This window comes from Trachurus trachurus (genome assembly GCF_905171665.1).
Source record: "Trachurus trachurus genome assembly, chromosome: 5".
NCBI lineage: Eukaryota > Metazoa > Chordata > Actinopteri > Carangiformes > Carangidae > Trachurus > Trachurus trachurus.
The window spans coordinates 642,695-709,611 of NC_139896.1; the positions used below are offsets into that span (position 1 = coordinate 642,695).

The following is a 66,917-nucleotide window of genomic DNA, read 5'->3' on the forward strand; positions in this document are numbered from 1 at the left end:
ATTATGTTATGTTGAATTCTGCTCTCCTCCCCCGCCTTCAATTGGTTACAGGTGTTTGTTATCTCCTTGATTACTCGTACCAGTTTGCAGCACATCATCACATTACAATGAATGACAACAGTCTTGAAAGCAGTGTGCTCTCTGTAGCTGAGTGGCAGAGTAAAGGCTTAATGATCATAAGGTCATGGGTTCGATTCCTGCCTCAGTCATTTCATATCATTGCTTGACTTTTGATTCCAATTATTCAGCTGTCATTGGACAGTCTTTGATTCCTCATAGTATAAAGCTCATTGTAACTCAGGTTCTCTGTGGCCATATGGTTAGTGTGTTAGGTTACCACTCATGAAGTTGTGGCTTCAATTCCTTCCTTGGACATGTTTCTTGTATGCCATTCCGCATGTCTTTGTCAATTTATTCTGCTAATTCAGCATGGTTCAGCATTGGGTTTCAGCATTCACACGCATGTTCCGTTAGGAAATGCTGTTTCTAGTTTGTTGTATTGATTCTATTGGTTGTATAGATTGTATTGATTGGCCTGTATTGATTGTATTGATTCTTTTGGTTGTGTTGGTTGTATAGATTGTATTGTTGTATAGATTGTATTGATTGGCCCATGGTTGCCCGTGGCAGCGGGGGTTTCCCTTGATGTTGGTGTGTGATGACGAGGCCACTCCCTGAAACCAATTCCCTCTGTTCCAGCACAATGAGCCGTGTGTGTGTGTGTGTGTGTGTGTGTGTGTGTGTGTGTGTGTGTGTGTGTGTGTGTGTGTGTGTGTGTGTGTGTGTGTGTGTGTGTGTGTGTGTGTGTGTGAGGAGGGGGGGGTAGATTAAATTAGATGTAGATTAAAGTGAAAACAAAATGAATCATATTTCCTGTATTTTACTGCAGTTTATTTCTATGACCTCAGACCTGCAGACCTGGACTGACACGTTTATTAATCCCAGCCATCTCAGCCGGTTCTGCACACACAGTCGGGTCCATGTGTCCTTTAGTCCTTCAGTCCTTTACTCCTTTAGTCCTTCACTCCTTTAGTCCTTTAGTCCTTCAGTCCTTCAGTCCTTTAGTCCTTTAGTCCTTCAGTCCTTCAGTCCTTTAGTCCTTTAGTCCTTCAGTCCTTCAGTCCTTTAGTCTTTTAGTCCTTTAGTCCTTTAGTCCTTTAGTCCATGGCTTTCAGGCCAAGGACCCCCAAACTGATGGAGAGATGAAGCAGGGACCCCCAAATATTTATAAAATGGTGTATTATATTAAACTAGGCCTAGTAGCCTACCATGTACAAACACCAGCTATTCAATTACAGTAATACACAGGTTTGTATATTCATGGTCGTGCCGCTGCCATTTATAAACAGACCTTGTTAACTGATACCAGTGCTATCAACAATGTCTTTCAGCTGAATGATAGCCTACTCAGACAAGCTATTCACATTGACTTTGTTTGTTTTTTTTTGTTTCCACATTTATGCTTAGAATAAAAAACAAAATTGTATAATCAACCAAAGGTTTCATGACCCCTCTGCAGCACCTCTGTGGACCCCCTAGGGGTCACGGACCCCCTGTTGAAGACCTCTGCTTCAGTCCTTTACTCCTTTAGTCCAGTGTGTGTGTGTGTGTGTGTGTGTGTGTGTGTGTGTGTGTGTGTGTGTGTCCGCTAGGCGCTGCCTCTGATCTCTCCCTGGATCTTCTGGACGATGTGTGTGAGGTCCAGACTCTCCGTCAGCGTCTGCAGCAGCATCTGGTCCTTCTGGACGCCGTCCATGAACTCCTCGTAGGACAGCTCGCCTGCATTCATCAGGATGAAATGCAATTCATTTATCAATGAATTCATTACATTTGTCCACTTGACACTGAAGCTTAAAACAAATATTTATCTATGTAAAATCATCAAATTAATATAGAATAAACACAAAGAAAGTCAATTCAAAGACTATTTTACTGGTTTTCTCTAATCCTTTAACAGGGTTTCTCTCATGTGAAGAACAAATGTGGCACAAAGAAATACAGAAGAGCATCAGGGCCAATGGAGTTTTGTTTTTGTTTTTAAGATTCTGAGATTAAAAACTCAGAATCTGTCTGAGATAGACAGTCTGAGAGTTTTTATCTCAGAAATTTTGAGTTTTTATATCAGAATCTTAAAAACACAAAACTCTGTTGTTGGCCCTAATGCTCTTCTGTAGGTTAACAGCTCTACAGTGGGAACTATTGGTCCGCCGCCACCAGAAGTAAAGAAAACTACGTTAACAGCGTTATTTTTCACCGTCTCCGTTGATGTCGATCTTGTCGAACACCATGTTGGCGAAGTCCTCAGCCGACATCTCCTGGGAAACGCCGTTGATGGCGCGAATAGACTGAAGATGAGACAGAGAGAGAGAGAGAAGATCTGTTAGAGGGTCAGAGGGGATCTGGTATCAGGTGTTGCAGCCGTCGGCCAGCAGGGGGCAGCGCCACGTCAGGGAACCAGTCTCCGTCTGCAGCTCCAGAGGGGGGGTCAAGGGTCAAGGTTCAAGATTCTTTATTGTCATTGTACACGTGTGTACAACTAGATTTAAGGAGCACAGTCAGGTACAGACTCATAAAAAACAAGAGAATAGAAATAGAATAAATACTAAAACACTCACACAACATTCAATCATTCAGTCACTGATTCACACACTCACAACAGCACCAATACACTGCAAAAACTCAATCTTACCCGAATATTTGTCTTATTTCTAGTCAAAACTAATCTCATTCTACTTAAAATAAGACTCATCACATTAAAAGCAGCTTGTTTTTAGACACTTTTTACTTCTTTCAAGCAGATTTTCAGTTGAAATAAGTAGAAAAATCTGATAGTGGAGCAAGTTTTTCTTTCTTATTACAAGCACAAAAAACTTGCTTTCACTGGCAGATTTTTCTACTTATTTCAAGTGAAAATGAGTTTGAAACAAGTGAAAATGATCTAAAAACAAGTTCATTTTTAGGTGATGAGTCTTATTTTAAGTGGAAAGAGATTAGTTTTGACTAGAAATGAGACATTTTGACAAGAAATAAGACAAATATTGTTGGACAGATGTAGAGTTTTTGCAGTGTTCTGCAGCAGCAAGAGGTGAAGGTGTCGTTCAGAGCTGCAGCTGCTGGTCGGGAGTTGGTGATGTTGTGTTGTGCTGCTGATTCTCTGCAGAGCTGCTCTTCATCTCTCACCTTGACGATGAGCAGCAGCTCTTCATCACTCACCTTGACGATGAGCAGCAGCTCTTCATCTCTCACCTTGACGATGAGCAGCAGCTCTTCATCTCTCACCTTGACGATGAGCAGCAGCTCTTCATCTCTCACCTTGACGATGAGCAGCAGCTCTTCATCACTCACCTTGACGATGAGCAGCAGCTCTTCATCACTCACCTTGACGATGAGCAGCAGCTCTTCATCACTCACCTTGACGATGAGCAGCAGCTCTTCATCACTCACCTTGACGATGAGCAGCAGCTCTTGGCGGTCGATGCAGCCGCTGCCGTCGATGTCGTACAGTTTAAAGTACCAACGCAGCTTCTGCTGGACGCCGGCCTTCAGCACCAGACTCAGCGCCGCCACGTACTCCATGAAGTCAATGTAGCCGTCCTGCAAAACACCGTCACCATGGTTACCAGCAGACCATCACACACCTCAACATATACTATATATATATATTATATACAGTATATAGTTGTTTTGCTTTGCTGATCAATCAGTCTTGCTATACACCTCACGGTGCAACCTGGACACGTCGTCAGTGAAGGACCTGGTGTCATTGGGTGTTTCGGGTCTTATCTTCAGACACCCTCTTCCAGGCGACCCAGCCGGAGGTGATCAGCCCCCGACTCGTGTCCAGGTAGCTAGCTGCGCCACACATCCCCCCTCTTGATCCAGAGCCACCGGGAAGCCTTCTCTGCAGCTTCTAAGATGTTCTTGGTGGCTCGTCGTTTTTTGCTGCCCACAGATTCCCAAGAGCCCCAGGACTCGATGTAATGATCGTCCTGCGAAGCCCCTGCAGCCTACTTCAAAGGGCTCATAACGGGCTCTCCACCCCTGCCCCCGACACTCCTCCGTCAGGGGAGCATACTTGGCCCTTTTCCTCTCCTGCGCCTCCTCCATCCTCTCTTCCCAGGGGACTGTCAACTCTAGCACCACCACCTGCTTGGTAGCCTCCGACATCAGGACCAAGTCTGGCCTGAGTGTGGTCGTTGTTATGCAGGCTGGGAACTTTAGCTGTTTTCCAAGGTCGACAAGGAGCTGCCAGTCTCTTGCTGTAGAGAGGAGCCCCCCCTGAGCTCTTCGACAGGGCTGAGGCTTCTCCCCAGCGCGGACAAAGGAGATGGTGCCCGTTGTGGGTTGGTGGAATTTGCTGGAGCTGATGCCGTTGCTGATGGTATCTGCCACTGCTCGCAGGACCTGGTCATGGCGCCAACGATACCGCCCCTCTCCCAAGGCCTTGGAACAGCAGCTCAGGATATGCTCTAGAGATCCCTTCTTCTGGCAGAGTTGGCACGCAGGGGACTCCCCCAGGCCCCAGGTGAACAGATTGGCAGGGCTCGGGAGGGTGTCATATACAGACTGAACCAAGAACTTGACCCGGAGTGGGTCAGATCTCCACAGATTAGCCCACGAGATCTTCCGGCCAGAAGTGTGTTCCCACCTGGTCCAGGCTCCCTGCTTGCCCATGCCCACCATCCTGCTGAGGCGGATTTCCTCCTCTTCTGCCCGCACCTCAGCCTGGATGAGTGTCCGCCTCTCCTTGCCCCTGGCTCTGCTGAGTGATGGCGTGGGGATGCACCCTAGGCCGGCCCGCCCAACAGCCACCGTCCCCAACAGGGCCTTGTGGCGCAGCCTTGCCTCCGCCCGGTCGACGGCTTCCTGGGCGCGCCACTTCCTCCATGTTCTGACCTCCACTCCCGCCGAAGAGACTTTGCTATCAGCAGAGTCTCTGAACAGCAGGACTTCTCTCGCCTTGGTCACCTTGAACTCCTCCACTAGACTGCTGAATGGCATCTGCAGCATGGTGTTACGCCCGTAGAGGGCAATGCTGCTGAGACACCGAGGCAGGCCCAGCCATCTGCGCAGGAAATGGTTGATCTTCCTTTCGAAGCTCTCCACGGTGGAAATAGGAACTTCGTAAACCAAAAGAGGCCAGAGGAGCCTGGGCAGAATGCCATGTTGGTAGATCCAGGCTTTGAATTTCCGGGGAGTCCTGACCTGTCCACAGCCAAAAGCCAAGAGCTGATGTCCTCACCGGTTGACTGGCAGGATGCAGAATCCTTCAGTTCGCTGGTGAAGAGCTTCCCCAAACTCCTCACTGGCTTCTCGGACACGGATGGAATCTTGGAGTCCCCCAGAAAGAAGCGGAACTTCTCCGTTACCTTTCCTTTCTTGAGGACAAGGGACCTGGATTTGGCAGGCTTGAAACTCATTCTTGCCCACGACATGAGTCTTTCAAGGCCCTGCAGGATCCACCTGCACCCCGGCACTGACGTTGTTGTTACAGTGAGGTCATCCATATATGCCCTTATCGGAGGTTGTCGGGTGCCAGATTTGGACAAGGGACCTCTGCACTCCACTTCCGCTGACTTCACCAGCATCGTCATGGCTAGCGCAAACAGGGAAACCGTACAGCCAGTAATGATGCCCTTCTCGAGACGATGCCAAGCTGATGTGCACGACCCGGAGGAGATGTTATAGTAGTCGAAAATGAGGTTTCGGATCTTCTCCGGGACATGGTATTTTGTCAGGGCCGCTTCCACCAGCTTGTGCGGGATCTAACCATAAGCGTTAGCCAGGTCTAGCCAAAGCACTGCTTGGGTTGGGTTACTACACCAGTATGTTCTATGCAGCCTGGCATGCCTGGGATGCCTCCCTTCTGCACAGACGTGTCTATGAAGCTGTTCTTCAGGAGGTACTCGATGAGGCGGTTAGCCAGGATCTTGAAGAAGATTTTGCACTCTACGTAGAGGAGTGAGATTGTCCTGAATTGCTCGATGTTGCTAGCATTTTCTTCTTTGGGGATCCACGCCACTTCTGCAAACCTCCACTGCTGTGGCACCTTCTCCTTCCTCCAGATCACTTTCAAGATCTTCCACAGATGTTCCCGAAGCCTAGGATACTGCTTGAACACCTTGTATGGTACTCCGCTCTGTCCCGGGGCTGCAGAAGCTCTGGCCGACCTGATGACCTCTTCCACCTCCTTGAGTGTGGGTTCTTTGATGTTGAAGGGGATGGAGGGTTTGGGTGGGGAAATGAGGGTGTTGCACTGGCCGAGGTCTTGCTCCCTCCCACTATCACTGTAGGTGTCTTCCAAGAAGTGGTCGATCTCCTCTACAGGACAGGCGAGGTGGCCGCTGCGTTTCTGCCCCAGCAGCTTCTTCGTAAATCCGAATGGATTTGAAATGAAGGCACTGCGTCTCCGGGCCTTCTCTTTCCCCTTCTTCCTGTGCCACTCTGCACGCCGTAGAGTTGTAAGCCTCCCCCACACCATGTCTCGTAGTGCTTTGCTGATCAAAGATTAAATCAGTCGTATTGATATATTAAAGCTGCTACACTGCAAAAACTCAAACTCTTACCAAGAATATTTGTCTTATTTCTAGTCAAAACAAATCTCATTCTACTGACTCATCACATTAAAAGCAGCTTGTTTTTAGACACTTTTTACTTCTTTCAAGCAGATTTTCACTTGAAATAAGTAGAAAAATCTGATAGTGGAGCAAGTTTTTCTTTCTTATTACAAACACAAAAAACTTGCTTTCACTGGCAGATTTTTCTACTGATTTCACATGAAAATTAGTTTGAAACAAGTGAAAATGATCTAAAAACAAGTTCATTTTTATGTGATGAGTCTTATTTTAAGTGATAAGAGATTAGTTTTGACTAGAAATGAGACATTTTGACAAGAAATAAGAAAAATATTCTTGTACAGATGTAGAGTTGTTGCAGTGTGAGCAGCAGTTTATTTATAAGGTTGCAGGTCAGTTGAGTTAAGTGGTGTCAGTGGGATAAAGCCCCTTCTGTAACAGGCTGAGCTGCTCCTTATTAATAGAGACGACATCAGCAGTTTCCTCAGTTCACGCACACACACACACAAACACAAACACACGCACACACTCATGCAACACATTGTTCGTATTAAATTTGATTTGACCAGGTAACATGAAGCTAATAGAAGTGGTGTGAAACCAGCCAAATGAACATGTTTGTTTAAATCTCTGATGAGAATGAGGATAACGATCATTCTTGTAGCTTCTACTTAATTATTGGTTTATTATGAGTTTGACCGTCACGATTCATATCAGCAGCATTTTCACTGATGTTCCACCTGCAGATAAATCAGCTTTTTAAAAACATTTTTTAACCTAAACCCGTTGTGTTTTTGTGCAAAGGATATAGATGTAAAACAATGTAACTGTCTCAGTAACCCTTCAATTTACAGGCTGCTAATTAGGTGATAATGTCAAGAAATAGACTAGAAACAGCAGTCAGTCTCATAATAATGTCATGCAAAAGATAAAGGCTAAAGATTACACATGCTCTTCATGCTTTAGCCAGAATCTAACTCCACCAAGTCGCTGCAGTTGACCGTTATTTCTGGGCTGTTTCTAACTTTCTACACAATCAATCAATATTCTTGGCATTACTATGAAACTGACCGTTATACTGTAGACTATTTCTAGACATCATGATACAATTAATTGTTATTTCTTGGCTGTTTCTAGACATTATCAACTACGCTGCAAAAACTCAATATCTTACCAAGAATATTTGTCTTATTTCTAGTCAATACAAATCTCATTCTACTTAAAATAAGACTCATCATATTAAAAGCAGCTTGTTTTTAGACACTTTTTACTTCTTTCAAGCAGATTTTCACTTAAAATAAGTAGAAAAATCTGATAGTGGGCTGCCTTTGTTATAAAACAACAGAAACAGAAAGATCTCACGTCGTTCATGTCGAAGGTGGTGAACATGGTCTGGACGTAGGCGTTGGATGTGTCCGACAGGTTCCTCAGGCCGAAGAACTTCTTGAACTCGTAGAAGGTGAGCAGCCCGGACGGACACTCGGTCATGAACTTCCTGTACCACTGGTGGCTCTCGCAGTCCTGCAGCTGCTGCAGCGTCGACGCGCTGCAGTTCCCCATCACGGCTGTCCGCTGCTCAGCTCAGCATGTGTCAGAGTGATGGTTTCTATGTAGCTGCTGCTGCTGTAACGTGCAAATTTCCCCTTCGTGGGATGAATAAAGGCAAGGCAATTTTATCTGTATAGCCCGTTTTTACCACCAGTTTGTCTCAAAGGGCTTTACATCCCATCATAACAACATCCTCTGTCCTTAGACCCTCACATCCACTGAGGAAAAACTCCATGGAAAACCCTTTTAACAGGGAAAACCAGGAGAAACCGCGGACTAGAGGACTAAAGGACTAACGCGCTCTGCTCCACCGACACTGGACTGGATGAGATGTGTTTACAAGCAGCAGCAGTCAGTGTGTTTGTGTGTTTACACACGCTAGTATGACTGAAGATTTAAATCCAGGTTAGAAACATTTCTCTTGTTACGTGCTTATAGCTGAGCTCTTTTAAACAACTTTAAACTTGATCTATTTTCTTTTATTCTACTTTTTTAGGAAAAAGGAAAAGAGGAAAAACTCCATGGAAAACCCTTTTAACAGGGAAAACCAGGAGAAACCGCGGACTAGAAGTCTAAAGGACTAACACGCTCTGCTCCACCGACACTGGACTGGATGAGATGTGTTTACAAGCAGCAGCAGTCAGTGTGTTTGTGTGTTTGTGTGTTTGTGTGTTGGCCAATCATCTCTCTGCATCTGTGTGAAAGGCTCAGAAGAAGTTTTAATCCACTTTGCTCGCCAGCGAAGACTTAACTAATTAAAGAGACCTAAGAGCAGAAATAAGTCAGAGTGGCCTGCTGACCCAGAGTCAACGACCCCCATTGCTCATCGTCCCGTTGCTATGGAGATGTCTTCTGACTTCATGGACACGTGATCAATGAAACTTGATGATTTCCTATCTTGTGTAAATTCATGTTTAATGTGATGTTTATCAGTGTTAAAGGGATAGTTCAACATTTAGTCAAACTGGCCCACTGCCATAATCCCTATAGTCATAGCAGTAGGTTCGTTACCTTTAATTGTCAGTGCAAGCTGTTTTTAGAACGGTGGAGCAGAGCCGTGAGCTGCTCAGAGCTACGCTACGGAGGCTCATTATGGGATTTCTTGGTTTCCCTCATCATCAAACTCATCAAATACACAATCCAACAACTCCACAACGCTCTGGTGGACAAGTTGTGAGCTGCACATTCACCACGCTATGTAAGGGATAATGTATAGTTGGTCGGTTGTTATGGAGAAATAAACCCCGACAGGTTGTATGGAACCCCGACGCGAAGCGGAGGGGTTTCATTCAACATGAAGGGGTTTATTTCTCCATAACAACCGACCAACTATACATTATCCCGCTTATTACACGGCTTACGAGTGAAATAATTAATTTGAAACATAATGTTGATCAAAATACGACTTTCATCGATTTAAAATTACATTTAGCGAATCTGCAAGACCGGTCACTTCCGCTGTTTTGCTGAGCCTCCTCCCGTTCGTGCATTTTAAGCCTTTGATAATCAATCAGTGGATCGATGGATTACCATACACGTGTTATGATGTGTGTATTGTGTGTAGTCGTATCTGTCATAAACAAGAGATTAACTTTACTGTTTACGGGTGCGTTTGTGTCGCAGAGTCGCGGTGCCACCGAGACGAGAGGAGAGCTGTGACACCGGGTCAGAGGCTCTGATGCAGGTTTGGTTTCCAGCAGCGATGTGGAGGAGCCTCCACTCCTCTTGTAACAAGTTACAAGTGATTTATCTAACATCGCTATTAGTCCGACGCTGTTTAATGACGGTAAAAATGAAACACAAGGTAAATATCCTGCATAGTTTCTCTTTTCTGTGCTGCGCTGATCAGAGCGGCGTCCCTAGCAACGGTCTGTTATACATGACGACGGTCCGTTATACAGAAATAACAGAACGCAGCGCTGGACCAATCAGAGAGCAGCATTCAATAGAGCCGTGTAATATGAGATAATAACACAACGTTACCACACAGAGTTGTTTTAGAGGGAAATTCATGTAAAACCACTGATGCACGTTGCCTTCAGGGACAGTTTTTCATCATCAGTCTCTGTATTTCCCTCTAAAACAACTCTGTGTGGTAACGTTGTGTTATTATCTCATAGCGTGGTGAATGTGCAGCTCACAACTTGTCCACCAGAGCGTTGTGGAGTTGTTGGATTGTGTATTTGATGAGTTTGATGATGAGGGAAACCAAGAAATCCCATAATGAGCCTCCGTAGCGTAGCTCTGAGCAGCTCACGGCTCTGCTCCGCCGTTCTAAAAACAGCTTGCACCGACAATTAAAGGTAACGAACCTACTGCTATGACTATAGGGATTATGGCAATGGGACAATTTGACAAAAATGTTGAACTATTATTTGTCAGCCATAGAAATGTGTCTTGTTGTAATGTGTTATGGGGGAGGAACTTCTGTACGAGCCAATCGGCTTCGTTCCCTCCGTGCACCATTCATTTAAAAGTGTGCTAAATAAACTAAACTAAACTAAACTTATTCATCAAACTATTTCAAAGTGTTTGTATTATTTCCCATCCTGGTGTGTAACAACATGTTTCTGTCTGGCAGGTGCAACATGTGGCCACAGCTGGAGGTTGCCATGGCAGCAGGTCGATGACATCACAAAGAGACAGACAGAGACACGTCAACATGTGGACGCTTCGTATCGGAGCTCAGTTCAGTTTTTAAAGATCATAAATCTTCTGAAGCTTGACCCAGTTTCACTGAGACTCTTAACGCTGCCCCATCTGCTGACACACACACACACACACACACACACACACACACACACACACACACACACACACACACACACACACACACACATTGGGATAACAACGCTGCTGCTGGAAGAAAATACATTTCATCATCCTAAGAAAAATGAGCAGTTACATTATTATTCTTTTTTTTTATAATTCAAAGTTTTTATTATATTTTCATTATTGCAACAGACAAACAAACATCAAACAAAACAGACAGAATGGAGGTCAAAATTAGTAATAGTAGTAAAAAAAAAAATAAAATAAAATAAAATGAAAAATCTGAAAATAAATTAACTAAAAATAAGACAGGCAGGCAAGTTAACACATCTGTCAACCACAACTATCTCATTTTTCTTTTATTGTATCATTTTCACAATTTAATCTCCCCAATATCTTCTCGCACGCCACCGTCACATTATTATTATTATTTTGTATTTTATATGTTTTTTCCTCCTTGTATTCCCAAAGAAAAGAAAAGAGCGAGAGAAAAGAAAAGAAAAGAAAACACAGAAAACAAACAGAACAGGAGAATGAATGAGAATAAGTGAAAGAGCAGCAACACCAGTGGAATATTTACACCTATATGCACATATATGCACATACACACACACACACGTGCATGCCCACAGGCCTCACATGTACCTGCACCTACACATACCAGCTACACACACACTTACACACCTACACACTCAGACACACACATATAGATTTACTGAGACAGACACATTTAATGTTCTACAGGGTCTGTAGCAACCAATAACGTAATAACATTTTGCCAATACTGTAACAAGTTATTACATTATTGGCCTAGTATTAAAAAAACCTTTGAAAATGTAATAACTGGTGCCAATAATGTAATAATACATAAATATGACTGCAGTTCTTTGAAATAAAAGGTTTTTTTGTGCAGTTTGCTAATCAAAAATAGGTATAGTGGATGACATAGTCGTCATATTTATTCATCCAAGATATGTATCTTTCACCTCTCTTTCTCTCTCTCACTTCTACCATGCTTAATGATATGTTTGTAGTAAGTAAGCATTGTAGGCTATCAACAACCTCCAAAACATAACCAAACTTGTGTATTGAATGGTGTCTGCAGCCAGTTTATGTTTCAGTCATGTATAACTTCCTGCCTCAGACAAACCATTGGAAATGTGATAATCCCAGCATGGCTCGGAGGAGCAATGTGGCGTTGATTTGGTTTTACCATGGATTTTTTTAAATTAAAATATTTAGCCATCATTTGTCCAAGGGTTAGGGTTATAGGGTAGTCATCCACTTACCTATTTTTGATTAGCAAACTGCACAAAAACTGCAAAAAAAAACCTTTTATTTCCAAGAACTGCAGTCATATTTATGTATTATTACATTATCGACACCAGTTATTACCAGCCAATAATGTAATAACTTATTACATTATTGGCAAAAAGTTATTACATCATTGGCTCAAAAGTTTTATTACATTATTGGCTTTATTACATTTAAAATGGTCAAAATTATTACGTTATTGGCTGTTATTACGTTTTTTGTTGCTACAAGGGTCAAACCAAACCAATCAATAGTTCCCTTTAGAGAATTCATCCAAACCTGAAGGTATTGGAAACCAACATCTAGAACAATACGACCACTAGAAGTTCATCTTTGTAGAAACGATCAAATCTGATCAGTGGAAACTTTGAGGGTTGGAGAGGAATCATCTTAGTGCATTTCTTACATTATATAACTGAAGATTTAAATCCAGGTTAGAAACATTTCTCTTTTCATGTGCTTATAGCTGAGCTCTTTTTAACAACTTTAAACTTTATCTGTTTTCTTTTATTCTACTTTTTTTAATTCTTCTTTGCTCCTGCTTTTAACTCTGTGTGTGTTGTTTTTATGCTGTTGTTTTTAAATGTTTAGTCTTGATGTGAAGCACGTTGAGTTGCCTTGGTATATAAATAAAGAAGCCTCGCCATGCGTCCGCCAAGAAAATAGAACATAAAGGACGTAAGAACAGAATAAAATACTCAAAGTTAAAAGGAGATTAGTTGAAAGGTTTCTATGGCAACAATATGAAGGCAATAGAGATGTTGGACCAATAAGAGCCAGAGGACAGTGAGAGGCGTTCAGGACCGTGGGACAGACGGACGTGGGACGTCGGTCATTCAGTTATCACCTGTAACCACATTTACAACTGGGAAAACTCCTACAACTCCTCGTGTTCTGTTGTAAGTGGATTAAAACAAAGAAAATAGGATTTATTATTATAGAATATTATTGTTGTACCATCTTACTGTACATTATTTAATTTAAAGGGACAGTGCACAGCTCAGACATGAATGTCACCGTACCAGATTAAAGCTTGCAGCTCATCAGTAACTCGCTGCTACGTCTTCCCGGTCCGTCCACGCTGCAGGGCGTTGGGGGGCGTTGGGGGCCTTCCCAGCATGCACTGCAGCTCTGGATGCAGCGAGTGCAGCAGCCGTTGGTCAGCGAGGTCACAGAGCAGCTGGACGTTGTCCCTCCTCTTCTCCAGCCACCAGGACTCAGACCGTCTCAGTGAGATGTGATACAACCTGTATCAGTCATACAAAGAGGATTGATCTGTTCCCGTGCAGCTGCAGCTCAGAGAGACAAGAGGACATTTTATTATAATGACAATCAACATCTTGCTGCTATGAGCACTTTGCACTTTGCACTTTGCCTACCTCATACATGTTGTTGTCTAAGTGTTGTCCATTGTCATTCTGTATCTGTTTATGCATAGTAGCTTGTATTCTGTGTATTTTATCACTTGTATGTTATGTGTAGGGACGACAGATGGACATTAGCTGGGAGCTAAATCTGGTGCAACCATCTTTTCATTTTTTCTTTTAAATGATTAATGTAATTGCACATTGTCCCTTATTAAACGAAACGAATAAACGTTTTATCAGCGTTCGTCACATCTGGAGATGAAATAAAGAACTGAATGAACGGCCCCAAACCCAGAGAAACCTGATCAGGGACAGAACTGGAAGCTGCTGCCAGAAACATTCCTCACATTCCAGCCGGAGGAACTGGACGGACCGGTCTGGAGCGTCTCTATAGGATTTATACCTGAGCTGCAGCTGCATGAGACAAACACCTGGTGTCACCTGAGCTGCAAAAACTCTACATCTGTCCAAGATATTTGTCTTATTTCATGTCAAAATGTCTCATTTCTAGTCCAAACTAAACTCTTTTCACTTAAAATAAGACTCATCACCTAAAAATTAACTTGTTTTTAGATCATTTTCACTTGTTTCAAACTAATTTTCACTTGAAATAAGTAGAAAAATCTGCCAGTGAAAGCAAGTTTTTTGTGTTTGTAATAAGAAAGAAAAACTGGCTCCACTATCAGATTTTTCTACTTATTTCAAGTGAAAATCTGCTTGAAAGAAGTAAAAAGTGTCTAAAAACAAGCTGCTTTTTAATGTGATGAGTCTTATTTTAAATAGAATGAGATTAGTTTTGACTAGAAATGACATTTTTGACTGGAAATGAGACAAATATTCTTGGTAAGATTTTGAGTTTTTGCAGTGTATATGGTCATATACAGTATACAGTATGTACTATATGGTCATATAGGAGAGACCGGAGATGGTTGCAACACTTTTTGTCTCATCTCCCATAACTTGCAGAGTGTTCATGGTAGGACTCTCCAATTTTGACACAGAGTTTCCTCATGTGTCCTCTACAAATAGCAGTGCCTTAAACTTCTCAAAGTATATCAAAAAAATCACAATTTGATGTCAAATGCAAGGAGTGCCACTGTTCCAACCTGCCCCCCTACCGGGGTAGGTTTTAACACAACCTGGGGTCAATTGTAACAGTGAGATTAAAAACTAAAAACTAAGACTAAACCAAATAAACATGCATCTATGTGAGTTTATTGTTCATGTTCCAACACTGAAGCATCTTCCTGTGGTTCAGTGTGAACAGAAATAACTCATGACTGATGGTTTAATGAAGAACAGTGTCAGTGGTGTGGGTCCTAACATTAGAAAGGTTCTGGTAATACAGATGAAAGGTGAACATGTATGAATGGAAACCTTCAACAGGAAGTCAGAAGCAGCTCATCATTCATGTGTAACTCCAGGAAAGATGGTTGACAGTTAGTGACACTTACAGTAATAAAACAATAAAGGTAAAAGGTGTTACAACCATCCCCAGCCCTGTCAGTCACTGTTTGACCAGCTGGACCAGCATGGTGGTTTGAAATAAACATTGATGAAATGACTCATATTTCACCTAGGAACCTGCTCTTTCATCTTAAACCAGTTTCCTAATTCAAACTTCAACGGTATCGATACGAGTCAACATTTAGACTTGGTCCAAAATATTAGTTTTTGACCTAAAAAAAGTGTTTTTTGGCTGTAAAATCTACACAGTTATTGACACAGACATGCAAATTCACATGCAATGTCAGGGAGTGAGTGGGTTCACATGATATTGATCACATGACTCTAATGTCATCCCTTATTGGTGAAAGTGATGCTGTTACAACCATCATCGGTCTCCCCTACTCTATGTATATAGTCATATAAACCAGGAGTTCTCCACTAGTCTCACTCTGGGCTCCACATCTTCATGGTCATTAAGTCACGACCCACTTTTATAGAATTCAAACCAAGATTTTTTTTTAAGCCTTTAAAAACTCATTTAGCTCTTTATTGAGCAAAGTGCATTTCAGAGCACATGAATGAAACTGAGGAGTTACCATGACAACTGCATGTACGGAAGTGAATAAAAAAATATCAAACTGCACAAAATGGAGACCAACAAAACGATATATTTGACTTCTAATGCATCTCTGCATTCAGAGCATGTTCACTAAAGTGAATAAATATCAAATTGCACAAAATAAAGACCCACAAAACAAAACTAGATTCACTGCATCAGGCCACATTAATAAGAAACTGATATCTTTGCATTCAGAGCAAATGGAGCAAATAATAAGAAAGTGAGGAGGAGCATTACAACTGCATGTGTTCACGTGTCTCGTGCCTTTCAAAATAAGTTATTTTTCAAAATAAAAGACATGTCCAACATCAGATGTGCATAAATATTAGTTACTTTTTTGACCAGCTGTCCACGACCCATCCAGAACGGGTCTAGACCCACTTTAGGGTCCCGACCCACCAGTTGAGAACCACTGATATACAGTATACAGTATACTGTATGTGTATATGGCAAGACAAGACAGTTTTATGAGTATAGCCTGTTTTTACCAGCAGTTTGTCTGAAAGCTCTTTACATGGCATCATAACAACATCCTCTGACCTTTGACCCTCACATCCACTGAGGAGGAACTCCATAGAAAACCCTTTTACTATGTATTGATACTACTGTATGTAACCCAGTGGGTGTTGTATGTAAACAGGTCTGAGGTCAGAGGTCAGAGGTAAAGTAGGTGAGTGGTGCTGCAGCTCCATCACGGAGCTCTACAGGACCTGATCCTCTTTAGTCCTGCAGCATCGTCTTCTCCTCATCCTGCTTACAGGTCACATGCTGCACCGGGTCAACACTGGAGAGGAGGAGATAAGTGGTGGTGCAGATCAGTCATAAAGATAAGAACATGGATGATGATAAATCTAATTATGTTTAATTCACTTCTTCATTTCAGTGTGATGACTTTGAATTCCCTCTGTCAATAGTAAACGCTTGTGTCAATACAGCCAGTATTTGTTTTTATACCTTCATTTGTTTGATCGTTTGTTCACTTCGTTACAGTAACTCCAAGAGGAGCGACTGCACTGCAAAAACTCAAAATCTTTTGTCTTATTTCTTGTCAAAATGTCTCATTTCTAGTCCAAACTAATCTCTTTCCACTTAAAATAAGACTCATCACCTAAAATTAACTTGTTTTTAGATCATTTTCACTTGTTTCAAACTAATTTTCACTTGTAATAAGTAGAAAAAGTTTTTTGTGTTTGTAATAAGAAAGAAAAACTTGATCCACTGTCAGATTTTTCTACTTATTTCAAGTGAAAATCTGCTTGAAAGAAGTAAAAAGTGTCTAAAAACAAGCTGCTTTTTATGTGATGAGTCTTATTTTAAGTAGATTTGTTCACTTCCTGAATGTTTTCATGATTCATGATGTTTCTTGATGGAAGTTGTCATCATCGTTTCAATAAAGTGATGAAGGATTAAAACCCAGAGGAGTGGATAAACGCCATAACTCTGGTTTAAAGGTGCAGTAAAAACAAAGTGCATCATAACATGCAGTCAGCTGTGTATCAGAGCTGAGTGTTTTATGACTCATTTATTACACATTTACAACCACAGGACTGCAACAAGCTGCGTTTCTCATCAACAGCTGGTTTCCTGCTGTCATGGAGACTGTCAATCAAACCTGATGCTTCCTGCAGGTGAGGCCAGGTCAGTCGCTCTGAGGGTGATTATGTAGACAGATAGATAGTCTTTATTATTACGGACTCGGGTCCATTATAGATAAAAGAAGACAATACAAAGACACAGACAATACAAGATAAAAAACACCATCTTCATTTTAAAACACGTCGTACAGACACCTGATCCAGTGCCTCCAAAGACCTGATAGGTATTTATTTCATATCACTGTGTGTAACCAGTGCCGCTATGATGCTGTTGCTTGCCTGGTTAAGTCGACACTTGAATCTGTGCATGTTGTTTCTTAAAAGAGCATGAAGAGTGGACACATTACAAGATACAAACATATGACTCGCGCTTGTCCATCTTGGGCGCCTAAGTAATATTCAAAATGCATCGTTGTACTGTAAGCTACCAACACTTTTCTCATTTTTGCAGCACTGTACTTGCACCACTGTGTGCTGTGTACAGTGTAGTAGAATATGATCTGAACAAGGCTACCTTTACATCCTCTGTACACTTATTACATTTCCTTGCAAACACTGACGTTGAACGTCATCATCATCACATAGGTCAACTTTTTTCACAACACCAAGTGCTTGACCAGCTAAGAAATAGGAGGGAAATGGTGAGTTCCTATCCTCCTTTGTTTTCAATCATAATCACACTTTTTACAGAAATATATATTCTAATTCAAGAAAATGCTAAAAGAAATAACAATTATAACTTATATTAGAACGTACAGAATCCACGCTGCTTCCATCTGGCCGTAGAAGAGGTGTAAGACCAACAGATACAAGAACTCCTTTATTCCCCCTGTTACTAGTCTGTTAAACACTATCACATGAGTCTTTTAACTAGCTCCTCTTTTTATCCTCATGCTGCCTTTTATTTTATTGTATCATGTTCTATCCTGTATTTATCATGTCCACTGTGAGTTTTCATGTTGTATGATGTGGTTCATGGCTGCACAACTAATTGCCCCATTGGGGGTAATAAAGAACCTTGAACCTTGAACCTTGAAAATGCTAAAAGAAATAACAATTAGAACTTGTGACAAAAGTAATGAATGATTCACAAACTGTTTTTATTAAAATGTCAGATTGAAACTTTATTAGTTTGTTTTGTTTTGTTGACTTTATCATCAGACTGTATCTATCTATCTATCTATCTATCTATCTATCTATCTATCTATCTATCTATCTATCTATCTATCTATCTATCTATCTATCTATCTATCTATCTATCTATCTATCTATCTATCTATCTATCTATCTATCTATCTATCTGCTCCTCTCCAACCAGAGAAGATGAGTGTGTTGTGTTTTGGTTTGTTTATTGGGAAAAGTCGTGAAAAGACCTCGACTGGAACAAATAGAAAAAATGAAATGAAATGATGATGATGATTTTTTTTTAAATTATTATTCAAGTTCTTTATTTTTATAAAGGGACAGTTCACTCAATTCATTTACAGAAACACTTAGGTAGAATACTGTAGCCTAAATAACAATGGTGAGGTGGACCAGTGAGAGTTTTCCGTCAGTGCGCAGGTGCAGAGTAGACAGGTGCAGCGCTGGAATGTGGAGGAGGAGGAGGAGGAGGAGGAGGAGGAGGAGGAAGAGGTGAGGCCTCACCTGTCGGAGGGGGCGTGGCCAGCTCCATTTTCTCCGTCTGTCCCGAACAGACTTCACTGCACCAAACCACTGAGTGACTGAGTCAGTTCACCTGCTGCTGCTGCGCTCCGGACCATGATCCAGGTCCAGGTCCAGTTCCTCTGAGTTCTGACTTCTCCTCTTCCACTTCTCTTCTCTACGTCTCCACCTGCAGCCGCGGCCATGAGGAAGGGCGCTCTGCACCTCCTGGGCCGCAAGAACCACAACCTGTTCGATACCGGCGTCAAGATGAGGGACTTGGGTGAGTCTGTCTGTGTCTCTCTCTGGATTGGATTGTACTTTATTGTCCCGAAGGGAAATTAGTTTTGGGCTGCATACACAAGACAATACATAGCCTACGAGACATCCATACAAAATACTTTCACACCTTTAACACGCATTCAAAACAGTGAAGGGTGCTTCCACTCTATTACAAACAGGTCCGTATCTGAACCAGTTTCACACAAACACGAAACCAGCGCGACCTTTGTCCCGAGCGCTGTTGACACGGACACAACCACAGACACACACAGGCTATATGACACATATGTAGCCTATATGTCTATTATATAGGCCCATAGACACATATGTCCTTGTCTCCTAAAGTCTCCGGTCTCAGCCTTTAGACAGGGACAGTGATTGACAGGTGTCACTGAGACCAGAGGACCCGTGTGAAAGGCTCGTTGACACGTCAGTGTTGTTGTGAACATGTGGATGAACATCTGCACTGCAAAAACTCTACATCTTTCCAAGAATATTTGTCTTATTTCTTGTCAAAATGTCTCATTTCTAGTCAAAACTAATCTCTTTCCACTTCAAATAAGACTCATCACCTAAAAATTAACTTGTTTTTAGATCATTTTCACTTGTTTCAAACTAATTTTCACTTGAAATAAGTAGGAACTTACTTCTACTTAATTCAAGTGAAAATCTGCTTGAAAGAAGTAAAAAAAAAGTGTCTAAAAACAAGCTGCTTTTAAATGTGATGAGTCTTATTTTTAGTATAATGATAATAATGATTTTTTTTTACTAGAAACAAGACAAATAGGCCTATTCTTGGTAAGATTTAGAGTTTTTGCAGTGTTGTGAACATGTGGATGAACATCTGGAGGTTGTGTTGTTGGTGTGTGTTAGACTGATTATTAGACACATGAGTTATAATTATCATATAGTGTATATAGCCTAATAGACTGCTGTGCAACACAACAGGCTGCTCATAGTGTGTAGAGTTGTGTTTGTCACATGGTCAGACCACAATGAGCACAAATCTGTTAATAACTCATTACTAATGTGACTTGTTCACTCTCAAAATCTTTCCAAGAATATGTGTCCTTTTTCTTGTCAAAATGTCTCATTTCTAGTCAAAACTAAACTCTTTCCACTTAAAATAAGACTCATCACCTAAAAATGAACTTGTTTTAGATCATTTTCACTTGTTTCAAACTAATTTTCACTTGAAACAAGTTTTTTGTGCTTGTAATAAGAAAGAAATCGGAAAATCAGATTTTTCTACAGATTTTTCTACATATTTCAAGTGAAAATCTGCTTGAAAGAAGTAAAAAGTGTCTAAAAACAAGCTGCTTTTTAATATGATGAGTCTTATTTTGAGTAGAATGAGATTTGTTTTGACTAGAAATAAGACAAATATTCTTGGTAAGATATTTGAGTTTTTACAGTGCAGGAGTAAACGAGGCCTCTCAGCTCGGTCACATCTAGTTTTCACTTTCTCTGCTCCACTTCACATTTGATTCACAAGCGATAACTGGGAACGAGAGCAATCGCAATGCAAATCTACAACACGAGAGAGAGAGAACATTTGTCTATTCAAATCAGGCTGTCATTTGGACAGGCTGGTCCACACTCAAGTGGTTTCTGTTGTTTGAGTGGCACCTTCATATCTCAGCAAAGGTTGAGTGTGATTGTTTAAAGAGAAAACTCTTTGCTTTAATAACCGGTTCCCATGCCGACACGACGAGCAGCCTAATGACTCTGAGTGTCAAGAGTCTGTCTCATCAGTCACTGGTTGAACCAACAACGTGACCGACGCTGGAATGAACAGCCGAGGAATGTGGAGCTTCTAAAAGATTCCTGTCAGCCGTCACAGGGATGAATGAGTTTCAGCCTCTTTTAATACGACTACGTCCAAAACAAGGTTCATGATGGGCTGAAATGTTGTGCAAAGTGTTAAAGGGATACACCACCTTTTTTTTTTTTTGTGTCTTGCCTCACTCCCCAGTCCATGACCAGCAGATAGACACCATCCTTTCCACTGTGCGTGCAGTAACCATGGAGATAGAGCCGTATCGCCGTAATTAGCTTAGCTCAAACGCTGGAAGTGTATGGGTAGTGTTAGCCTGCCTCCACCTAAAGTCGCTAATTAGCTTAGCTCAAACACTGGAAGTGTATGGGTAGTGTTAGCCTGCCTTCACCTAAAGTCGCTAATTAGCTTAGCTCAAACACTGTAAGTGTATGGGTAGTGTTAGCCTGCCTCCACCTAAAGCCGCTAATTAGCTTAGCTCAAACACTGGAAGTGTATAGGTAGTGTTAGCCTGCCTCCACCTAAAGTCTCAAACACTGGAAGTGTATGGGTAGTGTTAGCCTGCCTCCACCTAAAGTCACTAATTAGCTTAGCTCAAACACTGGAAGTGTATGGGTAGTGTTAGCCTGCCTCCACCTAAAGTCATCAGAGAAACTCTTCAGCAACTCTAAACGGAAACCGGCGGTTAATTTGTGCTTTTACTTTGAAACAGGAAGCTAACCTACCCTCGATGTAGCTAGTTTGAACCAAAATAAAGCGTCTTTGCTTGAACCCTCCGTTTTGGCCGATACGGCTCTATCTCCCTTGTTACTGCACACACAGTAGAAAGGATGGTGTCTATCTGCTGGTCATGGACTCAGGAGTGAGGCAAGACACAAAAAAAAATGTTGGCGTATCCCTTTAAGACAATGTGAATATTGTGTAAACTAGTGAACATGAATTCAAGTCAGTTATAAATCTGTGACACAATCTGTGAAGTTTGTTTTGTTGCTGTAACTTGGTTCAGAGATGGAAGTCGTCTGTTCCTCTGGACAGACACACAACTGTAACACAACTGTAACACAACGCTGACTGAGGTCTGCAGACCAACACTGACAGTCAGTTAGTTTGGTTTCTAACACCGTGTTGTCGTCTTGTTCTTCTCTTCGTCCTCAGACAGCGACAGCGTGGAGCTGGTGCTGGACGCCGGCGCCATCCCAGAGTCGGGCACCGCCAGCGTCCGGGCCCGACCCACCGTCAAACACCGCATGGTCAGTCTGAGGCTCACACACACACACACACACACACACACACACACACACACACACACACACACACACACACACACACACACACACACACACACACACACACACACAGTTACCATCCACACCAGGTGCTGTGACATCCCATAACTACACATCTGCACAACTGCACAAGCACAGATGAAGTGAAAGTTAAGTGAAGTTATAGACGGAGTATTAGGGCCACGTTGAGAAAAAAGTCATAACATTACGAGAATAAAGTCGTAACTTTATGACTTTATTCTCCAAGTTTGTGATTTTTTTATTTCCAATGTGGCCCTAATACTCTGTTGTAAAGTAAAGTCAAGTAAAGTTAATTTCAGTTCAGTTCAGTGTATTAGTCCTGTAGTAGGCTAAATGTGTCCTAGTGGGTTAAATGGTTAAAGTGCATTGTAACACAATGGCTACAAATATCAACACAAAAACCACCATCAACACAACAATCGACCACCAAAGGCCAGAAGGAGCCGTTAACTCTTTAGTGGAGAGAGAGGATGTGATGATGTAAAGAAACACACTGTGAACAGGTAGCTACATTATCATGTTATAATATATAAACTTCTGCTGTTTTCACTGTAACACACTGCAGTACAAGTACAATAATACCAGTTGTGTTAATTAATAAGTAGAATATTGGTGATTATTAGTCATTACTCCTTAATGGATCTGGCATCTGGCATGGTGGTGAGGCAGAGAAGCCTGTGTGTACATGTGTTTGTATGTGTACATATGTGTGTGTACATGTGTTTGTATGCATGTGTGTGTATATACAGTATATATATTAGTATATTAGTATATATAGACAAGGAGTGGGAGCTAACAAGCTGCTTCTTCTCACTCCTTGTGGAATATGTCATTTATTTTCTTTTTGTTTAGTTTGTTAATTTCTATGTGATGTTGTAAAGAGGAGCCATTAGGAAGCTTTATCCACCTTATTCCTACTGTAGCCCCCATGATGCCTTGCGGGAATTATGGGCGCGACTTCCAGTGCGAACTGGAAGTCGCGTTTGTTTACATGCTAACAGTACGCTAATGGCTAATCCACTTTCTGCGAGCGTCAGAGACATAAAACACCACCTTTTGCAACTCAAACAAGACAATATCATAACACCGCTGCGCTGCCTGGTGTGTGGACGACTTGAAAAAGTGGCCAAAGATAAAAAGATAACGTACAGTAGCATATTTAGCTACTTTGTTAACTCGGTTGCTTCAGATGGTGAGAAAAAAAGAAGATTTATACTATTGGCACATTCGTAATAAACAGTAACAACCAAAGAAAGGAACTAGAGTATATTGAAGTCTCTGCTCTGTGATTAAATGAACCAATAGTTCATCAACGCTGAGGTTTTAATATTAAAGCAGTTTGTAGATGTTTAATGATCAGGGTTCAGATCTAAACTCTGATGAGGTCATGTGGCCGTGTCCACGCCTCGCTGCCGGGAGCGTTCTGGGAGTGTGAGTGTGTGTGTGTGTGTCTGAGGCATGTGTGTTGGACGTGTTGGACGGACACACCCAGCAGACCTGGACCTCTGCTGCTGCTCCTCCTCCTCCTCCTCCTCCTCCTCCTGCTGCTGTGACACATGAAAACAGAACAAACAGAACCAATCAAACTGGATCGTCCAGCGTGTTTCAGCGCCAGCGCCACACCCTCCGTCTGCTGTGGTAGAGCCTGGGTTCGTACAGGAAGTAACGTGTGTGTGTGTGTGTGTGTGTGTGTGGTTATTACCACCAACACACAGGGGAGTGGTGCTGTCGCTGTCAAGTCAGAGGAGTTTAATCTAACACAACACAAGTTTAAAACTTGTCTCTACACTGCAAAAACTCTACATCTTACCAAGAATATTTGTCTTATTTCTAGTCAAAACTAATCTCTTTCCACTTAAAATAAGACTCATCACCTAAAAATGAACTTGTTTTTAGATCATTTTCACTTGTTTCAAACTAATTTTCACTTGAAATAAGTAGAAAAATCTGCCAGTGAAAGCAAGTTTTTTGTGTTTGTAATAAGAAAGAAAAACTTGCTCCACTATCAGATTTTTTCTACTTATTTCAAGTGAAAATCTGCTTGAAAGAAGTAAAAAGTGTCTAAAAACAAGCTGCTTTTTATGTGATGAGTCTGATTTTAAGTAGAATGAGATTTATTTTGACTAGAAATAAGACAAATATTCTTGGTAAGATAAGAGGTTTTGTACTGGATCAGTTTGTTGGTGTGAACTTCCATCAGGAGTTTATGAGAGTTACACAACGAGTCGACACGGTCAAATATGACTTGTGTTGTGTGAAGGACGTGTGTGTGTGTGTGTGTGTCTCTGTGTGTGCGTGTGTGTGTGTGTGCGTGCAGAGATTTGCTGTTCTCTTCAAACGCCAGCAAAGACAAACACAGACTGTTGACACAACACAACACACGTCCACGAGGCCGAAGGGTCACTCACACACACACACACACACACACACACACACACACACACACACGCACACACGCACACACACACACACACACACACAGAGACACACACACACAGGTTTCTTAGTGACAATGTGGTGAATAATAATAATAAAAGGTGTGTTTCCTCTGATTCACCAGCTGCTCCTCATCTGTGAAATATGTGAACGTGCGTTTCCGTAGCAACGTGTGACCTCCAGAGACAAACATTCAGGAAACATTTATTAGTTATTCTTTAATTAACAGAGTTCACCCCACTAAAGGTCATTTAACTGAAGTCTGAAGGTTTTATAAACAGGACTTTAACAGACCGTGGTTGTTGAGAATCAAACCGAGCTGTGACTGTGACACTGTGAGCTGAGCTGTAATGAACCGTGTTAATCTGAACTCGGCTCGGAGCAGGAACTGGTTTGTTCAGTTCAGTTCAGTCGTCTGGGAACGAAGAGAAAACAACTCCTCGGTTCATCTAGAGAGGAAAACTCTGCTTCATGTCACGTTCAGGCTGGAGGAAGAGGTTTAACAGACTGAAGCTTCATTTCAAACATACATACATCTGCTTTAAGTCAAAGTCAAAGTCAAGTCAAAATCTTTATTTGCCATTTGTGCATACACACATAGGAATTTCTGTACGGTTGTTCCAGGTCAGGTGGAGAAACAAAAGAGAACCCAAAGACATACAAGACACAATGAAAAACACTTTTTAAAAAAAGGACAAGGACATAAAATGTATAAAAAGGCCAGAGATCTATGTAAGTATATGTAAGTCAAAAGTCAGAAGTGTTTATTGTCATTTATTTGTACAGTGGAAAGGTGAGTTTCCCTGACAATGAACTTCTTACTTTGCTGTCCACATCACAAAACACCAGCAATTATAAAAACTAGGTATAAAAATAGACAATTAAAAGCAGCAATAATACAACAACAGCAACAGTAGAACTAATGTGTATTTCTGTTGCAGGTGTAAAACTGTGGCATTCACAAAACAAGGAACTGAAAAGTTGTAGGAGCACAGTATCTCAGTTTAAGAAGATGTTTATAAAAGAAAAAATAAGTGACTATGAAAAAGAAGAAGGAGAAAAGAGAGACAGAAGAGTTGTGTTCACTGCTACTTTTTTGTTCTTATTTCATGTTTCTTCATCTTTAATTTTCTGGAACAGTGTGTAACACTGGTGTTGATGCTTGGTATCTGAGATAATGGAGTTATAACTATAGAAAGGAGTAGGAATCATACGTTTTTCTTTATCCTGCTCCTTTCCTTTTTCCCCCTCCTTTTTATTTATTTATTTTTTTCCATGTAAAAGGAACATGAGATCATCATGGGCACAGTTAAAGTAACAATATTCTTTTACACATACATACATATACATCATGGTATAATGTCATGCTGTTTAGGGTGCATATACAATCCATCACTGGGCCAATGTTGGGGGATCTGGTTGCGATCATTTTCTAGTTATAGCTTTTCTGCTACAATAAGTATTTGTCCTTATGTGGGACTGTTTCTGAGTTTAGAGTTTAGAGTTTATTTATTTAGCACACAAATTTCAATGGTGCAAGGAGGGAACGAAGCCGGTTGGCTTGTACATAGGTTCCACCCCTATAACACATTACAACAAGACAAATTTCAATGGCTAACAAATAAACATTAAAAAAAAGAGATAAAGTGCTACATAATCAATGTTATATGAGCAAAAATGAACAGAAATGAGAAAAAAATAAAGAAATAAAGTGCAAAGTGATTCGGTAACAAATAAAGACAATAGAGATAATATAGCCTACAAAAAATTAATTAATGAAACTCATAAAAAGACAAAGTAAGGATGTGGGATATGGAGAGAGCGAAAGAGAGAGAGGAAAGAGCGGGAAATTCAAGAGAAGTTGAGATGTATTTTTAACTGCTTTTTAAAAAGTGAATAAGAAGAAATGGATCTTAGTGAAGGAGGTCGTCCATTCCAAAACATTGGACCTCTGTACATCATATTAAACTGATGGTGTGATGTGCGGGTGAAGGGTAAATATAAAGTAAGATTATTACTGTGTCTAGTTTCTGGGGTTTCACCGAGATATAAATGAATAAAAGAGGCAAGGCAATTTTATTTGTATAGGCAATTTTAATTGTATAGCCCGTTTTTAGAGAAACCTAGATCTACCCCTATTATTTTATTTATCTCAGTAGACACCTCACTCCAAATGATTTGATTTTTGGACAGGCCCAAAAAACATGAAAGTGGTTAACCATAGAGATTCCACATTGTCTCCAACAGAGGCCATCCTGCTGCTTTCCATAGGGTGTTGTGTATGTAAACCATGAATGGAATAAACAGACATGTAAATGAAGAGAGTGAAGCACCAGTCTGACGCTGTCCCTCCCTCTCTCAGACGTCTGACAGTTTCCAAGGCTTCGCCGTGGCGACCCCCACGGTGCCGGTCCTGCCCCCGGCCCCCGCCAACGGCCCCAAGGTCAACGGCTCAGGTGAGCGACCGCCGACACAACGCTGTTGTTGGTTCAACACTGTGAACTTCCTTCACCTGTGCAGCAGCTCCATGTTTGATCAGGAAGTTTCTCAACAACCGGTTAATGTGTCCAAACAGTCGACCAGCTGGAAGTTTCTTTACTGATCTGTAGAGTCGAAGTGGAAATCACTGACAAATATCTCTGGTACATGACTGGAATCCTTAGAGACACCACTGAACTCATATAGTGTAGAGTAGAAACAGTAGAAACTTTGTGTTTTTGCATGTAGCCACTCACCTCAGATAGCCCAACTCTGAAACATCCTGGAAAGACATTACTATCCCATCACAGAGTGCCTGCTCTCCCCGCCACAGAAACTAACACTTTGTCCTTGTTGTGATGATTTCTTCACTAAAATAAACGGTGGAGCAGAGCAGTGGTAATATCCAAAATATCTCCAACCGTTTATTTTAGTAAAGAATTCATCACGAGTCATGTACCATAGATATTTGATTGTTTTCTGAGTGTTTGTTGTGGTTGAAGGAATTGCCCCCATGGGTTAGCGTTGTGGCTATCGCTAGCGCCGGGTAGCCATGGTAACCGGAGCGTACATGTTCCCCAGGTCCAATGTTCCCCGACCCTTTTTTTTTTAGAAAAAGTGGGGAACATAGGACCCTTTTGGGGGAAAAGCAGGGAACACGGGACCCTTTTTGGGTGAAAGTGGGGAACATAGGACCCTTTTTGGGGGAAAGTGTGGAACACGGGACCCTTTTTGGGTGAAAGTGGGGAACATAGGACCCTTTTTGGGGGAAAGTGGGGAACACGGGACCCTTTTTGGGTGAAAGTGGGGAACATAGGACCCTTTTTGGGGGAAAGTGGGGAACATAGGACCCTTTTGGGGGAAAGTGGGGAACATGGGACCCTTTTTGGGGGAAAGTGGGGAACATGGGACCCTTTTTGGGGGAAAGTGGGGAACATAGGATCCTTTTGGGGGAAAGTGGGGAACATGGGACCCTTTTTGGGGGAAAGTGGGGAACATGGGACCCTTTTTGGGGGAAAGTGGGGAACATGGGACCCTTTTGGGGAAAAGGAGGGAACATAGGACCCTTTTTGGGGGAAAGTGGGGAACATAGGACCCTTTTGGGGGAAAGTGGGGAACATGGGACCCTTTTGGGGAAAAGGAGGGAACATAGGATCCTTTTTGGGTGAAAGTGGGGAACATAGGACCCTTTTGGGGGAAAGTGGGGAACATAGGACCCTTTTGGGGGAAAGTGGGGAACATGGGACCCTTTTTGGGGGAAAGTGGGGAACATGGGACCCTTTTTGGGGGAAAGTGGGGAACATAGGATCCTTTTGGGGGAAAGTGGGGAACATGGGACCCTTTTTGGGGGAAAGTGGGGAACATGGGACCCTTTTTGGGGGAAAGTGGGGAACATAGGATCCTTTTGGGGGAAAGTGGGGAACATGGGACCCTTTTGGGGGAAAGGAGGGAACATGGGACCCTTTTTGGGGAAAGTAGGGAACATGGGACCCTTTTTGGGGGAAAGTGGGGAACATAGGATCCTTTTGGGGGAAAGTGGGGAACATGGGACCCTTTTTGGGGGAAAGTGGGGAACATGGGACCCTTTTGGGGAAAAGGAGGGAACATAGGACCCTTTTTGGGGGAAAGTGGGGAACATAGGATCCTTTTGGGGGAAAGTGGGGAACATGGGACCCTTTTTGGGGGAAAGTGGGGAACATGGGACCCTTTTGGGGAAAAGGAGGGAACATAGGACCCTTTTTGGGGGAAAGTGGGGAACATAGGACCCTTTTTGGGGGAAAGTGGGGAACATAGGACCCTTTTGGGGGAAAGTGGGGAACATGGGACCCTTTTGGGGAAAAGGAGGGAACATAGGATCCTTTTTGGGTGAAAGTGGGGAACATAGGATCCTTTTGGGGGAAAGTGGGGAACATGGGACCCTTTTTGGGGGAAAGTGGGGAACATGGGACCCTTTTGGGGAAAAGGAGGGAACATAGGACCCTTTTTGGGGGAAAGTGGGGAACATAGGACCCTTTTTGGGGGAAAGTGGGGAACATGGGACCCTTTTGGGGGAAAGTGGGGAACATGGGACCCTTTTGGGGAAAAGGAGGGAACATTGGACCCTTTTTGGGGGAAAGTGGGGAACATAGGATCCTTTTGGGGGAAAGTGGGGAACATGGGACCCTTTTTGGGGGAAAGTGGGGAACATGGGACCCTTTTTGGGGGAAAGTGGGGAACATGGGACCCTTTTGGGGAAAAGGAGGGAACATAGGACCCTTTTGGGGGGAAAGTGGGGAACGTGGACCCTTTTGGGGGAAAGTGGGGAACATGGGACCCTTTTTGGGGGAAAGTGGGGAACATGGGACCCTTTTGGGGAAAAGGAGGGAACATAGGACCCTTTTTGGGGAAAAGTGGGGAACATAGGACCCTTTAGGGGGAAAAGTGTGGAACGTAGGACCCTTTTGGGGAAAAAGGGGGGAACATAGGACCCTTTTTGGGGAAAAGTGGGGAACATAGGACCCTTTTTTGGGGGGAAGTGGGGAACATGGGACCATTTTTGGGGAGAAGTGGGGAACATAGGACCCTTTTTGGGGGAAAAGTGGGGAACATAGGACCCTTTTTGGGGGAAAAGTAGGGAACATAGGACCCTTTTTGGGGAAAAGTGGGGAACATAGGACCCTTTTTGGGGAAAAGTAGGGAACATAGGACCCTTTTTGGGGAAAAGTGGGGAACATAGGACCCTTTTTGGGGAAAAGTGGGGAACATAGGACCCTTTTTGGGGGAAAAGTGGGGAACATAGGACCCTTTTGGGGGGAAAAGTAGGGAACATAGGACCCTTTTTGGGGGAAAAGTAGGGAACATAGGACCCTTTTTGGGGGAAAAGTAGGGAACATAGGACCCTTTTGGGGGGGAAAGTGGGGACGTTGTACGTTCCCCGGTCACATACAAAGTGGGGAACATAGGTACTCTCCCCCCATGGTGTAACTCCGGTTTGCCTGCATTCATTTTAGTCGTGTTTTTTGCTCCCCCCAACACTAGGTGACCATCAGGACAACGATTTAGCGTCTCGGCTCACCATCTCTCTTCCTCTTCTTCCTCCTCTCCTACAGTGGGAGGAGAGAGTCTGTCCAGCGGGTCGGTGGTTTCTGGTCTCGACCTGGTGGAGGGGGAGATGTTTGTTCCCCCGCCCCCCTCCATGGCTCCTCCCCCGCCCCCCCCGGGCCCCTTCATCCCTCCTCCAGACTTCTTCGGGGACCTCAGCGATGTGGACGTCGTGTCCCTCAGACCCCCCTCCATGGCTCCTCCTCCTCCCCCCCCCACGGCGCCGTCCCATGGTCCTACTCTACCTCAGGAACTCAGGTCTGCTACAACAACAGTATCTTCTTTTAAAAGCAGACTAAAAACATTTCTTTTTTCACAAGCTTTTAGTTTTTAATTGTTGTTTTTCTTTAATTTGCAATATTTCCCTCTATCCTAACAAGTTTTTTAGTTTTTAAATAGTTTTTAATCTGCAACACTTTCTTCTTATTGTTTTCTTATTGTGTTTTTTCTATCCACAAGTTTCCGAACGTCATCTATGGTCAAACCTGGAAGCCGGTTTGGTGGAATTGTACGTTTCCGTTTCCATGGTTTTCAGTCGTTGTCATAGTTGCGGTAAACGCATGGATCTATTAACGCTGGCTTTTAACTCGGATGTCAGTCTGTGTGATATCCACTGTTAAAAGCTGGTGTGATGATCCATGCGTTTCACAGATTTTCATTGAAAAAAAAATATAAAAAAATCCATGCATTTACTGCGACTACCGAAACCATGGAAACGTAAACATAAAATTCCACCGGAAGAGCAAAGCCGGCAAAATGGGCTACGTTTTTGACGTTCGGAAAAAGGTGGTTTACGTATTTTACGAGCTGTAATGTTGTTTTATTTTTGTGAAAGCACATTGTCGCATGAAATGTGCTATATAAATAAAATTGTTGTTGTTGTCCCCCCCCAGCCCCGTCGCCGTCGTCGCCGCCCCCCCCAACGTCCCTCAACATCCCAGATTCGCCCCCCCACCGCCACCCCCCACCACCACGGAGAAGCAGCCCAGGACGTTTAAGACCCCCCCCCCGAAGCCCGTCAGACTCTCCTCCGTGTCCAACCTCGACTCTCCGCCGCCGACCCCGGCCCCCCCTCCCCCGGCGCACACGCCCACGCTCTCCACCTTCAACCCCCAGAACGCGGCGAAGCTCTACGACGCCTCTAAGACCCCCTCCCCCCTCCTGGGCGGCCGCAACACGCCCCCCCCCAGACCTAAACCAGTGCTGCTGCTGGAGGACTCTGGATCGGTCCACCGCTCCTCGCCGCCGCCGCCGCCGCTCGGCCAGGTCGACGCCAAAGAGCCCAGACTCTCCACGCCCCCCCCCAGGCTGGACGCCAAGCAGCCCAGAGTCTCCACGCCCCCCCCCAGGCTGGACGCCAAGGAGCTGACCCCCCCCTCCCACCCTCCGCCCCCGGAGCCAAACAAGGAGCGTGTGAAGGTAAATGGTAGGGGTGGGAGAAAAAATCGATTCACATAAATATCGCGATATCTTTTTTTTTTTTTGAATTTTTTTAAATATTGTGCAATGTGCATTTGTTCGCCTTTTTTACATACAGAGAGTCCAGGTTTTGAAAAGGGTTTAATTTCACTTTATAATGGAGTATGTTAATTTATAGGCTCCTATAGTGTTTGATAAATGTTAAAAATGCTAAAGACTAAAAATCGAGAGAATCGGCAATATCGTAGAATCACAATTTAAATTGAATCGCCATCCAAAAAATGTGTTTTTTTTTAAGGGGACATATTCTGCTCATTTCTGCTTCTTGACATGGTACCTTGATGTCTAACACCTCGTCCTGACATACAGCGAGCAGCAAGCGAAACGGCAACGAAAACTTGCGCGAAGGTCCAGTCCTGATAGGCAGCGTGATGATTTTGTGCCGAGTATATTCTATTGGTTCAGAATCCAAACCAATCAAATTATCGAGGGACGTAGCTACACAAACTTGCGGCGCTATTCTGAGATTCCTGTCATTTCCTGTTTGCCTGGTTGTTTCTCACATCTCTGAGTGTTTTTTCCTCATATTCTCCTCTCTCTGATAACTAGCTTGTCAACAGGAAGCAGCGTGGACTTATCAACCAATAAGAAGTGTTTAGGGGCGGGACACCGCCGCCAAATGTCGTCCAGATAGAGACAGAGCGAGCGATAATTTCAGGGTCGAGCGACATCGCTGGACGGCGCGACGTCGCTCGCGGCGTCAGGACAGGCTGATTGAAAAGTAGCTACGCATTCTAATCACTTTTCCTCGCTCGAGTCGCTGTCGCATCGCTGTAGGTCAGGACGGGGTGTAAAAGTAATGTTAGTAACATGCTTTGGTCAGAAAAACCAAAAGATTGAGCACAGCTGGTTCTCTACACACCAGTTTCACAGCCCTGCTCTAAACGGTCGGTTTACAGTCTTCGCTCAGGTAGCTGAGGTAACCATGGTAACCATGGGAGAAAGGGCTTGGATATTCAAATCACCCGGCTTGTGATGTAATAAGCTGGGTGAAATTAAAACGGCTTGTTAAGAGACACATTTTCTGACTATGGCAGTTTACAAAATATTGACGTAGTTGTCAAAACTGACGTTTAAGGGGTGAGGAGGCACACTCCATTTGCACACGGTTGCAAATGGATAGCAATTGTCCTCGTAACAAAAAGACACCAAAAAACATCCAAATACCTCCATGCTGCTCGTATGTAATGTCCGACTTGTATTGAAGCCCCGAAATGCGAAATTGTCCCGAAAAAAATATATTTCAAGCTTGTTTTGTAGCGGAAGCTTCTCGAAGCTCCTCTTCCCGGTTCGTCCAAATTGGACCAAATTTGACGAACCAGGAAGAGGAGCTTCGAGAAGCTTCCGCTACAAAACAAGCTTGAAATATAGACTTATTCAATTTTTTTCGGGACAAATTCGCATTTCGGGGCTTCAATACAAGAGGGACATTACATACGAGCAGCATGGAGGTATTTGGATGTTTTTTGGTGTGTCTTTTTGTTACGAAGACAGTTGGTATCCATTTGCAACCGTTAAGAAAATGATCTAAAAACAAGTTAATTTTTAGGTGATGAGTCTTATTTTAAGTGGAAAGAGATCAATTTTGACAAGAAATGAGTCAATTTGAGAAGAAATAAGACAGATATTCTTGGTAAGATCTTGAGTTTTTGCAGTGCAGGGGCTAATAAAGATATCTTTGACTCTTTGAAGGAGGCGAGAACAGGAACTCCTCCTCCTCCTCCTCCTCAGGAATCCCCTCAGCTTCCCAGAGGGTCCGGCCCCCCCCCCCGAGAAGCTCGGAGCGTCTCCACGGCCTCAGTTCAGTCCGCTGCTGGACCGCAAACTACGCAACCTGAGGAGCAGCAGCAGCGAGAGCAGCAGCGGGACGCAGCGGGACGGACCGGTGGCGTCTCCTCTGGCGCTGCTCATGGCCGCCAAGGAGAGAGACAAACTCCGGTCGAACCCCCCCTCCCTGTCCCGGGAAAACAGCAGCAGCGCCAGGAAGACCAACGAGCAGCAGCCGAGCTCCAGCATCCGGGAAAACAGCAGCGCCAGGAAGACCGAGCAGCAGCAGCCGAGCTCCAGCATCCGGCCCAGCGACTCCAACCCCAACTCCTTCGTCGTCGTCCCGCGGTCAAACTTGTCAAACTCCTCAAACTCTTCGTCCTTGTCTCTTTCGCTGCAAGACCGAGTCCAGGACGGTCCGGTCCAACACACGCAGACGATTCAGACTCCAGAGAAGAAGTCCGGCGTTCCTGCTGCTGCGTGTCCCGGTCCGATCCCAGCGGAGCAGCAGAAAGAGCAGAAACCCCCCAGGACTGAAGCTGCTGCTGCTGAAGCTGCTGAAGCTGCTGCTGCGTCGCCCGGTGAGGCCGGTAGAGCAGAAGATGTCGTCACGATGCCGCTGCTGCTGCCTCCTCCTCCAGAGTTCGACGACTTCGACGACCTATTAGACGAGGAGGTCCCGGTGCCCCCCCCCTCCGTGCCTCCCCCGGACCCCCCTGCTGTGAAGAAGGCTCCAGCTCCGCCTGCGACCCCCCCACCACCACCACCGGCCGCCCCACAGCCCCCCCCTCCTCCGGCTGCATCCGCTGCTCCCAGACCTGAAGCTGCAGCCGCCCCACAGCCCCCCCCTCCTCCTCCCACCGCCGTCAGACCGAAGCCCCCGGTGGTGCAGACGAAGCCCCCCTCCGTCCCCCCCGCCAGCCCCCCCCAGCAGCAGCAGCAGCCGTCCAGCCTGACAGCCAGCCAGGCCACGCTGCTCAGCATCCTGCAGAAGAAGATGCTGGAGATGGACCACAGGATGTCCCCAGCCAAGGTTTGGTTTGATTTGATTGATTGGTTGGTTGGTTGATTTGTTGGTTGATTGGTTGGTTGGTTGGATGGTTGGTTGGTTGGTTGGTTGGATGGTTGGTTGGTTGGATGGTTGGTTGGTTGGTTGGATGGTTGGTTGGTTGGATGGTTGGTTGGTTGGTTGGTTGGTTGGTTGGTTGGATGGTTGGTTGGTTGGTTGGTTGGTTGGTTGGTTGGATGGTTGGTTGGTTGGATGGTTGGTTGGTTGGTTGGTTGGTTGGTTGGTTGGTTGGTTGATTGATTGATTGAATGATTGATTGATTGATTGATTGATTGATTGATTGATTGATTGATTGATTGATTGATTGATTGTGTGAAGTGTTTATTTCGAATATGAAAATAAAATAATAAAAAAAGACAAGACAAAACATTTAAACATGGGATATAGAATACATATTCAAAAAGGAGTGAGAAGAAGTAAAACTTATAAACTCCCACCCCCTCTCCTTATATATGACTAGCTAAGATCCTTGTCTAAACATCAAACATCATGGTTTGATTTTTGTTCGCTGCAGTTTGTAAACAAAACATTGAAACTCAGCCCCTCCTCTCGGGCTCAGGCAAGGCAAGGCAATTTTATCTAGCCCGTTTTTACCACCAGTTTGTCTCAAAGGGCTTTACATCCCATCATAACAACATCCTCTGTCCTTAGACCCTCACATCCACTGAGGAAAAACTCCATGGAAAACCCTTTTAACAGGGACGGACAGACGTGCAATAGATGTTGTTATAGACAAGAAAACAGTTTATAGTTTATGACACAGAATGTGGGAAACATGGAAATGTTAACAAGAGTTGATGAAGGCAGCTTCTGGTAGGCAAGGGAGGCAGGGAGAGCAGACCAGCTTAATGGGAGGACTGGATGGCAGACTGGTTCATAGGAAGGGAGAGCAGACCAGCTTAATGGGAGGACTGGATGGCAGACTGGTTCATAGAAAGGGAGGGCAGACCAGCTTAATGGGAGGACTGGATGGCAGACTGGTTCATAGGAAGAGAGGACAGACCAGCTTAATGGGAGGACTGGATGGCAGACTGGTTCATAGGAAGGGAGAGCAGACCAGCTTAATGGGAGGACTGGATGGCAGACTGGTTCATAGGAAGAGAGGACAGACCAGCTTAATGGGAGGACTGGATGGCAGACTGGTTCATAGGAAGAGAGGGCAGACCAGCTTAATGGGAGGACTGGATGGCAGACTGGTTCATAGGAAGAGAGGACAGACCAGCTTAATGGGAGGACTGGATGGCAGACTGGTTCATAGGAAGAGAGGGCAGACCAGCTTAATGGGAGGACTGGATGGCAGACTGGTTCATAGGAAGAGAGGACAGACCAGCTTAATGGGAGGACTGGATGGCAGACTGGTTCATGGGAAGAGAGGACAGACCAGCTTAATGGGAGGACTGGATGGCAGACCGGTTCATGGGAAGAGAGGGCAGACCAGCTTAATGGGAGGACTGGATGGCAGACCGGTTCATGGGAAGAGAGGGCAGACCAGCTTAATGGGAGGACTGGATGGCAGACTGGTTCATAGGAAGAGAGGACAGACCAGCTTAATGGGAGGACTGGATGGCAGACTGGTTCATAGGAAGAGAGGACAGACCAGCTTAATGGGAGGACTGGATGGCAGACTGGTTCATAGGAAGAGAGAGCAGACCAGCTTAATGGGAGGACTGGATGGCAGACTGGTTCATAGGAAGAGAGGACAGACCAGCTCAATGGGAGGACTGGATGGCAGACTGGTTCATAGGAAGGGAGGACAGACCAGCTTAATGGGAGGACTGGATGGCAGACTGGTTCATAGGAAGAGAGGACAGACCAGCTTAATGGGAGGACTGGATGGCAGACTGGTTCATAGGAAGAGAGGACAGACCAGCTTAATGGGAGGACTGGGTGGCAGACTGTTTAAAGTTACAGTTCCCTCTTAAATCGTATGTGAATAGGTGGCAGAGTCCAGCGGCGGTGACGACTGGGACGGCCCGTCGTCCACCGAGGACACCAAGGTCCCCGTTGTCCCCGTTGTCCCCAGAGCGCCGACACAGAGCAAGACCGGCCCCCCCGTGGCCAACAAGGCCGCCACCATGGACATGAGGGAACTGGAGAATAAAGTGGCCCAGAAATATCAGGAGATGTCGTCCCTGACAAGTCCAACCAGGTGAGACACGTTCACGTTGTAGAGTCTGGACCAGTGGTGTAGTCTAATGGTTTGTACTGGGTAAACTGCTGTTACCTAGCAACCAGTGGTGTAGTCGAATGTGTTGTAGTGGGTAAACTGCTTTTTAGGTGGTAAACTGAGTCTTGCATATTCAAATTCATTTTCAAAGAAACTTGTAATACAAAAAATGTTACATTTCATAGATACTTTCATTGTGTAAAGTTTCATTGTGATAGCAGTAAAGGAAAAAAATAGCCCCATTGGGGTGTATGTGTTGTTTTCTGGCCTTGTCGGCACCATAGACTTTATACAGTAAATCAATGTTGGATTGATGAGAATTAAACATATTTCCACAACTAGGATTTCTTAGGACTTTTAGTATGTTGTTCTGGACACCTCATAGAAATGATGGATGGTGAAAAACATTCTGTTACAATTAGTCTGTCGGGAAACGCTATTTTGCCTGGACTATTTCGTTAGATAGTTTTGTTGTACTGGGTATACTGAAATATTTATGCATTTTCAGTGGGTCTACTGAGTAAACCTGAGTATCATAGACTACACCACTGGGTTGTTGTTGTTTATACCTGAGTATCACATAGACTACACCACTGCTCTGGACCCAGTTTTCACTCATGATCCTGAACGTTGTCGTCTTCTTTTCTTTCTCAGCAACGGCCGGTCCAAGCACCAGTACGGGATGACCTTCACCGTGCGGCCGGGGACCAAACAGCCCATAACGCCCGTCAGCAGAGCCGAGTCGTAAACCGCGTTTCCAGCTGAAAAACCAGGAACCTTTAACTCCTGAATCGTTTAGTCCCCGGAACTAAAAGGTTCCTGTTTCCTCACTGCAAAAACTCAAAATCTTACCAAGAATATTTGTCTTATTTCTAGTCAAAATGTCTCATTTCTAGTCAAAATTTATCTCATTATACCTGAAATAAGACTCATCATATAAAAAGCAGCTTGTTTTTAGACACTTTTTACTTCTTTCAAGCTGATTTTCACTTGGAATAAGTAGAAAAATCTGATAGTGGAGCAAGTTTTTCTTTCTTATTACAAACACAAAAAACTTGCTTTCACTGGCAGATTTTTCTACTTATTTCAATTGAAAATTAGTTTGAAACAAGTGAAAATGATCTAAAAACAAGTTCATTTTCAGGTGATGAGTCTTATTTTTAGTGGAAATAGATTAGTTTTGACTAGAAATAAGACATTTTCACAAGAAAGAAGACAAATATTCTTGGACAGATGTTGAGTTTTTGCAGTGTGGAACTATATTTTGATCCTGTTTGCTGCGGTGGAAACGTGGCTGTAGATAAACGTCTGTGCAGCGGCCTCATGTGGTCGTGTAAACCAGTACGACAGGGAAAAGGCACTTTGAACACATTAGTTACATGAATATGGTTAGAAAGTTAAATGTGTTGTTAATATGTGTATAATAATGGTGTGCTCCGTTAGGAATGAATGCAGTGCTCAGTCTGTGGAGGAAACAGTCCAACGTGTTCATCGTTAACAATGAAACACTTTGTGCTACGTTGTTCACAGCTGGAAACTTCTGAGTGAAAGTGGTTTTTACATCACAATAATATTTGTTCACTGCAAAAACTCAAATATCTTACCAAGAATATTTGTCTTATTTCTAGTCATATTGTCATTTGTTGTTATTTCAAGTGAAAATTTGTTTGAAACAAGTGAAAATGATGTAAAAACAAGTTCATTTTTAGGTGATGAGTCTTATTTTAAGTGGAAAGAGATTAGTTTTGACTAGAAATGAGACATTTTGACAAGAAAAGGACAAATAAAGGAAAGATGTAGAGTTTTTGCAGTGTAGAACCTGGAAGTCTTCTGTAGATGTAGTGGACTCTTCAATGTAAAATATAAATATAATAATAATACTAATAGTGTAAAAGGGCCATTGTTGTGGTTCATGCTGTAATTCCATGTCCCATCTGTTACATAACGTCAGACAGATGCTTCTCATATTTATTCTGGTTTCACTTTCACATAACAAACATTTTGCTGCGGCTGAATCTGCATCTTTGTAGCAACTCAAGTTGTTATTGATGTACATATTATTCACTTTGTGTCAGATTTAAATACAACTACTGTAAGATGTTGTATCTACATGTTGAAGCTATGTAATCAAAATATTTAAAATATATCGGTCATAAAGTAAATTTTGATGAATTGAAGCATTAATCACATGTTTTAATAATGAGTGAACTGAGCATGAAGCTTTTATATTAATATTCAAATGCCTTAAAACATTGTACAGAAAACTTGTGTTTCTTGTTTTGTTTCACACAGAATCTGTCTGTCTGTCTGTCTATCTATCTATCTATCTACCTATCTATCCATCCACAGATACCCGGGTGTTCAGATAGACGATCAACTAAAGAAATGAACATGTTGATGTTTTATGTGTTAACTTCTTACAATGGCTGTTCAACATTGAAAAGATGGTGAGAGCAAAAACTACCAGTCCAGTAGAGACAGCTGTACAAAATCAATCACAAAGAATTTTAAATGATCATTCACATATTCTGCATCATGAACATGAACTCTCTCACCACCTGGGAGATGATACAGAACTCGTAGGTATAAATATAAATAGGTACAAACTCTCATTCTCCCACTGCTTCATGTCCTCAACTTTTATACTAGAAGGTTTTAGTTGTGTTGTAGTTGTGTTGGCTACTGTGGCTCTGGACTAAGTCACTTTAAGCAGACATGGAGTCATAACAGTCCATGGTGCAATGTACTATTATCATTATTAAAGGGACAGTTCAACATTTAGTCAGATCCTCCTCTCACCATAACCCCTATAGTCACAGCAGTAGGTTCATCACCTTCAGTTATCGGTGCATGTTGTTTTGAGATGGGCGGAGCAGAGACAAAGGCTACACATTTCCCTCTACAACAACTCTGTGTGGTAACGTTGTGTTATTATCTCATAGCGTGGTGAATGTGCAGCTCACAACTTGTCCACCAGAGCGTTGTGGAGTTGTTGGATTGTGTATTTGATGAGTTAGATGAGGGAAACCAAGAAATCCCATAATGAGCCTCCGTAGCGTAGCTCTGAGCAGCTCACGGCTCTGCTCCACCGTTCTAGAAACAGCTTGCACCGACAATTAAAGGTAACGAACCTACTGCTATGACTATAGGGATTATGGCAATGGACCAGTTTTACTAAATGTTGGACTGTCCCTTTAAGGAGAGTGTGTGTTTTATGTGTGTTATATGTTGTGTTGTGCAGCTGGACAACAGAATAAAGTCAGAAGCTGCTTCGTCCCGACAGTGAGTTCCTTTAATGTAAAACCATGAGACACCGACGGATCAACCAAACCAGTTTACAGAGACAAAGACACACAACGCCCCGAGACTGTGACCCACAACCACCAAACACACACACAGACACACACGTCCTCTCTGTGCTCGGTCTAAGAGGCGGCGCCGGCAGCAGCAGCAGCAGCAGCAGCAGCGTCCACGGTGTGATGCAGCACCATGTGATCCCAGCCCACCGTGGTCAGAGTGTTGGAGCCGCCGTGGAGCCACGACACCGACGACACAAAGTCCTGGTGCCTCCGGTCCCGCAGCCTGCAGCAGGGGAGCAAGGGGTTAAAGGTTAAAGGGTTAAAGGTCAGAGGTCAGAGGTCATACACTGTAAAAACTCTACATCTTAACAAGAATATTTGTCTTATTTCTTGTCAAAATGTCTCATTTCTAGTCAAAACTAATCTCTTTCCACTTAAAATAAGACTCATCACCTAAAAATGAACTTGTTTTTAGATCATTTTCACTTGTTTCAAACTAATTTTCACTTGAAATAAGTAGAAAAATCTGCCAGTGAAAACAAGTTTTTTGTGTTTGTAATAAGAAAGAAAAACTTGCTCCACTATCAGATTTTTCTACTTATTTCAAGTGAAAATCTGATTGAAAGAAGTAAAAAAAAAAGTTAAAACAAGCTACTTTTTATGGGATGAGTCTTATTTTAGGTAGAATTAGATTTGTTTTGAAATTAGAAATGACATTTTGACTAGAAATAAGACAAATATTCTTGGTAAGATTTAGAGTTTTTGCAGTGTGTCCGTTTGACTTCACCACTTCTTTATACTGTAGCTACACTGCAAAAACTCAAAATCTTTCCAATAATATTATTTGTCTCATTTCTAGTCAAAACTAATCTCTTTCCACTTAAAATAAGACTCATCACATAAAAATTAACTTGTTTTTAGATCATTTTCACTTGTTTCAAACTAATTTTCACTTGAAATAATTAAACAAAGAAGAGTTCCCACACACATAGCCAACTTGCAGAATTTCGGTACTAGACCTTTTTCAAGCAAAACAAAATGTTGCTTGAAAAAGGTCTAGTACCAAAACGTCGCAATAAACGCTGCAAGTTGGCTATGTGCGCGGGAACTCTTCTTTGTTTACTTTGGACTTAATTGTCACCCTCCGATGCTCCTGCCAAGAAAACAGATGTGCAAAGATTTTTGCTTTCACTTGAAATAAGTAGAAAAATCTTAAAAAAAACAAAAAAAATTTGTGCTTGTAAGAAAAAAGAAGAAAGAAAAACTTGCTCCACTATCAGATTTTTCTACTGAGAACAGGCTTGAAAGAAGTAAAAAGTGTCTAAAAACAAGCTGCTTTTAATGTATGTATATGTATAAATGTAGTTATTTTAGGTTTAATGAGATTAGTTTTGACTAGAAATAAGACAAATGTTCTTGGTAAGGTATTTTGTGTTTTTGCAGTGCAGAGCTTCATTAAACAGGAGGTGGATGATGGTATGTTGTATGTTGTGTATGTGCAGAGACTCACACTTCACGCAGCTCAGCGTCCATCACGGAGACGGAGCAGTCGTCGCTGACGGTGGCCAGCAGGGGGGTGCTGGGGGAGAGACAGGGTTACCATGGTTACAGGATGCTCAGGAGGAGGAGACAGGGTTACCATGGTTACAGGATGCTCAGGAGGAGGAGACAGGTTACCATGGTTACAGGATGCTCAGGAGGAGGAGGAGCTCAGACTCCACGAGACAACCACAGGAAACGACCCGTCAAGTTCATCAGTGAAGTTAATTCATTTTCTGAATGGTTCAAGATAAATAACTTATCATTAAATATATATAGGCTATATTTTATTTATATCTACAGGCAAAAATAACAAATATTGTAACTCCAGTGCTCAGATCTCCATGGGGATAATGACGTGACTCAGGTTTTAATCAGTGAGAGACCGTCAGTAGCAAAGTAATGAAATATAAAATAAACATATTCTGAAAGTGAAGAGTGAATCTAGGAGAGTTCCTGATTGAGCCATAAAACACAATAATGATAATAATTAAAATAATAATTATTGTTGCTCAAACATCACAAGGCCGACTGGTTTCTGTTATTAAAGTGGTTTAATGAGCCAGGTTAAACTTTACCTCTGTTATTCTGTTTATTTCTTATTTTACTGTTTTTGTTCTTTTCTTTTTCCACCAGTTATTATCAACGTTTTCCTTTTCCTGTTGGACTTCACTACAAAATACTACACTCATCCAGTGGGATTACTCTAATGTCTAAAGATCAATATGTGTAATGGGATGTTAATTGACCCTTTGTCAAGGCCCCGCCCCCCACGGTTACTGTTGCTAGGTTGGACAAACAATGGTCACGGAAGGGTTAACTCCCATTGGAAACCATTGAAAATTAGGCCGATTTAAATTGCTTGTAAGGAAAATTTGAATTAACTTTTACATCAGAAAAATGGTGTCCATGATAGAGGACAGACGTGGCTCAATAGCGGTTGAACGGCATTACCTAACTTTTCCGAAAAATGGGGGAAAATCATTGTTTTGGTCACTCACTTGCTAGTAGCTAACGGCGCTAGCTAACGTTAGCTACAAGCTAACGCTTAATCTCCGCCGATCTCCCGTTTCTCCTCGTAAAACTTCACAAAGTTCAAAAGACATTAGTAGCAGTAATGTTACGTTTGTTAGATAACTTTGAAGGTATTACATCTTCTCTGCTGAAAATGAATGAGCTTAGCACTTCAGTAATACAGCCAGGGAAAACAGGCTCACTTCTCATGAGGACTGCACAACAACAACAAACAAAACTTTGCAGTTAACCCCTGACCTATCCTAGAGCTCCCCCTATTGGACCACCCCCAAACCCTATTATTAAGCTCAACTAACAGAAGGTTAAAGTAATATTATATACAGTACATAGGTTTATTGATGTCTTGGGTTTGGGGAATGGGATAAAAATGACTCCAATACGTTCCAGATATTGTGAGTTGCTATTGCAGGAACCCCAGGCACATTTTAACCATATTGAAAAATTATAAAGTCGTTTTTGCCCAAAAGTTGCTGTCTACCTATCTTGTTTCATAGGGTTTCATTCCAGGGTTGTCCAACCTTAGAATGTTGCGCAACACGTGACATGGGGAGAAGCGCTCTGATTGGTGGAACAGCAGACCAATCAGAAGGCCAACAAAGGGTCAATTCTGAAGTATAAATAATAAAACTTTATCACTGTGACTTTGTTTCCACGTGTCACAGTTTGATTAATGGAGGAAAGTCTGAGACACTTGGTTGTATAGTTGAATGTGTTAACAGATGAACATGTAGCAGCTTTAAAGCTGGATTCACATGTTCCTGTTACTTCTCCCAGTAGAGTCTCAGTCTGACCTGTGAGGAGTTTCAGTAACATCTCAGTGAGGTTAGGGTTAAGTCTGACCTGTGAGAGGAGAAGGCCAGGCCGTTGACTCTGCGGCTGTGAACCGGTTCCATCCGGGCTGGTTCTGTTCCCTGGAAGTCCTTCAGGGAGACTCGGCCCAGCTCGTCACCTAGGAGACGGGACAGGAGGACAGGATGAGGTCAGTTAGGGCAGAGGTAGACTGCCACTGGCCTTCCTCCTCCTCATAATAACAAAAAGCAACATCTCCCAGTCAGTTCCTGTGGTCCGACTGTAGCCGCACCGAGACCCAGCGCGTGCTCTGGCCGCGTGTAACGTCCCTGTCGGTGCCGACAGGGACGTTACACGATGCACTGAGGGCAAAGCGTCACGGTACCGGGAAAAAAAAGGTTGTTATGGGTTCTTGTGACGACCTCCAATCAGCAGCAGTGAGCGAGCGGCTGCGTTCAGCGGCAGCGAGCTGTGACGCTGCTGCACAGAAACATCTCTGTTGTTGATCGGGTCTGCACCTCCAACACTGTGTGTTATGGAGCGTTCTGCTGCCTGGACGGTTTTAAAGGAACATCCGGGCCACCGGGCCATTTATATATATATATAATATATACAATATATAATATATGGGACTCACCAACAGCCACGGTGCTCCTGTGGTGCGGGTGCCAGGCTGCAGTGGTGGGGGAGCAGCTGGAAACCCCCACATCTGGAAACATAGAACATATGTTACCATGACAACCACCACAACCACCACAACAACAACAACCACCACCACAACAACAGCAACAGCTGCTCACCGATCCTGGACGCTGGTTTGTTGGACTTCCTCCGGTCCCACAGCAGCACACGGCCGTCCTGCAACAACAGGACAGTCATACACTGTCTCTTTACAGTGAACTGTCCCTTTAAAGGACAGTGATGCACAGTCTCTCTGCTCAGAGTCTCTTTACAGTGAACTGTCCCTTTAAACTCAAGACTAATCCAACCTGGGGATCTGCCTGGTTTCTAATATTTTAGATCTAAACCAGCGGTGATCAATAAGTGGATCACTACGGTCGAGTTGTAGATCAACATGTTCTGGTTTTTCTCCTCTGGACTCGAGTCGATCGTCTTCAATCGTCTTGTACCGATCGACGACCAGTGATTGAGACAATGATCTGCAATAACTGTTTTCTTGTTGTAATAAGACACATGTAGACTAGAGGCAGCTGCTGCATCCAGATGTGCAGCAGCTGCTGAGTCACAGCAGAGAGGAGCTGCTGCATCCAGATGTGCAGTGTTCCACATCTGGATGCAGCTGCTGCTCCTCTCTGCTGTGACTCAGCTGCTGCATCCAGCTGTAGAGCAATGCTGCACATCTGGATGCGGTGCTGCACCTCTCTGCTGCAGCTGTGCAGCTGCTCCACATCCAGCTGCAGCTGCTGCTCTCTGCTGTGCAGCGTTGCACATCTGGATGCAGCAGCTGCTCCTCTCTGCTGTGTCTCTGCTGTGACTCAGCTGTTGCTGCTCAGCTGGTGGTCAGATCTTCACATGTTGAACAGTTTGAATGTGTAGATGTTATTTTCACCGTCTCCTGTCCTGCAGTAGTTGTGTCTGTCCCTGCATCGCCATAGCAACGTAGACTGTTTAGGCTGTGTACATCCCATAAAACCACTATTTATTTATTTCACATGTTGGTAAACGGAGCAGTGATACAAAGTCTCACTCAGAGTGTTTACAGGTCTGAAGCTCCTGTTGGTTTCATCAGAGAGAAACTTCACTTTACTGTTTTTTACTCAGTTTCAGACCTGTAAACACTCTGAGTGAGACTTTGTATTACAGCTCCATTTACAAACATGTGAAATAAATAAATAGTGGTTTTATGGGATGTAAACAGCCTAAACAGTCTACGTTGCTGTGGCGATGCACGGGACACGAGACAGTAAAAAGAAAACCTAAACATTCGTTCTGTTGGAGCTGCAATGTTAGAAACTAGAGCCCAGGTTGGATTAGAGTGGAACTGCCCTTTAATAACAGGATTCACTGTAAAACCAGGTTGGGTTAGAGTGGAACTGCCCTTTAATGATCTGTATTAATGTGTATTGGTTCTTACTTGACCACAGGAGATGAAGAGAGACTCGTCTGAGGGGCTGCAGGCCACGCAGCGCACCGGCTCAGTGTGGGCTGAGAGGAAACACACACACACACACACACCGTTACCATGGTGATGACGTCACCGCAACACGTCACAGCAACACACAACCAACAGGACCCTCTGTAAACTTCAGCTTCATCAGGTTAAAGCAACAACAACCTGTCAACTGGTTCATGTTGATGTTCATTTAAAGGGATAGTTCAACATTTAGTCAAATTGTCCCATCACCATAACCCCTATAGTCATAGCAGTAGGTTCGTTACCTTTAATTGTCGGTGCAAGCTGTTTTTAGAACGGCGGAGCAGAGCCGTGAGCTGCTCAGAGCTACACTACAGAGGCTCATTATGGGATTTCTTGGTTTCCCTCATCATCAAACTCATCAAATACACAATCCAACAACTCCACAACGCTCTGGTGGACAAGTTGTGAGCTGCACATTCACCACGCTATGAGATAATAACACAACGTTACCACACAGAGTTGTTTTAGAGGGAAATACAGAGACTGTTGATGAAAAACTGTCCCTGAAGGCAACGTGCATCAGAGGTTTTACATGATTTTTCCTCTAAAACAACTCTGTTAAAGGTAACGAACCTACTGCTACGACTATAGGGATTATGGGCAATGGGCCAATTTGACTAAATGTTGAACTATCCCTTTAAAGTCTGATGATAATAATGTGATATAAACATGCAGCAGGTTTCTCTCACCGCTGTAGGTGGTGACGACCGTTTCCTGACTCAGATCCCAGACTTTGATCCTGTTCAGACAGAGAAGAGACACAACAACCAGGTTACACAACAACGACACAACTCAGAGTCCAGCAGAGGAAGAAGCTCCCGCCCTGGACCAATGGGAACGTAGTCTAATAACTGACCAATGGGAACGTAGAATAATAACTGACCAATGGGAACGTAGTCTAATAACTGACATTAGGAACAGTATGGAGCGTATAACTTCATGTTGAGGTCACTGAAGGAAAAGAGGAAAGACACATGTAGCTGATGCAGCAGCTGAACTGGAGGAACGAGTCTCATCCTGTCACCAGTGATTTATATGTGGAGCATTTAAAGGGGAATTTCCAGTTTTTTACAATCTGGACCTTATTTCTAGCATAAAATCTGATCATTTACGGCTCATTCTGATAATAATCATTCTGCTTCGGCATTCGGGTCCATTTTTATCTCAACTAGCCGGAGCTTTAGTGAGTCCAGGTTGAGGAGAGGAAGCCTGTGGAAGCTGAACTTCATCCAGCTGCTCATTTTGTTCTGACAAGTCAGAAACACGCAGAAACCAACCGTAGCATTAGCGGTAGCAACAAGCTCAGAGATGACATCATCCAGGTCAGAGGTCAGTAGGTCAACCTACAGACCCCGGATGTTGATAACAGCTAACCCCGGACTCAGAGGGGAATAGCACTAGCCTATCAGAACTAAATATTGGTGAAATGAAGGAGTTTCTCTGCAGATAATGTGTTATTTAGAGGCTGCATTCTGCTGCCCTGTAGACTCCATTATACGGATATACGCGCCTCTCGGCTGGAGCTCATTTCATCACAACCACTTGGAATGACACCAAAGTTATCTGGGGGAGGAAATGATCGGATTTTATGATAGAAATAATGTCCTGAATGTAAAAAAAACGGGCAATTCCCCTTTAATGTGACTGAATGTTTGTATACGACCTGAAACAGTGTTTCCTTCAGCTGTAGATGTGTGTAGATGTGTGTGTAGATGTGTGTAGATGTGTGTGAGTCTGACCTGCAGTCAATGCTGCCGGTGACGGCGGCGTTGCCCCCGACTACGGGGCTGACTGTGGTGACGATGTCATCGTGCTCGGTCCTGGTGAAGCTGTTGACCAGCAGCCGCTCGTCCTCGGCCAGTTCCCACAGCTCCAAGGCCCCTGCGCGCGCACACACACACACACACACACACACACACACACACACACACACACACACACACACAGCGATCAGGGTTCAGACCGGCCCCTTGCTGCAGCTGCACTCTAACCAGCGGTGTAGTCTAATGTGTTGTAGTGGGTTAACTGCTTTTTAGGTGGTAAACTGTCTCCAAAAAAGTTGAAACATTTCTAGAAAGAAGGGGTAAAATTTCTCACAACAAAATAAACAAAAAAGTTTAAAAAATTTTAGTAAAAAAAAGTGTTAAAATTCAGCAATTTCTTTTTTGAAAAATCCGGTAAAATTTCTCAGAAAAAGTGGTAAAATTTCTAAAAAAAAAAAAAAAAAAACAGTTTGAGAAATCATACTAACATTTTTTTAAGAAATTCTAGGAAAAGTGGTAAAATTTCCCTAAAAGTAAAAACAGTAGCCTACTATATAGTAAATAGTAAAATGTTTGTTTTTTTTTAATTGAGAAGAAACGGGTGAAATTACTGGTGGTAAAATTTTTCAAAAAATTATAGAAAAAAGTGGTAAAATTTCTCAAAAAGGGGGGGGGGGGGGCAAACAACAATACAAATTTTTTTTTTTAATTTAAAAATTAAAAAAATTGTAAAAAGTAGAACAGAAAAATTGAGAAGAAACTGGAAAAATTCTGGGAAAAGTAGTAAAATGTCCAGAAGAAGTTGTGTGTGTGTGTGTGTGTGTGTGTGTGTGTCTGACCTGAGTCCGACGCCACGACGACGCTCTTCTCCGACGCCCACTTGGCCTCAGAGACGCCGGCCTCGGTCTGAACTCCGGCTCGGCAGAACCCCTCGTTAGGGGCCTGGTCCGGGTCCGAGTAGATCCACACTGATCCCTGCCAGCTGCGTCCGGAGAGACTGGAGGCAGCCAGGAGCAGCACGCCATCTAATATATACATAAATATATAGATAAATATATATGTAAATATATATAAATATAACTATAAATATAATATATAACTATAAAGACAGGCTGGAGGCAGCCAGGAGGAGAACGCCATCTAGAAATATATAAATATAAAGACAGGCTGAGGCTGTAGATCCACACTGACCCCTGCCAGCTGCGTCCAGACAGGCTGGAGGCGGCCAGGAGCAGTACGCCATCTAATATAGAAATATATGTAAATATATATGTAAAAATATATATAAATATATAGATAAATATATATAACTATAATATATAAAGATAAAGACAGGCTGGAGGCAGCCAGGAGCATCACGCCATCTAATATATAGATAAATATATAGAAATATATATGTAAATATATACATAAATATATAGAAATATATATGTAAATATATAAAGATAAAGACAGGCTAGAGGCAGTAGATCCAGACTGATCCCTGCCAGCTGCGTCCAGAGAGACTGGAGGCAGCCAGCAGCAGCACACCGTCTACAGAGATACGTTTAGATATATTAATATAAATATATAAATAAAGACATAAGCACGAGGACAGAAACAACCAGGTGGTAACAAACAGACAGTGAAGCAGCAGAGTGATGAGATGATGATGATACTGATCTCACCGCTCTAACGTTTACATCCCCCAGCAGAAACTGTGAAATACCGGCTACATCCCAGAAAATATAACGGATATACAACTAAACTGTTTTTATTCAGAGTTAGGGGCTGAGTGAAGACTTTTATTATCACACAACTGTTTTTATTCAGAGTTAGGGGCTGAGTGAAGACTTTTATTATCACACAACTGTTTTTATTCAGAGTTAGGGGCTGAGTGAAGACGTTTATTATCACACAACTGTTTTTATTCAGAGTTAGGGGCTGAGTGAAGACTTTTATTATCACACAACTGTTTTTATTCAGAGTTAGAGGCTGAGTGAAGACTTTTATTATCACACAACTGTTTTTATTCAGAGTTAGGGGCTGAGTGAAGACGTTTATTATCACACAACTGGGTTTCATCTCTTTGAATCCTAATGAGAATGTAATTAGTGTCTGTGTATAAAGAGTCAATCAATACTCTAAATGTCTTCTGTGTTTAATGGAACTGATCAATTTAAAGTTTTTAGTGGCTTTTTTAGGATTAGTTTGGTTTTCTGGTTGAAACTGGACTGGAAGAAACTGACTTGAAGATCTGAGAGGTTCTTGATGCAGTAGCTATTTCACTGATGCAGCATGAAGTGTCTGAAAACTAGTTTCCACCACTGTTGTTTCACCTGATCAAATGTAAATCAATTAAGAATGATTTTTCCAGATTATTTCTGGATGTTGTGTTGATTTTCTGTCTCTGTCAGAATAAACTAAGTTAACCATACACACTACAGACTGTCCTTTTCTTTGTGAGGGAGCAAACTAACACAACCAGCAGGGGGTCAAATACTGATTCCCCCACTGAATATATAGCCTACTACATATAGCTACACATACAGCCTACATCAGTGGTTCCTGGTGGGTCGGGACCCAGAAGTGGGTCTAGACCCGTTCTGGATGGGTCGCAGACAGCTGGTCAAAAAAGTAAATAATATTTAATGCACATCTGATGTTGGACATGTCTTTTATTTTGAAAAATAACTTATATTGAAAGGCACGAGACACGTGAACACATGCAGTTGTAATGCTCCTCCTCACTTTCTTATTATTTGCTCCATTTGCTCTGAATGCAAAGATATCAGTTTCTTATTAATGTGGCCTGATGCAGTGAATCTGGTTTTGTTTTGTGGGTCTTTATTTTGTGCAGTTTGATATTTATCCACTTTAGTGAACATGCTCAGAATGCAGAGATGCATTAGAAGTCAAATATATCGTTTTGTTGGTCTCCATTTTGTGCAGTTTGATATTTTTTTATTCACTTCCGTACATGCAGTTGTCATGGTAACTCCTCAGTTTCATTCATGTGCTCTGAAATGCACTTTGCTCAATAAAGAGAAAAATGAGTTTTTAAAGGCTTAAAAAAAAATAATCTTGGTTTGAATTCTATAAAAGTGGGTTGTGACTTAATGACCATGAGACAATGTGGAGCCCAGAGTGAGACTAGTGGAGAACCGCTGGTCTACATAACAGGCTCCGTATGCACATGCAACCAGCTGCTAAACCTGGTATCTTCTCCTCTGACCAGCAGCCAGAGATGATTAGACCTACTGAACATGTTGACTGTCTGCTACCTGAGCACGTGCAGCAGCTGATCTCACCTGAGCGGTAACTGAGCCTAGTGAGTTGAACATGTTTATATCATCTCACCTGTCCGGTACTGAGCAGAGCTGAGGTGTCTCTGTCTCCATGCAGCATGCAGCATGCAGCATGCAGCATGCAGCAGACACACACACACACACACACACACACACACACACACACACACACACACACACACACACACACACAGCTAGGTCTTACCTCCGCGGTAGCTGGCAGAGCTGAGGTGTCTCTCCATGCAGGCCGGGGCGTTAGGAGGAATGTTCCAGCGCTTCTCTTTCACCATGGTGGTGTCCACGGAGCTCTTCATCCACAACCACCGAGCTGAACCGAACCGAACCGGACTGATCCTCCTCTGGTCTGCAGACTGGTTACCTAGCAACCTGGTAACCTGGCGACCGTTACCTGGCAACTAACTCTCACCTGTGGTCTCTGTTCCCGCTGAAACAGGTAACACTTGCTGTGTGTTTGTGTGTGTGATGTTACTGACGATGATGAATGAACCAAACACATGAACACATGGACCGACACACACACACTTCCGGTTCCGGGTCTCCCTCTCTGCAGCAGCAGCAGCAGCAGCAGCAGCAGCAGCAGCAGCAGCGCCCCCTGCTGGACGGAGGAGGCAGCTACACACTACACACACTGCTACACACTGTAACACAGCTCACTATAAATACAATACAATAAACAGAGTAAAAATAAAATAAAAAATACAATGAAATAAAACAATAAATGAATTAACAAAGAAAGAAAGAAAATGAAATCCTTTCTCTCCACCGTGTTGTACTGAGATAGGCCTAAATACTGGACAGTCACTCTGCACTACAACATTTAGCACAATAACTTATTTAGTAGTATTTTGTATATATCTTTATTCTATTCTTTTATATAGTAGACTATATAGCCTAGTATTCACCCTGTATAGTAAATAGAAGGCAGATAACGACACAAATATAAGAAACAGCATAGATCATCTACACATCATCTAATCAGCAAACGGCTCTCTAACCTTTACTCTGCAAGAATATACATATCCTAATAAAACATACATCATAAGGAGCCCAATAACAACTCTTCATTAAGTTTTCATCAGGTCTGTTCACTTCAACACTTTCCATCTGAAGCTGCAGCTCCAGTTTGATGCTCATGTGTTTCATGTGAACCGGTCTCTCCGGTCCGAGTCCCGATCCTCTTCTCTCCGGTCCGAGTCCCGATCCTCTTCCCTCCGGTCCGAGTCCCGATCCTCTTCTCTCCGGTCCGAGTCCCGATCCTCTTCACTCCGGTCCAGCCTGGTCCAGTCTGGTCCAGAACAGCTGGTCTGGCCCAACCAGGGCAATTTTACTTTGCACTAAAATCAACACTGCCAATTCTGTTGTATATACTTTTGTACATTACATTCTATTTTATTTGCTATTTTATTATGTATAGTTTGTTTTTTATAATCTTATTCTTTATATTCTTATATGTTGTTATCGTCACTGTGTGTCTGTGTAATGCTGCTGCTACACTGCAATTTTCCAGCTTGGGATCAATAAAGTCTATCTATCTATCTATCTATCTATCTATCTATTTGGTTGCAGTATAAAATACATAAAACAATAAATTCCAACACACATCACAGCCCTACAGCCCCTCCCCAGCATGTTTCTGGATATTTGGCTAAATCTCATGATATAGTCTATATGTTATATTATATATATAACATATAGACTATATGTTATATATATAATATAACATATAGTCTATATATCATGAGATTTATCTCCAATTAGACGGACCAGGTCAGGTCCAGGTTTTAATGTTCAGGTCCGTTTATAACTGTAGCAGCAGCAGCAGCAGCAGCAGCAGCAGCAGCAGCAGAGAGATGGGGCAGCTCCTGTATGGGGAGCGTAGCTCTGACTTAGCTCCTGTCCAGCTGAACAGCAGAGTGATTATGTCTGTGAAAAGTCGCAGTGCTGTTATACTGTATATCAGCACTATGGAACGTCTCGTTGTCCAATCAAATTGCTCGGTTGGGACCGGTCGGAACTAACTGTTGTATAAATTACATATATAACATGATATATAGATTATAGCCAGGTGTAACCAAGATGCTTAACAATCATGTTCATAAAAAATATTACTGAAATAAATATTACTGAAAATGTTAAAATATAATTTACATGATGTACATTTGGATCGGCACTATCACTCAGTGTGAAAAATGACCCTGATAAATATCACAGATCCAATACAAAAATACTTTCTGTTTCCCATAACTTTGTAGAAAAACTTAATGGAAACTTTTAAAAAGCAGTTGAGACATCTTGTCATGGAAAGCTCATTTATTGTACAGTATATTAGTATGTTTTTCCTCCACATCTGTACATACGTATTTTTCTTTTGTTTTATGTGATAGACATACATTCAATTCATTTTTTGAAGCAACGTTTCCTGTTCACCTTTGTAGCAGCACCCGTCTGTGAAGAGGGTGAGGTCTGGTGTTTGTAGTGGTTGTGCTTGTGAGTCTGGTCGGAGCCTGACGTCTCTTGCTGCCACATAAAATCCAGAAAAAATTTGAAAAATCCAGAAAAAAATTGAAAAAAGAGAAAGTCATTATAATATTTAACAAACCGAGATTCAGAACTAAACTGAAGGAACATTGTATCTCTGTGAGAGGAGTCAGTTTATGGAACAGTCTGAACAAGGAAACCAAAGAAACAAGATCAAACAGTAGATTTAAAAAAAACTGTTAAAAATAACATGATTCAGAAATATGACCTGGTGTAAATGTAATAAAACCACAGGTAAAGGTGTATTACACAAACATGTGCATAAGTGTCTGCGTGTGTACATGTAGGTGTGAACATTTATGTTTGTATGGATTTATACACAGATATTGGTGTTTATGTATTTATTTATGTGTATATGTGCGCATGTGACAGTAGATAAATATATGTGTCTACACTGCATGTAGCATGTCAACATTTAACAGAAATGTACTAAGATGAGGAGTAGCTGCTGGGCTGCAGCCGTCCAATTTATTTTATGCCACTTTTGTTGTAAACGTTGTTGATGTTTTTCTTCTAGTATTGTCTAATTTGTGAATTAATTCTTTGTAACAAGGGGTAGACAATATAAGTTCGCTTATATGAATGAAATAAATAAATAAACATCTGCACAGTTGTGTGAGAGATGTTCCTCTGTGGTCATGTTGGTGGCCAAGTTGATGCTTTCCGTGTAGTAGGTGATGTGGGGTTGTGTCAGAGTAGTTGAGATCTTTATTTTTCTTGATGGTGAGAAGGCGAATGCACTTGAGTTCAGAAACGCAACCACTCCGTGGTTTGTGTTAATGTTCAATGGGTGGCACATTACCATGTGTTCTGTCTTTGTTATGGCCTTGGCCAGGGCGGCAAGATGTTGTGCACAGCATCCTTGTCCTGTTTCCATGTTGTCCAGCTTTGAACTGTGGTACATCAGTACTCTTCTTTCTCCCTCCTTTTTCTGATAAAGGACGGCGTTAACGATGCCGTTCTTTTCAGAAACATCCAAGTGAAAAGGGACATTGTAGTCAGGGCTTGTCATTGTTGCAGCTTTTGTGAGGGCACATTTTGTGTCTGTGAACGACCTCTCCACTTCAGGAGTCCAAGTGAGGATGGCAGTCAGGTTTCTGTCGCCTGCAGCAGATAACATTTCTCTCCGGGGTTGGGTCAAGCTGGGGGTTAAGGGAAGACAGAAGAAGGCGTTGGCCAGGTCGATGACGGTGAAGTACTGGTGGGAGGGGTTCAGGTTCTGGAGTGCAAGGTAGGGATCGGGGGCAGGCAGGGCAGTAGGCACAGTTGCATCATTGACAGCTCTGAAGTCTTGTACCATTCTCCAACCCTTTCCTTCACCCTTCGTGACAGGGAGAATGGGCGTGTTTCAGGGACGTGCACATGACTATAGAGGGGCAGGGGCTCAACATCAGAAAAGGGCCGCATGTACAATTTTTTCGGGCCTTAATATCAAAATAAATAAATAAAAATAAATTACAGTTACTATTTAGTCGGTAGAGAAAGCCTTCAGGACTGCAGTCAACATGCTGGACCAATTTCAGTCATGACTTCTGAACTGGTAGGCTAAGGCTAATATGGTATTGGGTGCACATTAACATGGCTTGCAGAAAATAAAAGTGCAAGTGCAAAATAGAAGTAGGCTAAGCCTACAGGTTACACACACAAAACCAAGAAATGACTACTGTGACTGCTACTGTGCATATTTCAGAACAGCAGCAATATTTACAACAGCAAAGTCACAATTACCAGTAACTCAATATCTGGAAACAAATTCAAATAGTGAAATCAAGCTGAGTGAGTGATTCCTCCTGTTGCTGCTGCTGTTCACTACATTCAGGTGATGTTAGACAGAGGACGGGGTGGGGCTTAACTCTTAACAAGCAGTCAGCTAAACAAACACAAATGGGGCTTTTCTGAAATATGACTCATATAACATCTTTGAATAAGTGGACGGCGACTTGTCAGAACCGACAAGGAAGTGGGTGGATTTATAACTCACAAGATTCGACACAAGTCGCTCCACTGTCACGTCTCATCTACATGCGGCACACACAGAGTTATCGACTCAGTGAGGGACAGAGCGGAGCAGCAGCGGACAACACACACACCAACTACCGTGTGCTATCACAAGGAAATGCGTACGGTAGATAACCGTGGCATTTTTACAGCGCGGTTGTTTACATCCTCATGCACAACAGGAATGCATTTATTGAAGAAAAAAAAAAAAACATTAAAAAAAAAGGGCACTTTTTAATACGGGGCAAAAAGGGCAGGGGCTCAAGCACCCCTTGGGCCCTATGTGTGCACGTGCCTGGCGTGTTTTTCATTTAGAGTGACAGGGGACCAGCACACCTGCTTGTAGGAGTCCTTCAATCGTGTCTGAAATTCCCTCATCTTGCTCTGGTTTCAGACGATACTGAGGTCTCCATACGGGGCGTTGGTTTGGCAGGGGCTTAACATCAACAGGATGTGTCGTGATGAGACCGACATCATAGGGCCCTGATGTCCAGAGTGATGATGGGATGTGTGCCAACAGCGTGGGCGTGTCATGGTGATCCACAGAGTCAGATCCATATTGTCTGGAGAGTTCCTGAGACTCCAAGACTCCTTTTTCAATGCTTGAGAACGTGAGTCTCCACATGTTGGCGTCTTCATTTCTGTAGAGGTGGGGAAGGGGGGCGGCGTCTAGTCGAGGTTCAGTGCTCTTTTTATCATTGGGCCCAGAGACTTGGTTTGAAAAAAAAAAAACAGACACATCCTCTACACTTATCCAGCCAGGCATGCTCACATTAGAAAATATGGCATGTAATTTGCATTGTCCCAGTCGGCTGACACAAATGTGAGGACGAGCCTCTTGGTCAGAGTGTTTTTGAGCTGAGGCATCTGCGTCTGTGTTAGATACTCTCCTTTTACAACCTCCATGCTGACACGCCTCAGAACGGTGCGGATGCCTTCCGAGCTGCACAGAAAAAAACATCACAAACTCATTACTAATAATAAATCTTACTGGAGCTGCAGACTTCCCACCAGCAGCTCAAAACCAGATGCCTCTATTTATTTAATGGCAACAACATGTTATCATTATACAGTACAGTGGAGGAAGGTAAACAGAACAGGCAATGTGCACCTTTTTCTTATTGCACCTTTTTCATTTAAGTTGATGCAGGGAACACAAGCCACATTAATTAAGAATGGGTAAGTTCTAACAAGTTCTGACAGGCAGTAGTTAAAGCAGAAGTGAGTGATCCGGTCGTTTTGGCTAATGCTGCGTTCCAGGCAGGCTTTTGAAATCGTAAATTACAGCTTCAAGTCACAACTTACGACTTTGTAGCGTTCCAGGCAACCCACTCGTGTTTTTCCGACCTGTTTTACCGGTGAAAGTCACTATAACGGCCACTTGTAACTTCCGACCCGTGAACTCGTACCAGATCGAACTGGTACCACTTCACGGTCGGAAAAATACGAGTTTCCTTGAACGCACCATAACAGTCCTCGTCCCTACGTCACCACATTCACGGCGTTCCTTGGCTGCACACACAGCCCTGCATGCCGTTCTCTCTCCTCATTGGATAAAAACTGTAGGATACGATAAATGTTTTCTCCTGGGCTCAGAGCAGAGCAGAGGGACTGACAGACCCGTGTTTCAGACCAAACACTCTATAGAAGTGATTGCTGTCGGAAGATATAACTATTTAAGACTTATATTAACACAAATATATCACTTACTTCTGCTTTAAATAAAAGTCCAGTTTGATTATAAAGACAAACAGAGGCACTAACCCTCCTGTTCCTCCTTTACATACATTGCCAGGCTGTTAGAAATCGTCCAACAGAGTAAGTATCTTTCAGTAATTTATAACAAACTAATATTCAACCCAAACAGTTATGTTGTTTATTGAGTGGTCTACCAGTGTTTATGCCTGAGGCAAGCTCGCCTGTCCTGAGGTAAGCTTGCCTCGTCAAAGGGATATTGAGAGTGTGCTGGCTGTTTCTCCCCTTCTCAGTCTGCTGCTGTAGCCGTGCACCTCCTTAAAGACCCACTCCCGTGAAAATCGTGTTTTTTGAGCTTTTCACATGTTCCTGTGGCATTTTTCCTTGTGTTAGAGCACATATCAGCAGAAAAGGAAGTGCAAAATTGCATTTCTGAGTTTTTCTGCCTTCAAACTGCTGTGAACCAATGGCAGACGCAAACTGGCAGTTTCAGGGAGACTGGGGTTGACGTGTCACAGCTCCAGGGGAGGGCACTATACTATACTACTACTACTATACTACTACTACTATTACTATACTACTACTATACTAGTGCTACAAGCTGCCGCCCCGCTCTGCATCTGGCTCAGAGGTGAAAGGCTTAACAGCTCGGTGTAGCTACAAGGTATAACAGGTGTAGCTCACCTGGTAGAGCAGCTTCACAGCTCGGTGTAACTGTCAAGATGTAACAGGTGTAGCTCACCTGGTAGAGCAGCTCGGTGTAGCTGTCAAGGTATAACAGGTATAGCTCACCTGGTGGAGCAGCTTAACAGCTCGGTGTAGCTGTCAAGGTATAACAGGTATAGCTCACCTGGTAGAGCAGCTTGGCAGCTCGGTGTAGCTGTCAAGGTATAACAGGTATAGCTCACCTGGTAGAGCAGCTTGCACTGTGAGCAAGGACTATGTTCCAGTCTGGGATCGAATCCCAGTGTGGAGTTTTACGCTAAACGCGCTGAATCTGTAATTATACAATGTCCAGCTGTCAGCGAGCGGGGGGTGGGGTGTGAGGAGGTGGCTGGGCGGGTGCAGAGCAGCGCAGTCTCCGCCCCCTCCAGAGGTGCATTGCTAATGTGCTGGTTTTAACATGACCGAAAAGGGTCACGGGAGTGGGACTTTAAGATTTATCCTTTTATTTTTCTTTGGGTGAGTGCTCGCTTCTCCCTCCATCATGTCTAACATTTGAATCTGTCTGTGGGATTGGGTTGGAAACAGGTTGGATGTCTCAGTGAGTCTACTCTTGAGGTGGTCTCTGTACAGGGGCAGAGCCAAGGCTCAGTCAGTCCTGGCTGACTGTAGAGCCACCTGCTCACTGTGTAGAAGCTGTACAGCTTCATGTTTTGTTGGAGGTATTACAGACTCAAAAACTTGGTTGTCCCTTATTGTTTTGTCTTCTGTGTAAATTGTGACAGACGTGTGATAATGAGTCTTGAACCTTTCATGTGTTTGTGTGTTGGTGTCTCTCACCTTTCTGCTGCTCTGATCAGCTGTTTGCACAGCTCCTGGATGTAGAAGGAGCCCATGAAAATGTTTCGAAAAGCCGGCACTGTGGCCATGCCGATCAGGAAATCAGCATCTGGTGGCATCTCCTCGACTTGGGCAGGACCTGCACCTGTCCCCAGACGAGGCATGGATTCCACCTGGCACGCCTGGATGAAGAACAGTTTGGGCTTCCCGGCCAAGGTGGGGGCATTCCAGCTTGTGAAGGGTAGCATCAGTTCTTGCAGGGTCACCTTGTTCCCATCGGTGCCAAAGACGCATCCTGCTGCTCCATGGGAGAGCACACACACCACCTGCAATCAGAGGCAGACATGGTCTTTAAGTTTCAAGGTGTGGTTATCTGGTGCTGGTGAGTGAGGACTGCAGAGTCGGACTGCAGAGCCCAAACTGTGATGCAATCTGAAAAATGCATATCTTCAGGATCTCACTCACAGCTACAAACTAAAAGGTCACTGATGCTGCTGCTCTATCAGTGTGTGCTATAACTCACCAAGGCATCATCTTTCAGAAAATCCCTCTTGCCCAGCTCTTTTAGTTCATCCCGTATCCTGGCAGCAGGCAGGTCATCATAAATCCTCATTTTAAAGCCGAGGCGTCCGAACACCAACTGCAGAGCCACTGTATCACATAAAAGAGAGACAAACCGAAGAACATCAGCAGGTTTGGTTTTTATTGTAGCCTACACATCATATCATATCTGATTATAGTTGTTGCTTAACAGTGCTGGACTTTGGAGCTAACAGACAAACAGTACTCTGACATGCAGAAACTAGATCCCATAATACATACTTGCATCGTGCTGAGTTCCTCTTCGGTCTTCCAGCCCAGATCCCCAGAAATGTTCATTGTTGATGACCACACACAAACCACGAGGGTAATGATTCAGGGTGTAGTAGACAATCTACAGGGCACGAGCACATTAATTACACACATTCATGTCCAGTCTGCTTCGACTTCCTCAACATTTCCATGACGACCAAATGCTCTCACAACTCTAAGTAAAAAGAACAGTCATGGCCTGAGGGGGTCTGTATCATTATGGTCTGTATCGCCTTCACTGGGACTAAGCAACTTTAAGGAGCATGGTTGTCACTCATAAGCAAAGTTAAGTCAAATCAGCATGTTATAATTTCCTCTTTTCAACTGGTATTGGAAAACATTGGAAACAATTTAACTTAAACCAACACTAAGGAACTTTTCAACCTTAATATAATATTTTCATAACTTTTGTGATGATACATCGTCTTACAACAGGTTGAAGGACACCTCTGTCATGGCCTGAGGGGGTCTGTATCATTATGGTCTGTATCACCTTCACTGGCACTAAGCAACTTTGAGGAGCATGGTAGGAACCCTGCTCTCACTTAAGTTTCACTTTCACTTTCACGAGTCACGACGAGGAGGGAGCAGCAATGATTGTGTGTTATGTGTGTTTACTGTGAAATGATCCGCTGGTAACAGAAACTTAGTTTGGACGTCTTCTGTTAATTTCCATGCAGATCAGGATGTTTACGGCGCTACGCGCTAGTGCTCATGGGAAATGGAGTCTTCCTTCAGGCAAAACACTACCGCTTTGGGCCACAGGCGCCGCCAAACTCAACCAAAACTGAAAGTTCTTTAGTACTGCTTTAAATACAAAGAGACTTTATTTGAAGAGGTATTGTAATTGTGTTTCCTGACTTCATTTTAATTATTACATCATTACAGAGCAAATGTTCTGTATATTAACACATGCTAAAAAGCATGTGTCTGGAGTCTCTGAGACGAAACTTTGTCCCAAGGAAAAATTATTTGAGCCTTTTTTATGTCTGTCAAACCCTAATAAAACAATACCTGACTTGAGAATAGTCACATTTAGTATAAAGACCTTACCTTCTTTTGCCTCTTGCTCTTTGGAGACGAAACATCTGAGGAAATCAGAGTGGAACTGAAAGTTATGTTGACACAATAATTTTCTGTAGGAAATGATGTATGCTATGTTACAGTACCATTGTTGTCAGTGGGCTTCAGCTGGGTGTCGTTCAGTAGTATGTTCATCAGCTCAGGGTACGTTGTTTTGATGTCCTCGTCGGTTTGCAGGAGGTTCAGGCCCCGTTCGTGCCCCTCTACGTCCACCTGGTTGATGCTTTTAACCCTCAGATCCTGTTGGCACATTTTTGTACCATCTGATTTTTAATTTGGCTGTCATTTTGGCTGTGATCATGCTATAATGTTCGTAGGTTGCAGAGAGGTGGTTTTTGCAAGGTACACCATGCTCCTAAAAGATCTCCTGTCTGAACCTTATAGTTCTGTTTATCGCAGCATGAATACGTACAGTATATACAGCAGTCACTGATGCTGCTGCTCTATCAGTGTGTGCTATAACTCACCAAGGCATCATCTTCCAGAAAATTCCTCCTGCCCAGCTCTTTTAGTTCATGCCGTATACTGGCAGCAGGCAGGTCATCACAAATCCTCACTTTAAAGCCGAGGCATCCGAACACGGACTGCAGAGCCACTGTATCACATAAAAGAGAGACAAACCAAAGAACATCAGCAGGTTTGGTTATAATTGTACATCATATCATATCTGATTATAGTTGTTGCTGTGCATCCTCAGCTCTTAACGGCGCTGGACTTAGGAGCTAACAGACAAACAGTATTCTGACATACAGAAACCTGGGGCCGTATTCACAAAGCCTTTCATCTTACCGCTAGGAGTGCTCCTAACTCGCACTAAAAGTTTTTACGTAGGAGTTTTTTCTTAAAAGCTATCCACCTTTTTCCGAACGTCAAAAACGTAGCCTGTTTTGCCGGTTTTGGAATGTTATGTTTATGTTTCCATGGTTTCGGTAGCCGCGGTAAATGCATGGATTTTAATTTTTTTTTCCCCCAATGAAAATCGGTAAAACGCATGGATCATCGCAGCAGCTTTTAACAGTGGATATCACACAAATTGACATCCGTGTTAAAAGCCAGCGTTAATAGATCCATGCGTTTACCGCAACTATGACAACGCCTGAAAACCATGGAAACGTAAACGTAAAATTCCACCAAACCGGCAAACCGGAAGCCAGTTTTGAAAGCCGCTGAGACCTACGTTGTTTTGATGTCCTCGTCGGTTTGCAGGAGGTTCAGGAAATCCTGGCAGGATGTTTCCCCTTTATTCATGATCTTATCCACAAGATCAACGACGTGCCCCTCTACGTCCACCTGGTTGATGCTTTTAAGCATGTTGTACTCCCGTTCGGTTATCAGGCCTTTCTCCAGAACTTTGTTAAGGATTAGTCTATAGTCTGCACACAAACATCCCTGAATGTTGGTTTTATTGCGCCTCAGTGTGTCCTTGGCTGACATGTTGAATCTGAAAGCACAGAAGAGGAAACAACACGACTATAACCAAGAAATAAACTTGTTTAACCTCTTTGGTAGTCTATATTTGTCATATTCAGAATGTGGCAAGGTGAAGAGGGCCCGGGCGGGGATTGAACCCACACCTCCCGGGTAAGAGTCACGCGCGCTTGCCAGTCACCCAAAGGGACATCCCCTTGGCCAAGTAGCCAGGGCACATGATCAATTGGAGGCATAGTGACAGGAACCTCAACTGTCACAATACTGTTTGTCAGATACTGAGAACTCCAACTATCCTTTTAAATTGGAAGACCAGAAATAACACTAACACCTTGCAGTGGAAGAATCTTTTACTTGACCACATTTCCCTTGAAAAAATGTCTGCCTCAATTCACAGTAATATCTCACTCTTCAATAAAATTTGGTCCTCTGTAATTGATAAATTAACAACCATGATTGCCTGATTTTCAACCCACAAATACATAATCCATTCTCTCTTTCTCTTGTTTCTTGAGGAATGGGGCGGGTTGGGCTATTAATGTTTGTTTGTTTAATTAATTAATTAATTATTATTATTATTATTATTATTATTATTATTTTTATTTATTTTTTTCCCCTCTTTTTCTCTCTTTTCTTTCCTGAATCCCCTCTCTCTATTGTATGTGTATGCATGTATGTGTGTATGTATACTGTATGTATATATGTGTGTATGTATGTATGCGTATGCATGTGTATATGTATATATATACATATATATATTTATTTTTTCTTCTTTTACTTAATTTTGTTGTTATCATTATTATCAATATGGATATTATCAACATAGTATTATAACTATTATTATTATTATTATTATTATTATTATTATTGTTGTTATTATTAGTTTCACTTTTATTATTAGTTTGTATATCAGACCATTCATACTTCCATGAATCATTTATAGACCATTTATTTTCATTATTGTTGCTGTTCTATTTTCTGTTTTTCATTATTATTATTATTATTATTATTATTATTATTATTATTATTATTATTATTATTATTATTATTATTATTTTTGTATTTATTTATTTTAGGAGGAGGAGGGATAGATAACAATTACTATTATATTATTATTACTATTATTATTATTATTACTATATTTTTGTTATTACTACGATTACCTGGGCTCTGTCTTGGGTCCCTGCTGGGCCAAGCCGGTGGGCCATGGCCTGTGGCTCCCGCCCCCCCTCCTGACCTCCCCCATCTCCCCCAATTTTCTGCCCATCTCCATGTGGCACACACCTTTTTTTTAATGCACTACACCCTTAGAAAGGGGGGGAAACATGAAATATGAAACATAAAACAAATGAAATCACACTACAGGACAACTCCCCCCCACTTTGTTTTTAATGCATCACATACACTATGATTTTAATGCACCACACCCCTTATCAGAATTAAGAGATTAAGAAAGAAATAATTATTACAGAAAATAAGGGAAAGTTGTTGTGCATACATTCTCGGGCTTGGGGGGGGGGTGGGGTGGGATGGGGGGTGGGGGTGGGGCTGCGGGCTGGTCCCCCACAGGCTGATAAGGCCTGGCAGGGCCCCGGGGGCATCCCAGAAACTAGAAGTACAGTAAATAAATAAATAAATTTCATATAAGATTTGCTTTTTAGATTCTCCCTCCTCCATCCTCTCTCCATATTGTTATCATCATTACTCTTCATTACTCTTCATCAGTATCATTAATATAGTATTGTTGTTGTTATTAATATTACTATTGTTACGTCACTTTTTTTATTTATTTATTTATTTATTTATTTTTTGTTTTGTTTTGTTGTTTTGTTGTTTTTTTATCCCCCCCCCCCACTCCCTCATGTCTATTATTAATTACTTATCCATTTTATTTCCTTTTTACCTAATTGAAGTATTACTATTATTATTTACCAACCTGTATAGATATCACATGTGCGCACACACACACACTCACACCCACACCCACACATACTAACACAAATATTGTTGTTTGTTTCACAATTTCTTCTTGTTATCTTTGTCACATTTTGTTTTTGTCCACTGTACTGTATAATTTCACAATAAAAAAAGTAAAAAAAAAAAAAAAAAAAAAAAGATACTGAGAACTCAAGTTAGTGTGGTAGGGTAGAAGATGCATGTCACATGACATGACAAGTCATGTGACGAGGAAGAGATAAATCTCAGCAGGTGGTGCAGAGGGCCCTTTTCTTTGTTCTGGTGAGGCGGTTGGGCAGCTCGCTCACGTAGCGAGAGATAGCCGGACTTCACAATTCCCATGCCTCAGGGCTAAGAACGACCTCACGGTAATATATATGAATTGTTTCGGGTGTTTTTTATGCAAGTACATGTAGTGTGCTGTGTTGGATGTTTTTAATCTGTGTGGAAGCAATATCACAACTCGAAAGTTTATACTTACTGTTTATATTTGTGTGTCTTCCAGTCGAGGGATGACATGACATTTTTTGTGTTCATTTATTGGTTTAGTTCCTGAATATGTGATCTCATAAGCATAGGTGTAGGTTTGAGGCTATTTATTTTTATGGTTTACGAAATGTGTATTTTCCTGGATGGTGATTTGAGAGTTTGATTTTCTGTCTCCCCTCTTTGTCTGCAGCTTGAGTGTCCAAGGCCGGGTCTGCACCGACACACTGCTCCTGTCGGTGGTGGGACTGTACAGGGTGACACATTGTAGTGGTGTGTATATATATTGCCTAGTGACACTGCATGATATCTTTAAAGTAATTAGATGTAGAGTTTGTAGTGCATGGTTGCGGTGCTAGACTTGCTGTCCCCTCTTTCTGTCTTCCACAGCTTCATCTTTCAGCTGGTGAGCACAGCAGACCCAACCTTCTGAGCATAAGGAGACGTTAGTTTGTCACCATCCACATTTTGTTTGTTATTTTGCCTCACTCCTATACCATATTGCGCCCTCAACATAGATTGATCTGATTGTAATAAAAAGAGATTATTTTTCATACAGTACCCGCTTCTTGTAAGTTGTTGCTGTTCTGGGGAAGTATGGGCCACACAACACAAAGAGAAATCTATTACTAATCAAGGGTTCCTCCTGTCCTTTAATAGGAGGTGGCGTTGTTGACATGTTTTAGTGACTCAGTGCCAGGCACTACATTTCTTTGTCTTATTTTCTGTATTATTTATTTATTATTTTCTACCAAGATCTGCACGCTACAACAAATGCGGAACTACGGATCAATCACTGGCACAGCTGGCACAGTTGTGCCCGGATTTGGTAGCCTAATCTTGAAAAGTTTGGATCTGGACTGATCCAATCCAACTTTGCTTTGAACAACTGGGATACAATTAAAACGGATTATGTGATCCTGGATAGCAAAAAAGGGATTTCAAAATCCAGATCATTTTTATCCAGATTAGCCAAAGTTACACCCTATGGCCTACACCTTTAGAACTCCGCGAGCGACATGCAGATGTATGTGTCTGAAATGCTTCAGAACTGGAGTAAAGACACAGTCAACAAGTAAGAAAACTCGACCAGAACCGACCAAAGTGATCATAGAAAACTTACCTCCAAGGTGTCCCTGCTTGGCGACAGCGTTTTATGGCAAACTGGCTACTCCTACTCCTACTCCTACTCCTACTCCTACTCCTGCTCCGCTGCGCTGTTCCCGCTTTAAAGTTTGTTGTGTGCTGCAGTAAAATGCGTCCGTGCGGAAACGGCGGTAGGGCGGAACTAAAGTTCCGCGCGCAGAGCCGTTTTTTGTCAAATGATTCCACAGCCACTGTGACTGCCTGCCGTTTCTGCCTTTTGTATCACCTATACTGTTATATGTAATAATGCTTCATAAAATCATTAAGACTTACTGACAGTTTCAACATTTGTGTTTCAGACACTGTCACCACAGAAAACCATGCAGGGCTCATCACAAGGTAGGTATGCCCACAGCTACTGTTTACTTTATGTATTGCAAGTAATCATTGCATTCTAAGTAACAATGCTAGGTAATAGTACAGTATAATTTAAATCCTCCTATTAATATTTTATGGTGTGTGTGGTTCAACTGACAGGTGTCAACAGACTAGACCCACAGCAGGAGATGGTGAACAATGTGTTGTAAATTGTTTTCTTGTCTGTATACATCCACTGCATGTCTGCCGATCCTGAGGGATCCCTCCTCTGTTGCTCAACCTGTGGTTTCTCCAATTTATTTTCAACAACATTCCAGACCATCAACATATAACTGTTTTGTGCATTTGTACAGTAGCCCTTAAGCCTTGTCTATGACTGGAATCCTTATGTTGACCCAATTTGCTGGCCATTATTTGTGTGTGTTTATACTGTAGCTTGATCAGGCTATAATAAAACAACTGTTTCTCAAATGATGTCTGTGTATTCCTGATACACCAACAGAATGAGCTCATAGTGATCACTACAAGCGGAGCTGATCATCTCCCGAATCCTCTCATCACAGTACGCTGTGCAGTTGTCTGTATATTGTGCTACATTTGTATAGTGTAAGCATCTTTGTTACTTTACTTGCAGGAATAAGAACAAAGTTAGATACACTGAATATTAGTTGATCCTTAGATAAACAGCCCCCATGTTTCTGGATATTAGGCTATATAACATATATAGGCTATAACATTATTTATAGACTTTATATTATAGGCTATATAAAACATTATTATACATGTGTCTGTCTGCAAACCGCAAGTTTGTTTTATTAAAGTCTTTTGCAAGTGACTTGACAGTGTGCGGGAGAACCTTTTTTCCTTTGTCTGCATCTTCAAAATCCCAATATTCTTGCCACAGCTTTTGTAAATGTCTGTTCCACTGCTCCTTCTGCCCCCTGCTGGAGATAAGTACCAGTAGGCTGTAACACTGGGACATTGGTGTAGCTGCAGGATGGGGAGTATTATTGGATGTATTTCACTGCCACCTGCTGGAGATAATTAAAACATAAGTGTAACATCAGGATGTGGAGTATTATTGGATGTATGTTCAGGGACAGTCATTTCCTGGTGGTAAATTCTCCTGTTTGTTGTGTTTTTTTTAATGTTGCAAACTTGCAACACTTTTTGGTCATAAATTACATTATGGGCTGTATTTTGTTTCCGTGGTTACAGAGTTGATCATATCTGAGAAATGTGGTAAAACCTGCTCTAGACAGTCAGACTACATGGCAGTTAGGACTCCTCGTCCTCT

At 42.7% G+C, this 66,917-nt stretch overlaps 3 protein-coding genes across 3 annotated transcripts; 1 reads left to right on the forward strand and 2 right to left on the reverse strand.

The window, feature by feature from the left end:
* Window positions 1-1,648: 1,648 nt before the first annotated feature.
* guca1ab.2 (guanylate cyclase activator 1Ab.2) lies at window positions 1,649-8,135 on the reverse strand (the record flags this gene model as incomplete). The annotated part of the gene is made up of 4 exons (XM_083971185.1): window positions 1,649-1,779; window positions 2,255-2,345; window positions 3,445-3,594; window positions 7,938-8,135. The coding sequence occupies 4 exons, from the start codon at window positions 8,133-8,135 to the stop codon at window positions 1,649-1,651; spliced, it is 570 nt and encodes a 189-aa protein (XP_083827311.1).
* Window positions 8,136-18,859: 10,724 nt separating this feature from the next.
* On the forward strand, window positions 18,860-37,606 carry LOC310985572 (uncharacterized protein). The gene is made up of 9 exons (XM_083971187.1): window positions 18,860-19,166; window positions 22,098-22,192; window positions 27,048-27,141; window positions 30,253-30,502; window positions 31,138-31,670; window positions 32,033-32,102; window positions 33,416-34,523; window positions 36,497-36,708; window positions 37,381-37,606. Exons 1-9 carry the CDS (start codon window positions 19,088-19,090, stop codon window positions 37,472-37,474), a joined length of 2,535 nt encoding a protein of 844 aa, XP_083827313.1. The 5' UTR covers window positions 18,860-19,087; the 3' UTR covers window positions 37,475-37,606.
* A 2,395-nt stretch (window positions 37,607-40,001) lies between these two features.
* Window positions 40,002-51,081, reverse strand: wdr77 (WD repeat domain 77). The gene is made up of 10 exons (XM_083972404.1): window positions 50,802-51,081; window positions 48,149-48,334; window positions 47,286-47,427; window positions 46,236-46,285; window positions 45,484-45,554; window positions 44,189-44,246; window positions 44,026-44,097; window positions 43,440-43,548; window positions 41,536-41,604; window positions 40,002-40,308 (listed from the first exon to the last, which is right to left on the reverse strand). Exons 1-10 carry the CDS (start codon window positions 50,908-50,910, stop codon window positions 40,152-40,154), a joined length of 1,023 nt encoding a protein of 340 aa, XP_083828530.1. The 5' UTR covers window positions 50,911-51,081; the 3' UTR covers window positions 40,002-40,151.
* Between the last annotated feature and the right edge of the window lie 15,836 nt (window positions 51,082-66,917).

What these genes read in the sequence shown, in the direction of transcription:
- wdr77 (XM_083972404.1), bottom strand. Translation starts at nt 50,910, where the DNA reads ATGAAGAGCTCCGTGGACACCACCATGGTGAAAGAGAAGCGCTGGAAC. An exon ending in ACCGGCAGCATTGACTGCAG is followed by an intron (nt 46,286 to 47,285) that starts GTCAGACTCACA and finishes CTGTCTGAACAG; the next exon opens with GATCAAAGTCTGGGATCTGA. An exon ending in TCTTCATCTCCTGTGGTCAA is followed by an intron (nt 44,247 to 45,483) that starts GTAAGAACCAAT and finishes CTGTTGTTGCAG; the next exon opens with GACGGCCGTGTGCTGCTGTG.
- LOC310985572 (XM_083971187.1), top strand. Translation starts at nt 19,088, where the DNA reads ATGAGGAAGGGCGCTCTGCACCTCCTGGGCCGCAAGAACCACAACCTG. An exon ending in CCACCGTCAAACACCGCATG is followed by an intron (nt 22,193 to 27,047) that starts GTCAGTCTGAGG and finishes TCCCTCTCTCAG; the next exon opens with ACGTCTGACAGTTTCCAAGG. An exon ending in ATAGGCAGCGTGATGATTTT is followed by an intron (nt 32,103 to 33,415) that starts GTGCCGAGTATA and finishes GACTCTTTGAAG; the next exon opens with GAGGCGAGAACAGGAACTCC.